General features: G+C 41.2%; 4 protein-coding genes across 7 annotated transcripts in view; 2 read left to right on the top strand and 2 right to left on the bottom strand.

Moving 5' to 3' along the window:
* The window catches only part of erc1a (ELKS/RAB6-interacting/CAST family member 1a), a gene marked incomplete at both ends in the record, with an annotated part of 22383 nt that extends 17577 nt beyond the window's left edge, over positions 1-4806 (bottom strand). The window contains 3 exons of the mRNA XM_080842084.1: positions 231-305; positions 1150-1527; positions 4111-4806. Coding sequence (XP_080698210.1) covers positions 231-305; positions 1150-1527; positions 4111-4806 — 1149 coding nt within the window. The remainder of the gene's footprint in view (positions 1-230; positions 306-1149; positions 1528-4110) is intronic.
* Positions 4807-14220: 9414 nt separating this feature from the next.
* wnk1a (WNK lysine deficient protein kinase 1a) lies at positions 14221-48901 on the top strand. Of its 4 annotated transcripts, none has more exons than XM_080842979.1 (25): positions 14221-14288; positions 15531-16606; positions 29610-29782; positions 29983-30203; positions 31734-31891; positions 34217-34305; positions 34456-34675; positions 34850-35195; positions 36097-36254; positions 36573-36656; positions 37639-37716; positions 39635-39714; positions 40103-40256; positions 41829-41945; positions 43537-43650; positions 43888-43933; positions 44044-44187; positions 44279-45054; positions 45149-45185; positions 45302-45369; positions 45585-46015; positions 46610-46809; positions 46890-47000; positions 47117-47277; positions 47763-48901. In XM_080842979.1, the coding sequence occupies exons 2-25, from the start codon at positions 15866-15868 to the stop codon at positions 48081-48083; spliced, it is 5028 nt and encodes a 1675-aa protein (XP_080699105.1). In that variant the 5' UTR covers positions 14221-14288; positions 15531-15865; the 3' UTR covers positions 48084-48901. The 4 variants fall into 4 exon arrangements, with proteins under 4 accessions (XP_080699105.1, XP_080699104.1, XP_080699103.1 ...); XM_080842978.1 differs by having other exon boundaries at positions 14235-14515; positions 15540-16606; XM_080842977.1 differs by having other exon boundaries at positions 14235-14515.
* A 1235-nt stretch (positions 48902-50136) lies between these two features.
* rad52 (RAD52 homolog, DNA repair protein) lies at positions 50137-54561 on the bottom strand (the record flags this gene model as incomplete). Its single annotated transcript, XM_080841909.1, has 11 exons — positions 50137-50195; positions 50322-50558; positions 50636-50725; positions 50934-51115; positions 51883-52211; positions 52347-52422; positions 52718-52836; positions 53846-53913; positions 54054-54147; positions 54245-54346; positions 54499-54561. The coding sequence occupies 11 exons, from the start codon at positions 54559-54561 to the stop codon at positions 50137-50139; spliced, it is 1419 nt and encodes a 472-aa protein (XP_080698035.1).
* A 14243-nt stretch (positions 54562-68804) lies between these two features.
* prr5a (proline rich 5a (renal)) overlaps positions 68805-72089 on the top strand; it is a gene marked incomplete at its 5' end in the record, with an annotated part of 8834 nt that continues 5549 nt past the window's right edge. Inside the window, 3 exons of the mRNA XM_080841688.1 lie at positions 68805-68932; positions 71309-71419; positions 71588-71668. Coding sequence (XP_080697814.1) covers positions 68805-68932; positions 71309-71419; positions 71588-71668 — 320 coding nt within the window. The remainder of the gene's footprint in view (positions 68933-71308; positions 71420-71587; positions 71669-72089) is intronic.

Genomic DNA, 72089 nt, shown 5'->3' with positions numbered 1-72089 from the left:
CTGTCAATTTTCCAGTAGCTGTGAAGAATTCCTGTGCACATATTTAATGAATGCTTCCACACCTATGGCTTATTCTGGAGGAATGCCTAACAGTTTTGGGAGTAAAAGGTAAGTAAAGTAAAATCAAGGAAAAAAGAAAAATGGCAAAAACAATAGCAGAGGAGATCATTTTTTTAAAGACGTAAGCAAACTTAAGGTGTGCATTCCTGAAGAGAGATAAACAGTGTCACCTTCATCTCAATGACTGTTTGCAGTGCCTTGGTCTTTGTTGAGTCTGGTGTTCCTTCATAGCGACGGAGCAGCTCCTAGAGACAGCAATACATTTTCATACAGTTTACCCCACAAACATGCTCTATACACAGTTATGTGATCTATCATATGACTTGTTGATAACTGGTATTAATGCAAAGTTGGAAGAATCTGAAGATTAAAATCGTAAAAATGGGTAACTAACAGTAACACGCTGTGCTACTGAGTTCTTCTGCTAGAACATGCAATACCTGCTCACTACTAGCTATCACCCCTCCCTGCACCTCTTTCAGCAGCACTTGCATTCTCAGTTTGACTGTCATTTCAATCCTGCCCAATTGGTTTCTATGAACATCTGATTTGGTTGAAGCAGCCAATCAACAAAAATGCTCTCTGTAATGCTGTTCAGTGAGCCTGGCTAGAGCCATTGGAGACATCTGGAGCGTTTAGAGACCCATGCTCGCTTCAAATAATAAAACTAACATGAAATGGCTTGGATATACACAGTTGCCACAGCAGTATCCCAGCTTGCAAAAAGCTCGGATTAGGCTCTAGTGTCTCCAAACAAAGTCATCTACGGAAAATGCTATTACAAATATAATGCACCCTTCCGAACAACCCACTGCAGAACAAGACACTACCCAGTATGGTACACTCTAAGTGTGTTAGCTGGGATGTGGTCACTGTATAGGTGATTACTCTAAGTGTGTTAGCTGGGATGTGGTCACTGTATAGGTGATTACTCTAAGTGTGTTAGCTGGGATGTGGTTACTGTATAGGTGATTACTCTAAGTGTGTTAGCTGGGATGTGGTCACTGTATAGGTGATTACTCTAAGTGTGTTAGCTGGGATGTGGTCACTGTATAGGTGAGGTCAGAGGTCAGAGATCAGTGTGCCCACCTCCCTGAGTGCAGCCATATCCTTGTCCCTCTGCTCCAGCAGGTTCTCCAGGTGGTGCATGTGCATCTCTGCCTCAGCCAGTCTCTGGGTGCGCTCGTGATCCTCCTCACTGGCCTTGGCTGAGGGGCCCTTGGTGTGCAGCATCTCCAGCAGCTTCTTGATGGAGTCATCACGGGCCAGCAGCGTCTGTTTCTGGGTCTCAATGCGGAGCTCCATCTCCTCCAAGGTGCGGCGCAGCAGGAAGAGCTCTCGGGCCTGGCGCTCATGCTCCTCTGACGGCTCAGAGGCCAGGGGCTCACTGGGTGGCTGGAGGAGCTGGTTCAAGTCCCGCTGAATGCGCAGCTCTGCTTGCAGGGCTTGCATATTGGTTTGAAGATGCTGAACATGATAAGTGGTGAACATAAAAACACAGCACAAATGAGATTTAGATTATGATCCCTATATGCGCATAAATTCCAAACACAGCCTTTAAAAAACGCAGATCCTGGCCTCGTACATGAATGTATTTGTTGTTACAGCTTCATCTTAAGTTGGGAACGAGCAGCCTTGACCATTTGACTGATATCTTGATTTCTTTTAAATATCAGGTCATTTTGGAGTAAAATGATGCCTTCTCTGTGAACAGTGGAACCTGCTTACCATTGGATTTTACAGCAAGACAATGATCCTAGACATTAGCTCAGGTAACTGGACCAGGAATGTCATGGCCATATCAGTCCTCAGATTTAAAGCCTACAGAAAGTCTTTAAGTTAGATTAATAGTAAAAAAAATCAGTGGCAGTGTGGAATTGCTTTTGCAGATAAGGAAACGTGACAATAGAGAGACAAACTGGAGACATTTATTGGAGAACTTTCAGTTACTACTTACGTTTTATTAAGTCCAAATTTCATATACTTTAATTGAATAGTTCTCACAACACCAGAATACCTTGAAGGTTAAGGGGGTTGAACAATTTTCATTGTAACTTTATGTCATGGTGTAACATACATAGTTGGACAGACATCATAATAAATCGTTTTGCAGAAATATTTTATTCACGGATAATAAAATCTAACTAACGGAACTAACGGAAGAGGTATCACCCAGTGACCCAGTAGTTTGACGACGAAACCACATGGTCTTACTCAATTTTTAAAAGTAAATGAATAATATTTGGTCTTCATTTATTTTGAGTTGAACCAATCTGTCCATTTGTTTTGTTTCTATAGGCTTGTGTTTGTCAATGTTACAACAAACATTTGGATACTATCTACTTAAGTGTTAATAATTTGTAATGTGCTGTAAAAACTGGGAGCAAATACTATATGGTAACCAAGCAGGAAGCGATGAGCAATTTACGAGAAAGAGATAACAAAAACATCCGCAAAAACCTGAACATAACCTACATACAATGTGCAAGGCTACCACTGTGTTTACACTATCAACTATTAGACTACCAGGCTACCAATGACAGCTGTAGCATAAATAATGGTAATAGTGAAAAGAGAAATATCTGGGACTGGCGAAAGGTTCATTCTGAATGGCATGTGTATTGAACAGAACAGACTCATAGCATTGGCACACACTATTGCGCTTACTGGAGTATACAAACAACTGAAGCTACACAATCCTCTTCATGCTCACCGCCTACTGTCCTCTGATAGAATGTGTCCTAATGCATGTCAAATCCACATTATTCTGCTTTCTAAAATGGGTAGCTATGCTAATGTGCTAACACGTGTCACCAATTACAACAGATGCTGCACGTCTACATGTCCTCCTCCTGACAGTAACGCATTGACACCATGATTTCAAAATATTTGTCACAGAAAAAGCTGGCAACTGCCAAATCACTGTGGAGGTCCTATTCTTATGATGATATTTGAGCTAATCACTGAAATGAGAGGAATCAATGTATTAAACTGGAGAGAGTGGATTAGCCCACAGCAGTGCTGGGTCTCCAGGAGTCCTGCTGGGGCTCCCTGAGTGGGTAATTAACCAGACAGCTGGGGTGAAGGGACTGGAGGAAATGTGAAAACAGTCATCTTCCATTAGAGAGGAATGACTGGCTGGAAACACACAACTGTAGGGTTAAGACACATGACTGCCTCCTGTTTTGTCATCTCCATGAGCACCAATGGTTGGTTTAAACTTTAAAGGTATAGTCTTGTCACCAGACTGAGAGGACAACATGTTATTTACCAATTGGCTGGATTGAAAACCAAAAGCCTTAATTTGGTTGTCTCACCTAAAACCAAACATATAATCTTACCAAACTTAGTGTAACAGACATTGGTGCCATTTAAAGTGCATTCTCTGCTGCGTTACTGCCTATGTTGTGTTAAAAATATATTGCAATTTCTGTTTTGTTTTTTTAACAAAGGTATTTTTGCAATGCCATGGCTAAATGAAAAGTCTAATACACTAGCCTTTATTTATTAAACACATCGTTAGTGTTATTTAATTCATAACTGTTAATGTCCTTGGTGTCTATACTGCATGTAGTGTAATAAAACAAACTATTGAAATTCTGTTCATATCTAAGTTTCCCTTGGGAACTATGTACCAACACAATCTTTGTGGTCACCTTGGGAAAGAGAGTAAATAGATGCATGTTGGCTCCCACTGTCCTAGGTTCCCAGTGCTTACTGCTTACTGCACTGTGCATCTTCCCATGAGGCCATTTTACAATCTCACTCATTACACAGAACATATAAAGCATCCAGTGCTATTTCATAGCTCCACTTATGTTTGTCATCTTGAATTTCCTGAGATACTTCAATGTCTTTCACAAATGTGGTTTCATTTGTTGCCATTACACCTCTATTTTTATCTGTATCTTCTAACATGCTTGCATGTGCCATGAGAGAATGAGAAACCCATCATCTCATACTATCCTCAGCCAACATTCAAACATTGGTTAAGGATGCACTCACTTAACACACTTTGTAGAAACCCAAATACCACTGTAACATGCCTACCTGCGTTTCATCTTGAAGAGCACGGTACTGTTCCTTCCACACAGAGATCTTGGCCACCTCATCCTTGCGCAAGGCACGCTCTTTCTTCAGCTCGGGGCTCCAGAATGTCTTGATGGAGTTCATGGAGGAGCTGAGTTTACTCTCCTTGATGTCCACTTCTCTCCGCAGGAGCTCGTTCTCCCGGAGCACCTCCTTCAGCTGCACCTGCAGCTCCATGATGGTGTTGTCACGCGCCTGCCGCAGGGAGTGGGGCACTGTGGAGGCCGCATGGAGCTCCGCGAAACCCATAGTATCACAGGGGGTCACTGCCATACCAGGAAGTGCAACCGCCATTTCTGGGGTGCTGCCCATGATAGCTCCGCGGACCCCGTAGGGCACCCGTCCACTGGAGCGTGCCAGCGTGACTGTGCTCTTGGGCAGATCAGAGGTGGTGGCGATGGCTACCTCATTGTCACTCATGTACATGGGGCCAGAGGTGGCATAAGCTGCATTGAGGGACTGTATATTCTCCATGGAGAGAGTCTTCCCCCCACCCCCTGGGCCTCCACCGCTGCCACCCATACTATTGGTGCGCCGGTGACCTATGCGAGGGGAACGGGGCAGTCGAGGGGAGCGTCCTGAGCTCTGGCTGTTCTTTGCTGCACCATGGCTGGCCTTGGAGTCATTTTTGTTGACTGAGCGAGCACTACCATACATGTTGGCTAGCTATGAAAGGTTCCTGGGAAATATTACAAATACCAGATGATTTGTCAGTGAAAATATGGAAGGTGGCTCTTCACTTTAAACCACTCCAAACATTTTTTTAAAGGAACACTTCTTCTTTGAACATTAAATTAAATGTTTTATTGATGAAGTTAAAGTCAAATTCCTCCAGACCTCCTTGCATGGCATCTGTGATCTGAAACCAAGAAAGGCCAGTGTAAGCATAAGCTCAAAAGGTGATGTATCCTCTGGATGACAAAGCATACCATACAACAGCACAACAGGATAGTAATGTAGGTTGACGTGTCATGTCATGTCATGTCTGTGTTCTATAATATCCAAGCCTACCAATTCGTTTTTTTTTATAACTGCCTAGGAGGAAAAGAGCTCAGGGTTAACGATCAATAGTCAATGAAGAAGCAGCAGATATAAGGGACATTTCCTAAACGTAGGCTACACAAGGATGCAGAATAAGCTAACATTTAGCTTTATCAAGCACTTACACTTAATAGGTGAAAGTCCAATTCAGTCAGAGCTGTTGACTCTGATCTTCACCCAAGGTTACCATACATTACATTTAGCCAACAAGCCCAGTCTGCAAGTATTCTTTGGCCTAATCTGTCAGCGACACAATAAGCTACCAAATTCTGTGAATTGCTGTCACATCTATTAAGGTTTGGTTTCATTTACGTGTTTCCTCTGAGGAATGGGTTGTACCCCTCAGTCCTCATATTATGCATAACAGTCTAAAATAATGGGAAACGGTCATCACTTTACAGCCTGTCCATGTTAAACTGTCATTTGCATTTCTGAAATAACGATGCTTTAACGAAAATCACAAAATAGAACGTGTAATTGACAATACCAATGAGAACCGTCAAAGCAATCATACAGATATCTCCCTCTTCACCGTCCTCCTCCACCATCGCGCCCCACACCTCAAAACCGTTACACTAATCTTAAAATGAGAAAATGTTCGACTATTTAAAAGCGTCCTCTGCTTTTTTATCAACGAGCTAGCTATTTGTTACAAAGACACGACTGTGTAGGCTAGCCTATGCTCTGTACAAGATTATATGTAAACGACCAGCCAAGACAGGGCTGAGCACCATTTGAGTCTATCCAGCTAATGTAAAGGCTACATGATGAAAATCGTTAATAAATCAGACTACCTTCTATGTCCCATCAGGTCGAGGGATTGCGTTATAGCCGGAGTCAACAGTATTGCGATGGATTTAAAACCACGCATTCTTCGATTCCTTCACAAAAAAACCTTTTCATTTTTTATTTCTGTAGGCTCTGCCAGCATCTTCTCAGAGCCAGATGATTTCAGTGACGTAAACCTTACGCTGTGCGCTTATGACGTGCAACAATTTCAAGCTTGTCTACTGTCGCCATTCCGAGATCATGTGGACAGCGAATAAATGGTTCCCACACATGAAGTAGCCTAGATGCTAATTGAATATTTGGCATTCACACAATCAAATGTTGACAGCAAGTTACATTTTGCCGATCAAATTAGTAGTATGGCAAACACCCGTGAGCTCAAAAAGAAAAAAACACGTCACTTTTCACAATGTAAGGGCAGTCAAATGTTCATTTTGCAGTTAAATGTGCAACATCCTGGTTGATGCTACTGGCTATTTTACAGCAGGCCTACCCAAGAGATAATTTTATCCTCAGCACCTGGATATCCTGATGCGCCTCTGCGTCTCTTTCGCATCTTGTAGAGCTCGTGATTGAACTGTAGGTGGCGCCTCTGTGATAATCGCAACATCCTTTGTCTTTCCTGATGAGCTCACATCTCACAGGTTTAACACAGAAAAGGGAAAACACATATGATCTAGCCGTCCAGAAGGCCTTAGTTATCAAAACTTTATTGTCTGCTTACAGAAATGAACAACTGTCAGGATGATTTTAAACAGCAGATGATGTGTTGAGCCATTTTCAAATATATATACAGTCATGGACGAAAATGTTGGCACCCCTGCACTTCTGTCAGATAATGCAACAATTCTCCTCAAAACTTGTTGTAAATACAAATGATTTGGTATTCACATGTTCAATTATATTGTTTGCATTGACACAACACAAAAAAGAAGACAAAAAAAGCCACATCTAACATAATACAACACAAAACTCCAAAAATGGGGCGGACAAAATTATTGGCACCCTTTAAAAATTGTAAGAAATAATTGTATTTCAAGCAAGTAGTGGTCCTTTAATTTGTATTTAAATGCACCTGTGGCAAGTCACAGGTGCTGGCAATATAGAAATCACACTTGCAACAAGTTTAAATGAAGCAAAGTTGATTCAACCTTTGTGTTGTGTGTCACAATGAGCATGGAGAAGAGAAAGAAGAGAAAAGAATTGTCTGAGGATTTGAGAAGCAAAATTGTGGAAAAGTACGGACAATCCCAAGGCTACAAATCCATCGAGATGTTCTCAATGTTCCTGTGTCCACTGTGCGCAATGTGGTTAAGAAGTTTAAAGCCCATGGTATTGTCGCCAACCTCCCTGGACGTGGAAGGAAGACAAACATTGATGCAAGATTGCAAAGAAAGATTGTTTGAATGGTGGATAAAGATCCTAGAACAACTTCTAAACAAATTCAAGCTGACTTGCAGACACAAGGTACAACAGTTTCAACTCGCACTATCCGTCGAAGTTTGAATAAAATGGAACGCTATGGTAGGAGACCCAGGAAGACCCCACTGCTGACACAGAGACATAGAAAAGCCAGACTGGAGTTTGCTAAAATGTACGTGAGGAAGCCAAAATCATTCTGGGAGAATGTCCTATGGACTGATGAGACCAAAGTAGAGGTTTTTGGTAAAGCACATCATTCTACTATTTACAGAAAACGGAATGAGGCTTACAAAGAAAAGAACACGGTCCCTACAGTCAAATATGGTGGAGGTTCACAGATGTTTTGGGGTTGCTTTGCTGCCTCTGGCACTGGTTGCCTTGACTGTGTGCATGGCATCATGAAATCTGAAGACTATCAAAGAATTTTGGGGCGTAATGTAGGGCCCAGTGTCCGAAAGTTGGGTCTCCGTCAGAGGTCATGGGTCTTCCAGCAGGACAATGACCCAAAGCACACTTCTAAAAGCACCCAGAAATGGTTCAACACAAAGCGCTGGAGAGTTCTGAAATGGCCAGCAATGAGTCCAGATCTCAATCCCATTGAACACCTTTGGCGTGATCTAAAAACAGCAGTTGGGAGAAGGCACCCTTCAAACGTGAGAGACCTGGAGCAGTTGGCAAAAGAGGAGTGGTCCAAAACTCCTGTAGAGAGGTGTAAGAGACTCATCCATGGATACAGGAAGCGATTGATTTCAGTATTTTTTTCCAAAGGGTATGCTACCAAGTATTAAGTTGAGGATGGCAATAATTTTGTCCGGCCTATTTTTGGAGTTTTGTGTGAAATCATGTTAGGTGTGGCTTTTTTTGTCTGCTTTTTTGTGTTGTTCCAATGCAAACATAAGAAATAAACATGTTAATGCCAAAGCCTTTGTAATTGCAACAATTTTCAGGGAAAAGGGGTACATTATCTGACAGAATGGCAAGGGTGCCAACATTTTCGTCCATGACTGTATATATAAATAGTATTTTTTTGGGGGGTCAAAATTTAGACCAGTTTTGATGTTTTAACTCGAGTTTAGTCATATCATTTAGTTCACAACTCACATTTTGTTTTAGGTGCACCTTGCGAGGCTGATGCGGACGTAGATTGAACCCTTTTGGACTTCTGTATGTCATCATGTTTAAACTCTCAGTCTAGTAGACTATTTAAAGAGGACCCTTTATGCTTTTTTTCTCTTTCGTGTATCATATAGCTTTTTGTGCATGTAACCAGTCTGCAAAGTTACAAAGCTCAAAATACACACAAATCACTTTTCTCAACTGCCTGAAATACTAAATTAGTATTCCAGCCCTTTTCATTTGTTACAGTTTGCAATTATTTGGCTACTGGTCTCTTTATGCTATACAGTACATTTTACATTTTTGTAGGCAGTATGCATTCTGTCCCTTACATACACATGTTTGTGAGGTGTCATGCTGTACATTGTGATAATTATTGTCAGATTACACAGATACTTAAGCAATATAGCACGAGTGGGAGTGGGGTAGGTAAGAGATAATCCCACGGGTGGTGGTCGGCCGTAGCCACCGAGGCCGCCAGGCCGAGTGGCGTAGGCAACAACACCCGTGGGATTATCCCTTACCTACCCCACTCCCACGAGTGCTATATTGCTTTTATAAAACAATTCTACAGTCAACAAATTAACATTTCAACACGAAGTTATTGATTAAAAATGGTTTATTTCGCCATTGTTTCTCCGCAACAAAAAATTGTTCCATTGTCAACGTCTTGGTTTGGAATTTTAAAAACTTTGAATTAACGGTTATCATCAATGCGAATGTTTCATCGCAGAGTGATTTATTTTTAGCTGTGAAAAGTCCTGTAACTGTAGGTATGTTGAAGAATAACCTATAGCATGGAACGTCTCTCGTCCAATCAGAAACAGCTAAATTACGCGCTAGAACCCAATTGTTTTATAATGTTGTTTAACTGCATCATGTGGTTCCTTTTCCGTGGTACAATTCTGATATTTTTTGTTTCCTGCTGTTCTGTACATTTGCATGTTTTGTAGTTTGCAGTTTTCTGGAACTTCTGGAGATGGAAAACAAAAGATATTTGTATATGTTCCTATGGAATTTGCCCATGAGTACAAGGTAGGGCTACATTAACCATTAAGATCCTGTCGTTGCCTCCAAACATTGGAAAATCATGACCATGGCCAGGACTAATGGACAATTATAACTCAGACCAACTCAAGGGATTGCCACTCCAATTCTTAATAGCCCTCGAAAGACTGTCCAACATATCTGAATTTCCTGGTTGCCAGTGCCTGTGCTACTAAATTTAAGGTGAAATGAGATGAATTTGGCACATTGGCAATCTTTTTTTACCTCATTTATGGGGGGTGTACTGCAATAACAATTAAGAGAAAGAAAAAAAATGTTTGTATGTAGAACATAAGTTGCTGTCTGATAAAGCTGGCTGCAATATAATATGCTATAGGCTACCAAAGTTGACATAGCTTAAACTATTCTGTAGGCTATATGAAGATGACCATACTAATAATCCCGAATGAACTCAACATCTGTGCACTGTAACACTTTGGAGAGAATACAAACACCTTTGCCTGTGTACAGCAATGAGTTGCAGAGTTGAGATAACCTATTTACCTAGACTAACCTATCTATTGGCTAATCAACAAAGGAGCCGCCACTGTCAAAACTAAACACCATTTGTGAGATAACAAATCACACTTACTAGTCATAAACAGAATTTCCTCTACTGGTACAAATCGGAGTTCAAAAAGGCAACATTCTGTCTTGCCTTCATCTGACCAAAAGTACAACCAGGGCGATGTTTGGACTACAGTAAATAACCCAATAGCTCACAGTAGCACACACACAAACTATGAAAAATACTCATGATTGGCCATGCACACAGAAATGCACGGTTTGTTTATTGTTTATTAATGTATAGTGTATGTATTACTCTTTGTCATTACACCACTAGCAAATACACACTATAAAAATGTTAACCTATGTAACACGTTAATCTCCTTGTTGTGGGAAATAATTGAGACGTATTACTTCTCCCCACTAATTTTCAATGTTAACATAAGTTATTACAAACAGCAATATATAACAAACAATCGGGTCTATCGAAAAGTGTACGAGCCAAGTACACTGCATAAGGATGCACCTGTGAATTCTGAAATGGTGCTGACCGACATCCTGACAACTGTGGGTGGAGTAAAAGTGCCAAAAATGGTGGAATCTATCTATAAATCCAGAAATCTCTGTGTGTCAAATTCAAAGTCAAAAAAAGTCAAAGTGTGTTTATTATTACAGTGCATGAAATGCCCTGTATTGTTATTCCTAGGCTTCTTCTTCTTATTCTTGTTACCTTTTTTCTGCGATTAATTCAGCCCGAACCGCTTAACGTGGAAACTTCATTCAAACTTTGTCGCGTAGGTCTTGTAAACGACACTTATGCTATGTATTTTTCACTTTTCATTTCATTTCACTTTTCATTTCATTTTTCACAAATCAAGAAATCTCTGTGTGTCTGTCTGTCTGTGACAGGCGTATCTCCCTAACGGTAGTTACGTTAGTTATGAGATTTCGCATGTAGCTTACGCATGTCATGAACCTGTGCATCCTTGATTTTGAAGATTTTTGAATTCGTAGTTTGCGAGATATTTGTATTTTATCGTTTCCCGTAGGCACTATATTTCATCACCTTTTTCTCTCATAGACAAACATGGTGGAATGTTGAGCCATTGTGTGGTCACCTACTCTAGTCAACTGAAATGTAGCTTACGCATGTCATGAACCTGTGCATCCTTGATTTTGAAGATTTCTGAATTCATAGTTTGCGAGATATTTGTATTTTACCGTTTGCCGTAGGCACTACGGTTATCGTTTACCATAGGTACTATGGGTAGGGAGGCACTATGGGTGCTGTAGTAATTCAGAGAAAGAGGGGCGGACCCGCGCGACGTGAATGATGTCAGTCATAGAGCAGTCGTGTGGTTAGCCCACTGACCATGCGTTCATGCATCTACTGACGCAATGAGAGAGGTTTTCCGATGTATTAGTGTCTGATGTATCATGTATATGTTGTAATTCGTGTGTACTTTGTTTTCTCATTATTGCAATATTATCAGTCTGCATTTACCCTGCCTGGGAGAGGCTGTCATTCCGAAGATACTGTGTGTGATCGCCTTTGCTCTGTGTTCATTAATCACAACGAAAGAGTGGAGTACTACACCGCTACAAATGGTAGCTTATATTGATAAGCCTCGGAGGCTTTCAGATTGTCCATTGCTTTCCCATCTGTTGCTATGGAGTCCACGAAATACGCGCAAATCTTGCTGTAAGTCATGTTGGGCCCACGTCGTCATGTTATCCTCCCAGTCCTGCACTGAATTCGGGTGGGGGATAGTAACGCCATCTCCAGTCAGAGTATTTAAACTGTGTTCCCATTGTAAGGACATAATTAGATTACGATCTGTCTGAGAGTGGGCTTTCAAAGCTAGCATCATCGAAGTCATACAGTACAGTACAGTAGGCTACATACATTCAATAAAATGAACCTACATTTGAGTCCAACTGCATGACCATTCTTACCCTACTTACCCTTACAATAAAGAAGTGATCCTATTTCAACCATAACTTCATTTTAAATAATTTCTTTCTTTATGACATTTAGTTTATAGTTTAGACAGTGTCGTGTATTATTCTAAGAGTTCTCAAGAAACTTCTCAAGGCAAATAGGTATGAATATACTGAACAGTTTAATTCAGAGGAGACTACTGCTGAGCTGGTCCATGGAGCATCTCAAAGACTCTAAGCATATTGCAAGAGTGATCCAGTAGAAAACCTAACCAACAAGTCCCCGTGCCCACATTTATATTGATCAAATCACCCTTTGCTCTGGTTTCATTTGCGTCTTATTTGCGTCATTGGACTCGACCGCACCTAGAGATGGAGAACAATCGGTCCAACTATCTTAACAATGTTGCCTATCAACCAGTTTGCTATGTCTATGTCAACAGAATTAACCACCTCGAGATACATGGTGTGCAGCTTCCTGTGATACCAGGTATCTCGGGGGCTTTCAGACATGGTTCTTAACATTGTCTGCCTTGTGGCTTTTGCAGAGGCGTCTGTCACCTTGCCCTGACCCTTTGTTCCTGACGCGTCTAGGTAGTCTTTGCAGAGGAGGCATGTTTGCCATGTGATTTATTATAAAAGTATCTTTGCAATTGGGGTTATAAGAACAGGCCTGTCTGCCTCATGATTTCTCGGAAATGCTATCTGCGCACTTGGGTTTATAAGAACAGGCCTCTGCCTCTAGGGGTTATAAGAACAGGCCTGTCTGCCATAGGATGCCACTGAAAAGGGCCCTTCTGCCTTATGGCAGTCTTCTCATCTAACTGCTACCTCTATTTGTTGAGATGTCCATATTCCAGTACCAGCAATACACACATGATTCAATAATACAGTCATAAGTAGATAAAAATACAACAACAGCAACTTTGACATCTATATTCAACTGCATCCACTACATAATCTCAAACTTTATTTGTTGGTATATATCCAAAAAGGCTATACAACATTAAAACATTTCTTAATGAAAAGGAAACATGCATCACAATAATACTTCAGTGTAGCCTGTACCTATGTGGAGTGCAAATATGTCTTGCTATTACACTACCCAACAGTTACACCTACGTCTGCTAACACTACAGAATGCATAATTCCTACGGGCACTGCACTAGTACTAATAAAACTTAAAGGTCTAATGTGTAATTTGTTTGTGGCATCTAGTGGTGAGGTGGCTGAATTGCAACCAGCTTAATACCCTTCCCTTTACTGTGGCGGACTCCTTGGAAAAGGACGCGCTCCCTATATAGATACGAAGGGATCATTCTTAGCTAATGAAAACACAACAACTAATTCCTGGGCCACTATGTGGGTTAAGTTAAGGCACCAAAAAAAGGAATAAAACAACAATTATGATTGCTTCAGCGAAAGCAAGACTGTTAATTCCAGGGCCATTGCTACAGACAGAGCACGCACTTTGCATTGGGCACCAAGTGCACCAAGGGGCACCAAAATAAAAATAGGGTAGACCAGGTACAACTGTGACACTTTTTTGTGCTTTTTCACTGCAGGAACTTTGGCCATTTACAGGGTGGCACAACGGTTTACAGGAACGGCCCGCTGAATAGGCCCTTTCAGTCTTTCTTTATTCTTTGTTACATGTGATAACAATGATACATGTATCCAGTGGCAGCACCAACACAGATTGTCTAGATAACTTAAGATCCAGTTGTTTGAATTGCAATATATAATTGCTAATACTCGAAATAGCGTCATGTCAGTTGTAATTAACAGTTACTTTATAAATGAATATACCAGCATCAATGATTATTTAAAGCATATATTTCCATCATTTTCAGGGCCGCATAGAAGTAGGCTACCCCTTCCACTGCAGGAACTCCCGGGAGTTGCATCTTTAGGCGACCGCCCCTTCTAGACAATTCTGGGATCCGAAAGTCCCTGAAACTGCTTGATGCACTTTTTACCATATATATATACATACATATAGATCCCTGAATTTAGTACCCAGCTGTGTGCTGATGTAAATCTAAGTATTCGTGAAGTAGGCTTCCATAGAAAAATAACTGCTCTGACTCCTCTGATTTTAAACTCCAGCCCAGTATGTGGCAGTAATGGTACTACATCATTACTTTTCCAAACGCGATTTTAAAGACAAAGAAGAACTTCAACCAGCAAGAAGAAAAAAGGATTGAGGTCAATGTGAAAAACATAACAAAGGACCGATGACTCGCCTCGCGAGCTGCCATGATGAGCGGAAGGAGGTGCATATTGTTTAAACAGTTGACATTCGAACAACTTCATTCTCAATTTAGCCGGCTATGGTATTATCCACTGACCTAGTTAATTTGGCGTTGCGTTAGTTTAAACGTTTTGCTTCTTCTTTTTTTACAAACGGTTCCTTCGCTATTGGGATTTAACCAGGAATATTAACTACGTTTGAACTCATGCTGTTAATTCATGTCAGCATGAAGACTTGAAGCCACATACGGTAAGATAACATTAGCAGGCTAACACCACGTTAGCCAGCGCTTTAAGGAACGTTAATGTCTTGAAATATTTAAAACGGTATTTAGTCAGTTAACTGTTTTTGTATTAAATTTCATTGAAATGTTTGGGGTATCTTTCTTTTTTGTGCTATATTATTGTGTGATTCCTGAAACGTTCGCTGGCTAACACTAGCCGACTGATAGTTAACGAGTGACAGAGCCTGCGAGGCCCAAGCTAACCAAGTAGCTCTAGCTAGCTTTAGCCGAATTGCAATCGCCACAGTAGCTCTGGCTGTGTTGCTTAGCTGCTGGTTAGCTACATTGTTAACCCCGAGACATGGATTTGACGTTTCTTTTTCAATGTACATGGGTCATAACATAAGATCTCATAAAAAACGTATCGTTTAGCTTGACAGCTACAATGTATCTAGTGAAAACACACACGTCTAGTATCTATCAAGCAACATTAATGTACCGTCATTTCATCAGACTACAAATACATGCAAGGATTATCGGTTGCCAAGTTGAAGGTAATGTTGCAAAATATGGATTTGTTGAACCTTTAGTTGCTAAAGCGCCCTTCAGTGGGGTTTAATCGTTAGTTCGAAAACGACGTTAACGCTTATTTTGCTAGCTAAACTCGCAAATTTGAAGCCGATTAACAGCGTTAACGTAAATTAATTAATTAACGTTAATTTGTTTGGGGACACGTAGTTTTTTCGATAGCAGGCACGTTAATATTTACCTAACGTTAGGCGATTTGTTAGCTGCAGCCAACTGCTTCCTGGGTTGCGTTTAGCGTTTTATTAAGTGAACTTTGTGCTGTATGCATTCTGTCCAGCTCTTTAGGAGCCCTTTTAAGTCGCCCATTTAATATCTAAGCTTTAACGTTATGGGTTATGTACTGTATACTTTGTAATAGCCATCGATGCCAGGGAACTTATGCTGAACAGTATTTGAATTGTCTGTAAAAGTGTTGTTGTTCTTGTTAACATTTCCCCCCATTTTTTGGAATAGGAAAGCCAGATATTGAAGCCAGATGTTGGATAAGGAAAATTGCCAATGCCCTACATGATGGATGTGTCACATCTTCATTGTGGTAATCAAAGTATCCTGAATCGTTCCATCTTCAGAGGAACATTACCTATCTCCAGCAAAGTGTACTCCCAAAGTATTGACTTTATTTGATTAACAGGACTGCTGAAATCTGTTGGAAAAGCTCAAGGCAGACACCTGATTTTAAACTAAGACTCTTTTTCCTCTTTTTTGTGTGCAATATTTTTCTGTGGGGCTAGACCTTTATGGATGGAATATAACTTTTGACACATCTGCTCCCCCATGTGGGTGCAGAGATGTCCGACAACCTCAGTAAGATGGTTAAGTTCCTATCCCCCCCATCAAAGAATGCTAGTGGCTCTGGCTCGGACTCGCTGCTGGGCGAGGTCCGGCGGCGGCGCCACAACGTGGAGCGTGAGCTTCTCAAGGCTGAGCACCGCTTCTTCCGCCGTAGCGTCATCAGTGACTCCAACACCACTGCCTTGGAGCTGCCCAGCAAAGCTTGTGTCCTTGCTTCACCACCTGACTGCAAACGTGGCCTCCCTCCTGCCAACTCCATCGTTGCAGGAGCCCTCTCGGTGTCAGCTGGTCAATGCACAGTGGTGGCTGAGGAGCCGTTGGTGGAAGTTCATGAGGCAGGCGGGGAACCCAAGGGGGATGTTGTAGCACTGGAAGCAAGGCCCCTCTCTCTGATGGGCTGCGATGGAGAGAGGGAACCAGCCATCTCCCTGGACCCTCCCAGTGAGGCTTCTGAGCTTGAGTCTGGGAGCAGCTTGGCAGGCCAAGGGGAAGATGAGCGTGAGGAGGAGGAGGATGAAGCTGGGAAAGAGACAGAGAAGACTCGCATTGAAGCTGAACAGAGAGAGTTGGAGAAGAAAGTGCAAGATGAAGAAGAGGTGGAGACCAAGGCTGTGGGCACATCTAATGATGGTCGCTTCTTGAAGTTTGACATTGAAATTGGACGTGGCTCATTCAAGACCGTCTACAAAGGCCTGGACACAGAGACAACTGTGGAAGTAGCCTGGTGCGAGTTACAGGTAAGAACATGATTTGAGTGTCTCCTCAGCTTCTTGTTGCTGGGTTACTAATGGCCTTTATTCAATTAATGTCCTACACCTGTGTGTGTAGTTCTTGTTTGTTCAGTCACATTTTCATTGGGATGTTGTTGAATCGGTCCTTCATTAGACATGTTAGGTGGTTGCCTGTTTTCGAGTAATGTTGGTGTATTTAATCACCAGTGTTCAATAATGTCACACTAGGAGAAAGATTAGACATCCCAAACACACAAAATCAATGGGCTTTTACCAATGTTGACAAACATCGATTGCTATAAAACGGTACCTCGGTCGTCTAGTCTCACTCCCATCATTTCACTGTTTTGTTTTGCATGCTCTCCTGATTTGTCATTCTCCCTGAACCAACTGTGTTGTTGCAAATCAAATCTCATTCTATGCATTTTATGAAACTGAGCTATAGCTGATTAATCTGTTAATAGCTGAGTTCATAAGAAATCTATGAAACATTTTGAATACTTTTTTATTGTTTTGCCATTACCATTATGACATTTTAGAAATATGGTAATTGTAACATCTTGTAGCGTATGTAAAGATCTATCAATACAGTCAAAATCAATACCACGGAAACCATTTTTATTTCTGTTCATACATAGTGGTGGTTTCATTCTGTTACATGAGCTCATATTCGTTGTAGTCCGCACCAGTAGGTCCATTACTGGCTTGCAATTCTAAAACTTGAATTTGTATCTGGGTGATATGGCACATATGACCATAGTGACTAGGGGACAGCGTATAGTTTTGATAACGCTACTATTACTATTGCTATTTTTGAATCATGTTTTGTCTTGAATTCATGTAGACAGAAACAAGTTATATTAAAATCTGGTCCAGTCCTACTCCTAGTTCAATATAATTCATTCAGTTTAAAAGTAAACTGAGGAACCATCTTGGAATGTTGAAAGACCACATTTATGTGACGAGGGCAAAGGGAACAGGGCAGAAAATCGTTTCATAGCTCCTGCAAAATACTGAGATAACTACTGGAGAATAAACAGGCATTTAAGTCTGCCTATTTTCCTTTCTTTCCTTCCCTCTCTACTTCTTAAAAATTATTCTTTGGAAAAAAAAGTTATATTAAAATCTGGTCCAGTCCTAGTTCAATATAATTCATTCAGTTTAAAAGTAAACTGAGGAACCATCTTGGAATGTTGAAAGACCACATTATGTGACGAGGGCAAAGGGAACAGTGCAGAAAATCGTTTCATAGCTCCTGCAAAATACTGAGATAACTACTGGAGAATAAACAGGCATTTAAGTCTGCCTATTTTCCTTTCTTTCCTTCCCTCTCTACTTCTTAAAATTATTCTTTGGAAACCTAATTATATATTGTATCTCATTTCCTGAACGAAAACAAGACGGGGCCAAATATCTCCGGTGGATTAGCCTAAGCTCTGTGGCTTTGCTAAAGCAATCAACTAAGCCTACATGATAAAAGGCATAATCGTTATTCACATTATTGTCATTGACAGTACCTGCTTACTTTCACCACTGATGTTATGCTAGGCTTAGGCAAGTTATCTCTGGTTCAAACTAGCTAACGTTAACATTTCACTAGCTGTTTGTTAAAAATCAGCCATTCTATTAAATAAACGATATGCACAAGTATACGTTTAATAATGGATTAACATGACAACGTGAACGAAACACACGCATGCCGGTCATTAACAAGGTTACAATAACAAGGTAGACAGTTAGGACCATATGGTTAGGACACTGTCCTGTCAGGGGCAGGTTAGCTAGTTAATAAACGTAGCTCTACATCTCAGTGCCTTCCAGATTAGTTAAATTAACTGAAGGTGAATTCTTTCCCATGCGGTGCATGAACAATGCTGGTATTGGATGTATTTATCTGCAATCGCGATGACCGTGAGTTGAGGCTTCTCCCTCTTGCATTGAGCTCTGTAAATTCTCGCCTCAAATTTAAGCTTGTTATCCACCATATCGAGTTTTAAATTGTACATATCCCTCCATTGCATAATTAAGTCCCTTTTGAAGGCTTCTAGACGAAATCAGGTCCTTTTGTCTCCAAAAGTTGTCGAGAGCCTCTTGGGATATAGTTTTGTCACTGATAGCTGCCATTGTAAACTCTAGTCAGCTCTGATAACGTGTCCGAGTTAGCAACAGTAACAATAGGGGGCGGGGCTTAGCGATAGGTCAATTGTAAGCGCTACATCTATCTATAAATCCAGAAATCTCTGTGTGTCTGTCTGTCAGTCTAGGGCGTATCTCCCTGACGGTAGTTACGTTAGTTATGAGATTTCGCATGTAGCTTACGCATGTCATGAACCTGTGCATCCTTGATTTTGAAGATTTCTGAATTCATAGTTCGCGAGATATTTGTATTTTTTATTGCTGTAGGCACTATGGGTTATAGTTTGCCGTAGGCACTAAGGGTAGTGAGGCACTATGGGTAGTGTAGTAATTCAGAGAAAGAGGGGCAGACCTGCGCGACGTGAATGATGTCATAGTCATAGAACAGTCGTGTGGTTAGCCTAGACAACTGACCATGCGTTCATGCATCTACTGACGCAATGAGAGAGGTTTTCCGATGTATTAGTGTCACAATGAATCTGTTGTAATTCGTGTATACTTTGTTTTCTCATTATTGCAATATTATAAACCTCAGTCTGCATTTACCCTGGCTGGGAGAGGCTGTCATTCCGAAGATACTGTGTGTGTTCGCCTTATGTTGGGCCACGCCGTCATGTTATCCTCCCAGTTCTGCACTGAATTCGGGTGGGGGATAGTAACGCCATCTCCAGTCAGTATTTAAACTGCATTGTAAGGACATTATTAGATTACGATCTGTCTGAGAGTGGGCTGTCAAAGCTAGCATCATCAAAGTCGTACAGTACAGACATTCAATAAAATTAACCTACATTTGGGTCCAACTGCATGACCATTCTTACCCTACACTTACCCTTACAATAAAGAAGTGATCCTATTTCAACCATAACTTAATTTTAAATAATTTCTTTCTTTATGACATTTAGTTTATAGTTTAGACAGCAACTTTGACATCTATATTCAACTGCATCAACTACATAATCTCAAACTTTATTTGTTGGTATATCTCCAAAAAGGCTATACAACATTAAAACATTTCTTAATGAAAAGGAAACATGCATCACAATAATACTTCAGTGTAACCTGTACCTATGTGGAGTGCAAATATGTCTTGCTATTACACTACCCAACAGCTACACCTACGTCAGCTAACACTACAGAATGCATAATTCCTACAGGCACTACACTAGTCTATCTATAAATCCAGAAATCTTTGTGTGTCAGTCAGTCTGTCTAGGGCGGATCTCCCTGACGTTAGTTACGTTAGTTATGAGATTTCGCATGTAGCTTACGCATGTCATGAACCTGTGCATCCTTGATTTTGAAGATTTCTGAATTCATAGTTTGCGAGATATTTGTATTTGAACGTTTGCCGTAGGCACTATGGGTAGTGAGGCACTATGGGTAGTGTAGTAATTCAGAGAAAGAGGGGCGGACCCATGCGACGTGAATGATCATAGAACAGTCGTCGTCGTCATAGATGTTACCCTGTGTGTACTTTGTTTTCTCATTATTGCAATATTATAAACCTCAGTCAGCATTTACCCTGGCTGGGAGAGGCTGTCATTCCGAAGATACTGTGTGTGATAGCCTTTGCTCTGTGTTCATTAAACCTGTCAGAGTGTATGAATAAACGGCTGGGTGCCAATCAAAATCACAACGCAAGAGTGGAGTACTACACCGCTACAAATGGTAGCTTATATTGATAAGCCTCGGAGGCTTTCAGATTGTCCATTGCTTTCCCATCTGTTGCTATGGAGTCCACGAAATACGCGCAAATCTCGCTGTAAGTTATGTTGGGCCACGTCGTCATGTTATCCTCCCAGTTTTGCACTGAATTCGGGTGGGGGATAGTAACGCCATCTCCAGTCAGAGTATTTAAACTGTGCTCCCATTGTAAGGACATTATTAGATTACGATCTGTCTGAGAGTGGGCTGTCAAAGCTAGCATCATCGAGGTCTGTTTACATTGGCAAACGCTGCGCAAACCACTTCCGGCGGAAATGAAATGCATTTGTGGAGGGTAACACTACAGAATGCATAATTCCTACGGGCACTGCACTAGTAAACATAAACATAAAATGATTCACCTTCTCCAAAACATATTGCTTCAGACCCAGCTGTACAGGGTAATAACCATGCACCCTGACTTCAAGATGCAGTCCATGATTCTGCAAAGGGTTGTTGATATTTAAGCAGCCAATCAAAATCACACCCCACCCTATTGTGCTTCTGAAGCAACTTGGTTGCCTGGAATTGTTTGTGGTTTAGTCCGAGTCACTATAGCCTTATGTTTGCCATTTACATTTTATTTCTGTGTGCACACACTGAAGCTAGACAACCTTGAGTTATTCGCTGAATTTGACCAAAACTGTAATGGATTTGAATAGACTGTTAGACTGTTATTTAGATATATTTAGCTGTCGTGACCGCCTCAGCCAGAATCCTCTAGGGAAACTGGGGGTGCCTCCTCAGACATCAGAGCAGACGCTACCAACATGCAAGTGGGCAACATACTGTCTGACTGCGCGAAATGCTGTTATCAGACCATTTTTTTCTTCAATATTAGGCCAAAGCTGATCCTGAATTTTGTAGTAGATTTCATGTTCCTAAGCTTCTTTTCTGTTTTATTCTTTGCTTGTATTTTCCTGGGTTGGTCAGATTTGTGCTGTAGTTAGGCTAGGCGATACGCTTTTCTTGTTGTTTTTTTAGATCCTGGAAAAATGTTCTGGTCTCTCAGGTTGAAGTTTCTGGAGAGTATCTTAATGCTCTCCCTCATTTACATCTCGAGATGGCATGTAGCCTCTTCAGTCCAGTCCCAGTTGAAGACATGTAGCCTCTTCAGTCCAGTCCCAGTTGAAGACATGTAGCCTCACCAGTCCAGTCCCAGTTGAAGGCATGTAGCCTCTCCAGTCCACTTCCAGTTGATGAGCCGATGGTCTGACCTGCTCGTGAACGCAGATGCATCAAGCAGTTCAAGGTTCAAAGAGAAAAGGGAAATATTTGCAGGGGTGAAAAGGGGAAAAACCTTTCGGAATAGTTGTGTAGAGCTCAAAAGTAGGTCAGATTCCTAACTAAAGAATGTGTAATCTTCTGTATGTGGTTGAGTGGGGCAGCCTGCTGAGGCTTGTTTTCTGCCCCTCCCCTCTCCCCTGTGTGGCTGCTGCTGCTGCTGCAGGCTGACACTGCATGGCATGTGACGAGGCAGGCCTGCCTCCTTGCCACACATGCAGCCTCCGCAGGGCCCAGCCAACAGCCAAATAACTGGGTCATGGTTGGTCAGTCGTCTATTTGATAGAGTCTCGTATTTTGTTTGTTTATTTTTTCCTGCTCCATGATATTTTTTGTTTTTATTCATTTGTTAAAGTTTGAGGTTTTATCTCCCTTTAGGTCTTGCTGTAGCTTTGTCCCTGGTCAGCTGTGTAGAAATACAGTGAGCTAGCCTTGAGAGCCCTTTTTCTTCTCATCTTCCACAGCAGAGTATTTTAATAGCACCTCTCTCCCTCTGTATATATAGTATTTTGGATCTTGCATTGTTGATGCATTCCAAACGATATGTGGGTCACCAGCAGGAAAATGGAGTTCATCCTTTTAAAGGGATAGTTCGGTTTTTAAGACATGAATCTGAATAGCTTCCCCGTCACCAGTGTCATGCAATCATGAATCACTTACCCCCGACAGCGTCCTGTGAGCAGAGTTCTCGTCCAGTTTTGGTCAAACCGAAAGTAGTCCGGCAGGTTTGCTAGACCCAGCAAAATAAAAAGTTTCTCTTCCCAAAACATTATGTGTTCAAAAGAGTGATATATTTGCATCCCAAAAACATTGTAGTGGAAAAAGTCACACCTCGTTATCACTTGGCCCTATTTTCAATACGCTCGATACTGCAGAGTCTACGGCAGATACTACTAGAGTCTACCGAGTTTTGATTCGCGAAAGTTGATTCGCGAAAGTTTGATTTGCCAAAGTTGCCTGAGAGAAACGTCCATCACAGGAAAACGATGAAAACTGAGACAACATTTGATAAAATTGACATAAAGCATCGTTTTTCTGTGATAGACGTTTCTCTCAGGCAACTTTGGTGAATCAAACTTTCGCGAATCAACTTTCGCGAATCAAAACTCGGTAGACTCTAGTAGTATCTGCCGTAGACTCTGCAGTATCGAGCGTATTGAAAATAGGGCCAAGTGATAACGAGGTGTGACTTTTTCCACTACAATGTTTTTGGGATGCAAATATATCACTCTTTTGAACACATAATGTTTCGGGAAGAGAAACTTTTTATTTTGCTGGGTCTAGCAAACCTGCCGGACTACTTTCGGTTTGACCAAAACTGGACGAGAACTCTGCTCACAGGATGCTGTCGGGGGTAAGTGATGCATGATTGCATGACACTGGTGACGGGGAAGCCATACATATTCATGTCTTAAAAACCGAACTATCCCTTTAAGACTTGCTTCTTTTCTATCTGAAGAGCCTTTGCTGTTTCCGCACACAAACAGTATTATTGACCGGGATACTGATTGTGACTAAATTGTCACTTTTTTCACCAGAGCAAATATGGACTTAGTCAACATTTGAAAAAGCTGCATGTGTGCCAAACAGTATAGACCTTTCGGTAGATAGTGCACCTCATATTTGCCTTCTGTGTCTCTCCCCTCTCGAATCAGCTGCTATGACAGTCTTTATGCTACCACATGAGTCACTAGTAACTCAGTTTCCATTTAAAGGATTTTCTGGGATTTAAAGCCTAGATTTTGGAAAAGCAAATCCATTGGTCTTCATTTCAGAAGTGGCACCATAAGGATACATGAAAAACGAAAGATTGAAGAATTATAGAAGATCAACCTGAAGGTGTCGATGCCGTGTCCAAACGAAATATTACTGAGGCAAGGAGAAATTGTAGCTGCCATTGTGGAGTCAAGTTGAGCATCATCTGCATAACAGTGATGGGAGAACCCATGTGAACGGATGATCTCTCTTAAGGAAGTGGTACAAATAGAAAACAGGTGGGGTCCAAGACAAGCACTGATCTTTGAGGTGCACACCTGTGGAGAGGCAGTAAGATTTTGACACGTGTCCCGGCCAAGCCACATTGAAGGAATGTCCAGTTAGGTACGATTGAAACCAGCTGTGTGCTGTCCTCAAAATACCCAGTTCAGAGAGCATAGAGGGGAGGGTGTCAAGGTTTGATTGTGCCAAAGGCAGAAGTCTAGAATAATCAGAACTGATTACCGAACAGAAGCTTTTGCTACTCTTTATGCTTCAGTCACAGTTAAAAGAGCAGTTTCAGTAGAATGACCACTCTTAGAAACCAGACTGCTTAGGGTCTAGCAAATTATTTTGAGACAGGAAGTCAACTTTTCAAGAATCTTTAACGAATAATGGAAGAAGGGAGACCGGTCTATAATTCTTCACATCAGATGCGCTAAGTGAATCAATCTGAAGCCTGCTTGGATGATGTAGGAATGTTTTTCAAACTGAGTGAAGCGTTGAATACATGCATAATGGCAGATAAAACTGCAGGCAAGAGAGAGTAGAGAAAGGTGGTTGGAATGAGGTTCAGAGCACAGGTCGTTGGTCAGTCTTTTGAAGAAGCATAGAGACTTCCCATTTGTTCTCATTCTTTCAGCGTTGATTCTTCCTCATTGAAAGGGGAGAATGATTTCAACAATGCTCCAATGTCCTTTAGTACTTTATGAATATTATCAGTGAGGTTAGGGTGACGGAGTATTAAACTAGCAGGTCTTTTGGATAGAGGACACACATTATCCAGACAAGAGCCTAGTGTAGAGAAAAGTGTCCGTAGTTTGTAGACTAGACGCAACCAAGGAGGATCTCATTGCTTGAGAGGCTTCTGAGGTTACTATGAAACAAAACTGCGGGAGGAGGAATAGAAAGATGTTCCAGGAGGCGCTCAGAAAATGTAATACAGTTATGGTCAGATACATTCAAAGGTGTGACCATTAGCTTTTCTGTATGAGATCTAGATCTTTACCAGACCGATGGCTGTGAACACATTTGAGATTAAACAAGTAGGGACAACAACTCGACTGAATGAGAATTGTCCACATAAGTATTCATATCAACAAAGCAATTATCTCTGGGAAGTGCAGCTCATACACCAAGCTGCCAAGTTGTCCAGGTGGATGATGCCTAACCACCAGCCAGGTATAACTTCAGATAAAATCAGATTAGTTGGCATGGTATTCAAACAAGCCATAGCTGTGTGCAGGCTATGCAGAAAATGGATACAGTTGAAATTAAATAAAAATAGAAATTCCTATCTCTAATTTTTTTTTTCCTTATGAATTGTCACCAGTTTTATTGCATGATGTGAGGAGCATGTTGAATATATAAAAGTTTAGTCTTGTTTTTATAGTTAGTCTCATGGTTGAGTGTATTAGTCATAGTAAGTCCACCTGCAACATAGTCACATGCTGCCTTGTCTTGTCAAACCACCGTTTAATTCATATGCTATGAAGCTCATACATATTTATATTTGGCCTCCCACTTCCTGAAGACCCACTGCTCTCTGACCTCTTGGCTAGAGCTCTGACCATTGTTTGTGAGAAGACTAACACGACCCCTCAGCCTTTACAGAACCAAAGGAGGGGTGCTTTGTATTGTGTTCACAGAGGCTTTGTCTGCTCAATATGTCCAATGGGAAGCCACCTGCACTCTCAAGGGGTGGTCTCCCCCCCCCCCCCCCTCCCCCCGACCCCACCCTGGAATTGCATACTTTCAAATCAACACATCATTTATTTGTGACATTCAGTAACTCATGAATCCCAGACTGCCATTCGATTCGGCACATACCAGCAAACTGTTCTATGACATTTGAAATACAAGTTTCCTTTAACGGCTGAAAATAGTTTTTCCCTGAGTGAGTATAAGAATAAGGAGCCTGATCAAAATGGAATTGAGCTGAGGCTACTGTTTATTCGGTATAGAAAGTAAAGTAAAAGTAAGTGATGCTATTTATATAGTGTGTTTTGTAGAAAGAAAGATTTACGTCACAACAAAAAAAGAAAAATGGCAATAAATAGACCACCAATAATGAACACAATAATGAACAAAGATAAATCAGTCATAAAACACACATTTGTCATGACTGTGTCTGTGCTCCAGTCCCTCTGCCTGGTTAACTGAGCCAGTCACTTGTTACACATTTACATTTAGTTTGTTCATAAACTGTTTTACCCAAGGACACTGTTGTATTCTTTGTTTGCTTCCAAGGTATTGAACAACAACTTTAGTGTTTTTAGCACCTTGCTGTTCGAGGCGAGCTACAGGCACATGTTATGGTGTGGGCATGGTTTTGTGATCTAGATTTAGCTACTAAGAATTTGGTTTCTGATTGTTATACAATCTTTGCAGGCTTGCATTTTTAGTTTATGGTTTTATCTTCAGGGAACACGGTTTATGCACACGCACACACACACACACACGCACACACACTTTAATGCACACGCACACACAGAGGATATTGGAATCGTGGAGGAGTTTTGAGGTCAGGCTCATTTCAGCATGCATTCAATTGAATTGAACACTATAGGACTATGAACAGGAGCCCTGAACCACAGGAAATGGCTTAAATATCTGAACACTCGGTAGGGTTAAAGGTCACCTGATGGAAATGAAGCCTACTGGGTGGACCACCCACTGAATTCTATTTTAGACAAAAGGCAGTGAACCTCAGATGCTGAATATAAAGATGGGTCCCCCCTTAGGGCAAGTATTACAGTATTTAGGAAATGCTATTACATCCATTTAAGCCATGTGTCACAGTGATTAGGAAATGCTGGTAGCAGACCATTTGCTATTTTTTTTTCCAGTTTGATGTTGGTATCCCATGTGACCAGTTTGATGTTGGTATCCCAGTCTCCTCTTTTGTGAAAGACAAAATCTGAGTAGTGAAAGTGTGAACAATCATATTTTGGTCTGTAAGATCCTTATCCAGAGTTGAATTTCATCTTGGATCAACTATTTTTTTTATTAATCCGTGTCGCCTAAAACAGCGGTTCTCAACTGGTCTAGCCTTGGGGCAATTTCCTGGTTAGTTGTGTCAATTTTATAGAATTTAAACCATAAAAAAACAACAACGAATAGTCCTCAAATACTTCGACAGTGTGGTAAGAAAAAAAAACGTATTCATAAAGTTAGCCCGTGTAGAAGCATTCATGTTTTCTTTCCTACACAAAAAATAACATAGCTAATCAGCCACATGCTAACTGCAAATGACAAGAACATGCCTTACCCAGCAATATAACTTAAATAACTTAAGTAAATGTTTTACTTTTCTAACAGATTTGTGATTTCTAACACTAAGCCTACCAAGTGCAACCCTTGTAGACAAGGCTCTCTCGGCTCACGTTACAGCAGTTATCCAGCCGTACTTTAGACTCTCATACAGTACAGTATGCTCTCTGCTGGCCACGCAAAGCTTTCTCTGTGTCTCTCTGACTCTCATACAGTACAGTATGCTCTCTGCTCGCCACGCAAAGCTTTCTCTGTGTCTCTCTGACTCATACAGTACAGTATGCTCTCTGCTCGCCACGCAAAGCTTTCTCTGTGTCTCTCTGACTCATACAGTACAGTATGCTCTCTGCTGGCCACGCAGAGCTTTCTCTGTGTCTCTCTGACTCTCATACAGTACAGTATGCTCTCTGCTGGCCACGCAGAGCTTTCTCTGTGTCTCTCTGACTCTCATACAGTACAGTATGCTCTCTGCTGGCCACGCAGAGCTTTCTCTGTGTCTCTCTGACTCTCATACAGTACAGTATGCTCTCTGCTGGCCACGCAGAGCTTTCTCTGTGTCTCTGACTCATACAGTACAGTATGCTCTCTGCTCGCCACGCAAAGCTTTCTCTGTGTCTCTCTAAATCTCATACAGTACAGTATGCTCTCTGCTCGCCACGAAGAGCTTTTTCTGTGGCTCTCTGACTCTCATACAGTATGCTCTCTGCTGGCCACGCAAAGCTTTCTCTGTGTCTCTCTGACTCTCATACAGTATGCTCTCTGCTGGCCACGCAGAGCTTTCTCTCTGACTCTCATACAGTACAGTATGCTCTCTGCTCGCCACGCAAAGCTTTCTTTGTGTCTCTCTGACTCTCATACAGTATGCTCTCTGCTGGCCACGCAGAGCTTTCTCTCTGACTCTCATACAGTACAGTATGCTCTCTGCTCGCCACGCAAAGCTTTCTCTGTGTCTCTCTGACTCATACAGTACAGTATGCTCTCTGCTGGCCACGCAGAGCTTTCTCTGTGTCTCTCTGACTCTCATACAGTAGGCTTTCTCTGTGTCTCTCTGACTCTCATACAGTAGGCTTTCTCTGTGTCTCTCTGACTCTCATACAGTAGGCTTTCTCTGTGTCTCTCTGACTCTCATACATTAAGCTCTTTGCTGGTAATGCAGAGTTTTCTCCTTGTCTCTCTGTTTGAGGCATTTTAACTGTGAACATTCAGCTTTTTCCATTTTAAAATAAAAGCTACTGTTCATTCATTTTCAATAAATAATTTAAATTCTGGAGGAACACACTGTGCGACCCATTCAGAATGATTCTGTGACCACTGTGCCACGCAAAGCTTTCTTTGTGTCTCTCTGACTCTCATACAGTACAGTATGCTCTCTGCTCGCCACGCAAAGCTTTCTCTGTGTCTCTCTGACTCATACAGTACAGTATGCTCTCTGCTGGCCACGCAGAGCTTTCTCTGTGTCTCTCTGACTCTCATACAGTAGGCTTTCTCTGTGTCTCTCTGACTCTCATACAGTAGGCTTTCTCTGTGTCTCTCTGACTCTCATACAGTAGGCTTTCTCTGTGTCTCTCTGACTCTCATACATTAAGCTCTTTGCTGGTAATGCAGAGTTTTCTCCTTGTCTCTCTGTTTGAGGCATTTTAACTGTGAACATTCAGCTTTTTCCATTTTAAAATAAAAGCTACTGTTCATTCATTTTCAATAAATAATTTAAATTCTGGAGGAACACACTGTGCGACCCATTCAGAATGATTCTGTGACCCACCAGTTGAGACACTGCCTTAAAATAAGTGTACTAGGGGTGTAAAAAAGAATCGTTTTGCATCGATGCATCGATCCAACAGCCGACGATACGATGCATCGACACGTCCGCAAGAGTATCGATTTTAAAAAAAAAAATTTTTTTTTTTTTTTTTTTTTTTACTTTTTGTTGCTAGTGCACTTTGATGAGTATTTTTATTTTATAGTGAATGAAGTAGGCCTACAGGGGTATTTTTTATTACCATTTGCTGCTACTAGTGCACATTTGCACTCATTGCACTGATTTTGTGGAGCATTGTCATTTTAAATTGAATTAACTACAGGCCTATTTTTTGTTATCGTTTGCTGCTAGTGCACTTTTGCACTGATTTTGTTGAGTATTGTTATTCTATAGTGAATGTGGTATAGGCCTATTTTTGTTAATTAACACTTTGTACTTTGTACAGTACTTTTTGATGCAAGGCCTTTCAGATCCTATAACAGGGGCATTATTATTTTTCAGTGAATGAGGTTGTCATAGGCCTAGGTGGAGTACAACTTTTCTACTTCTGTTATTGGCTGTTGTTTCTCAAATAAAATGCATAACGATATAACAGCTTTCATTGATTTATTTCAAATCTGAAACATTGTCTAGCCTGTAAGGTAAAAAAAAGAACAAATTAATCGAATCGAATCGAAATCGAATCGTATCGTGGTGTATTCATGAGTATCGAAAATAATCGAATCGTTGGGTCAGGAAATCGATACTGAATCGAATCGCCATGATGGGTGTGATTTACACCCCTAAAGTGTACCACAGGTCTCCTATTCATTTCAACTTTTAAGTTGTAAAATAAAAGTACCTTATACACAAAGACTTTGATTTTCTTCATCTTGGCAGGATCGTAAGCTGACCAAGACTGAGCGCCAGCGCTTCAAGGAGGAAGCCAGTATGCTTAAGGGCCTTCAGCACCCCAACATCGTGCGCTTTTATGATTTCTGGGAGTCACCTGCCAAAGGCAAGAAATGCATTGTCCTGGTGACTGAACTTATGACCTCTGGCACCCTGAAAACGTGAGTGAACCATTTACCTTCTCGAAACATTGTCTTAATCAGAACTGTCTCTATGTTTGGTAGAAGGGCCCCCATTAACAGTCTTTTAAAGATGTATTAAGGTATCTCAGCATAGTGGCTTTACAAAAAAAAAACTGATTTCCAAGCATTTGTTGATTGTGATTGTCTGATAATGCTTAGTAAATGTAAATATTTCCCAGATACCTGAAACGGTTCAAGGAGATGAAGATCAAAGTCTTGCGCAGCTGGTGCCGGCAGATCCTGAAGGGCCTCCACTTCCTCCACACGAGGACACCCCCTATAATCCACCGTGATCTCAAGTGTGACAACATCTTTATCACTGGTCCTACTGGCTCTGTGAAGATTGGGGACCTGGGGCTGGCCACGCTGAAGAGAGCCTCGTTTGCCAAGAGTGTTATAGGTAGGGCTCAGTACATGAAGTGCATAAACGGGGTGAAAAAAGAAACTGTTGGCTCATTTATGCTGCATAAGGGCAAATCAAATGTTTCATGAGGTTCTTCTCTTCTTCTTCCTCTGAAGTGTCTTAAAACAGTGTGGTGTGAGAGCAGACCACAGTGTTTCCCCGACCTCTCAAAAGCACAGCTAACCAGGGCTCTGCCTCATGGAAGGCGAAGTCAGACCATTCTTTCTTTTCCTTTTAGGTTCAAAATAAGTCTGTCCCTCTGTTATGCCTCCATGCTTAAGACCATTATTTCAGGTACCTACTCAGAGTAAGTAGCCCCCTTGAATTCCAACACCAGTGAAACATTCATAGTTGTATTGTGGCTTGTCTACAGGCAAAACCAGTTCTGTTCCTTGCAAAGGGATAGCACAAAAACTAGAGGTGAGCCCTGGGTATTTCAGGTACTGGAAATTCACTTTGTCCTGTGCTTTGGAAATGTGTGGTCTGTTTCTTCAAATGTCACTAAGCCTGATGCCAGTACATTTGTTTATTTCTCTTTTTGAAAGGGTGTTCTGAAAGTGTCCATTGTTGTTTTTTGCCATGTTTGGTTCTGATTCAGTGTCACGTCCATAGGTGCAACCCATCTCTGCGCATGACCTGTGCAACAGCTTTTTAATATTTTTTTGATTTATTTAATACATGGGACGCTTTAGCCTCTAACTGCAGCTTTTCCCCTATTCTGCTTGAAGGCTTAATTAATATACCTCAGTACAGGCACTCAGTAAGTATTCAGGAAATGGGCCCGGTAAGTGCACTGGTACCATGTGACACATTCAAAATTTATCAGAAATTTACAGAGTTTTTCTGTGTAAGGCCTTTTATTTCTGGGATTTTTTTTTCATTAATTCAAAGTTGTTGTGCAGAGCCAAACTGGGTAAGAACTAGCAATGGAGTCTTTTTTATTTTATTTTGTCTCACCTTAACCAGTTTCTCTTGAACAGGTAGAAGAAAAAGGTAAGTGTTTAAAAAAAGGTGAATTTGTGTGTCTTGAAGGTAAGATCTTCATGGATTGCTTCCATGGCTAGCCTTTTGTTATACTCTGTGGTAGACATAGGAGGCCCTGGCTACTGGCAGTTTCACTTGATTGTTTTATTTATCTAAAGTAATCTCTCTTTTGCTTCACATCCCACTTTTTCTCAGCCTGTTTGGCTTAGAGCGCAGTCTGCTGTTTTAGTACCATGGGTAGGTCAGCTGGTCAGTCTGGGCCTCAGTTGGTTCTGCACACTAGTTCCATACAAAACCCAATTTTGAAGGCCTTACAGAGGGAAACTTTTACTTCATTCATTGCAGGTTAACTGAGGGCACCTTCCCCTTCCTCTTTTGCTTTCTTTCCCTTTTTGCTATCCTTCTTTCCACTCTCCTCTCTCTCTCTTCTCACAGGTCACGGGCCACGTCATCATCCTACTCCTCTCCTTCTCTCCTCTCCTCTCCAATGAGGAGGATATTTTAGACAACTTCCAGAGTTCTGAATCGTTCTTTTGATTTAAGGTACCCCAGAGTTCATGGCTCCAGAGATGTATGAAGAGAAGTATGACGAGTCAGTGGATGTCTATGCCTTTGGGATGTGCATGCTGGAGATGGCTACTTCTGAGTACCCGTACTCCGAGTGCCAGAATGCGGCACAGATCTATCGCAGAGTTACCAGCGTAAGTCCCAACTCACTACTGAAGAAGAGAGGGTCCCATTTATTTATCCTCGTTTTAACTTTTTTTTAGTTTTTGTCGTTCCCCACCCTCTGCTTCCTTGTAATTTCTTGTGGCATTTATCTCACTACTTGTTCTCCCAATTAGTGGTAAGTGGTGCAGTATGGCCATTCTCCCCAGGCTGCATAGAGAATATTGACAGGGGTTTGAATAGTATGTCTTTGCCCTTTGCCTGGAAAAGCAGAGTGGGGACGTGTCATAATGTTTCTGAAGGAACAATATTTAGTACAGTTGCCTTTGTAAAAGATAGCGCATTTAAGCATAGACTCATTCTCGACACCAATACCTATAAAAATAAGTGAAGCGAAGGTTCGAACCACAGTATGGATAATCCAAATATGTTAAAGGTCCAAGCAGACCTGACTGATTCTCTGATTACAAAAAAACTGTTACTGTGTAGAATCTTGCTCCAATTGGAACTTTCTGTCCTCAGTTTCTTCATAATGTAAGGGCATTACTCTATTCTGTCCATACTTTTTATAGTCCTTTGTTGACACAATGCCTGATAGCATAGTGTATTATACGGCTCCTCAGAATCTTGCGAAAAGTTCCATTGATTTGAACGGGCCTCCCCCACGTTTGGAGATCTGATATTTCTTTTTAAGGACCACTGCAAAAAATGAATGGCCACTGCCATTGGCCATGTGCTTCTATTCACATCTTTTATATATTTCTGCAAATAGTGCGTTCATTTAACGTAGGTTATTGTGAATGGGTTGCTAAGCAACACCTGAAACATCTGAAGTTTTATTTGCGTGAAGAAATATTTTGTCTTAGCGGAAGTCACAAAACTGCAATAAAATCATTAAAACGATGTATTATTGAGGAATGCCTTATATCGTTTTGGCAATTAACCATATAAAAACTGGGATGATGTTTAAAGCCCTTCAGGATTTTCAGATACTGACAGGTGGACTTTTAAGTTAGAAAAACATAATTCTAATTTTCAGCAACACGCCTATGAGACCTGTAGCCTTTGTTGTTTCAGTGAAATCGGTATTGGATCATGTCACTGATTCAGACATCTAGGTAACAGCAAAGTTTCACAGTGCAGCGATTGCTATGTTCACTGTGGATATAAACTGGGCTGGGTCTCCCAATAACAGTTTTCTTCCCAAGTTCCCCCAAGAGAAATCTTCCTACTTATGCCTTAAGAGGCTGAATCCATGTCTCTGGCATTGTTTTTTGTCCTTCATGTAGGTTTGAGCATGCATGAGATGAGTTTGATGGGTATGACTGAAAGGATGATATGATGATATGATCTGAGCGCAGGTGATCGAGAAATACTAGAAAAACTAGCAAGTCAAAATGTAAAAGTTCCCAAATAAGGACTGCTGTAGGCTATATGTTACTCATAGACTTGTGTTCGCAAGGGGTTCAAATTAATGACTAATTTATACAGATGTTTTTTATTTTATGAAGCACAAAAGGTGATGCAACACGGATATTGGTCCTACATTGCAGTCAGTACAGACATCCAGAAACGTATTCAACATTCTAAAGCTCTAACACGTTGTTTCTTCTGAAAACTGTGTTCAGGTATAGCTTAAAGTAGTCCACTCCAACTTCATTAAAAAAAGTATCTCCTGGCAACGACCTACTTAGCTAAGGGAAACGCCTTGAAACGTTAAGGTATCGCTTGCAATATAGTTTACGAATGACAGCTTGAAGAAGGCTTTGGAAAACCTACCCCATAATGTTCAGGTGAGGAGGTGAAGCGTATACCCCGTAGAGGTGAGGCCAGGGCTTCCTGTTTTCTGAGTGTTCTGGCGGGCCAGCTACACCCTCGACTGTTGACGTCGTAGACGTTGTTAGGCAAATCTATTTGCCAGCTTTTATCTGAAAGCTACTCTTGTTATTGTACTCTTGGTATTCTTGACTTTGGGTCTACTGTCATCAACAAGGTAGGTAAAATAAGCCTAAACTTTAGTGTCCCTGTTGCCACATAGCTTATTTTGGGTGTGGAAGAGCTTTGCATTTTGATGTATATGGACTTGGTAAATCAGTCCTTTGCATCTCTTCCAGTCCTCACCAACAGTTATGGACTGTCACCAAAACAAAACAACATACTGTATCAATAAACAATAAAATCCTAGAGGGTGAATACCTAAAATTGTCCATTACGTTTTTTATCTATAAACAGCTAATATTATTTTGGGATGTACAAAATGACCGCAAGTTAAAACGTATTTTCTTTTTCAGTCTCGGACCCTTACATCTGACGTTGCATTACCTGATTCAGGTTTTTTTTGTGTTCCCCTGCTGCAGGGGGTGAAACCAGGCAGTTTTGACAAGGTAGCGTTCCCTGAAGTGAAGGAGATCATCGAGGGTTGCATCCGTCAACACAAAGATGAGAGGTAAAAGTCATGCTTATTGTATGTCACTTTACATTTAGCTCTGTAGTTTAAAATTGTGAGATGTGTAATTGGTGTCAGTCAGGACAGGATTTTTCGGTTTTCAGAACTTGTTACCTTTCTCCCCCTACTCTGTCCATTACTCCTTTGTAGGTATGCCATCAAAGACCTTCTGAACCATGCTTTCTTCCAAGAGGAGACCGGTGTACGAGTGGAGTTAGCTGAGGAGGATGATGGTGTGGTGGTAGCCATTAAGCTCTGGCTGCGCATTGAAGATGTCAAAAAGCTCAAGGGGAAGTACAAGGACAACGAAGCCATTGAATTCTCTTTTGACCTCCTGAAGGATGTTCCAGAGGACGTGGCCCAGGAAATGGTGAGCCAAAATATAGTTGAATTGTTTCAATCTGTTTATCCAATTAACATTTTTTTGATTAGTAAAGATTCCTAAATAACTATTATCTCCTTCACACATTGAATCTTTATGTGTCATAAGCAGTCTTGGAACGCCAAGTAAATTGATGACATGCTGTATTTGTGTATTTTCCAGGTGGAGTCTGGTTACGTCTGTGACGGTGACCATAAGACTATGGCCAAGGCCATCAAAGACAGAGTGGCTCAGATCTGTCGGAAGCGGGAGATAAGGCAGCTGGTGCGAGAGGGACTAGAGAGGAGAAAACAGCAGGGGGAGGACTCAGCAGAGCAACAGAGAGAACTTCAGCAAGCAGCATTGGCTGCCTCTGCCCCTGCTCCTGCCCCTGCTCCTGCCCTTACCCCTGCACCAGTGTCTGTCCCTGCGTCTGCACCAGTGTCTGTCCCTGCAGCAGTTCAGACAGCGTTGGAGGAGCCTGAGGCAGACCAGCATCTACTCCAGCAAAATGCTGTTCCGATCACGAGTATGTGTCACCACATTAATGTGTTTGTTTTGCTTTACATTACACTGAAATTACTGATACATGTGCAACAAATGAAATGCATTTGGTGCATAGGGAGGGGAGAATGGACCACACTGTGCTTGGTAAGCAGAACATAGTACACCCTACGGTGACCATGCATTTCACCTCAAAGCTCATTATGTTGCTTATACCATAGGTGTCACGCTATTATGTTGCTTATACCATAGGTGTCACGCTATTCATTTGCAGACATAAGCTCCGCATTTGTGTGCCTAAAACAGACTTGTTTGTAGAACAGAGACTTGCCTGTTGCCCCACTTACTGAGTCCCCTTAATTTCAGAAAATTGTAAAGAATAATGTATCATTTATAAGGCATTATGATGTTGAAAGATGATAAGATGTTCAGTAGCCCGAAAAAAGAGTTAAAGTCGGAATTGATACAAAGACATGAATGTAAACAAAGCTTTGTGTATTTGCATCATTTACATAGTAGAGATGTAAAAACTAATAGAATTTCTAGCACTTTAATTGTAAAGAGTTCATGGATCAGTGTTTCCCACATGATGTTCATGTGTTTCTTTTAATGACAGCAGTCAATATAACATCTTACAGTTACAGTATTCAACAATTATACTTCAGGATTAGGGGTTAGGATAAGCAGTTTTACTTAATAAATAAGTATAATTTTACATGTTTTATGGTAAAGGTAACCTTAAATGACTTATTTTGTGATCTGGCGCTATATTTATAAAAAAATATTTTTTAAATCACAATTATCTTGAGCTTCCAGGGGGGGCGGGCGGGGCCGTTGGGGGGGGCGGGGCGCCACCCTAATATCATTGTAGGGGAAACACTGTGGGTGTTGCATTGTTGCCTACTTTTATCCTTGATGTGTAATAGCCATGGAGACGGCTCAGGGTTCCATGATCCTGACGGAATCCCACCCGCCAGCCATGTCCCACAGCTACATGCCATCACAGCAGCCTCCCCCCACAGGCACGGCACAGGGCCCCCCAGCCCAGATCCCCCTGCAGCACAACACAGGCCAGACAGTCATGGTGAGTCACACAGAGCTTACCAAAGAAGTTCAGCTAGCATGTTTCACAATAGTGTAATGGATTCATGCAAAGAATCTGAACTTTTCTAGAATTGAATAGTTTGCTTTCAAGTATAATATGTGTGAAAAAGCATTTTAGTTACTCAAACAATAGCGGGAGTCTTTTACAACTTAGAATGCAGAACCTCATCCAATATTGTTCCTAACACTAATGAACACCTTTTACTTAAAATAGTAAAGAGTTCTGCAGGGGTTCATGTGCCAGCATAACCCTAGTGATGTGTGATGGTGATAACAAGGTTTCTGTTACTGGCTTTAGCAGTCTCAGGTCCCTGTGCCACAAACCTCCACCACCCTCCCTGTTACTCCAAGCGGCCAGAGTGGAGCAGCACCACAGCAGCAGGTAGCCACAGCTACGATGCCTTTATTGTTTTCCCAGGTTTCACAGGTTTAGAATTGGCACCGGTTTGTCTATTTAACTCCCAATCCAACAGATGTTTGCTTAGAAGAGCTTGAAGAATATCAAAGAATATCAAAACCCCATCTATGGAAGTCAGTTTTTTATGACCAATAACAGACAAGAACATTAAACTCTTATGGAGAGTTAGAAATTGCATGTAAAAGGTCTTACTATGACCAAAGTCTCTGTTGCTATTGTTGTGGATCTACACTAAATTTGTATGCCCAAGACACTCTACAGTTTGTTTGCTATACAACTGTTAAGGACTTAATTGGCAACTTTAAGGTGTTTCCCGGCAGGAACTCATGGCCTGCATATTTGTGCGTGTTCCAACCACAGGAACCGCCCTTGTAGGACTTCTTTTAGTTTTGGTAGATAAAATAAGTCCATTCTCCATGGTTGGTTCTTCTGAAACTGCTTGGTTGATGGTTGTTGCTCATTGGCTAACGCGATATGAGTAGAAGAAAACAACAAGCGCCATTTTCCAAAAAAAGCAAGAATATTTGAGGAAAATAAATGATAACTTACCTAGTTAACTTGTTGAGCTGACATCACTTTAATGAATCATAGTGGTGCTGGTATATTAATGTATCAAGTCATAACAGCTCCCATGAAGCCATTTAATCTAGTGGTAGCAAATGTATAGCAAAATTCAACTAATGTCAAGGAGACCTTGATAATCTTAACGTTATCTAGAAAAAATGTATCAAAAAATATATTCAATTAATGATTTATGGAAAATCCAAACAAGTACTCTGAGACTGAGAGGAGTTCAAAGAGAGGTCACTAGATGGAAGGTGAAAGGGCAGCTGTGATGTCCTCACTATGTGTTGGACCATTCTTGCCTCCTTCTTATTCTCTTCCTTTCTGCTTGGTCTCCCCTCTGGCCTCTGCTGTTCACCTTGGTGTGTCACTGCAACACCAGCCACACCATGAGGACAGCACTGCAGCCCAGGGCTCAAACACACTAAGTCAAACACTGCAGGGAACTCTGCCACAGCAGGTAAAGGGAGAGCACAGTAGCACTTTAGTTTCTGGTTATGCTACATGGAATGCTCCTTTTGGATCAGATAATTCAGATTATATATTATATTTCTTGTTGATTGGTGGTCATGGGTCTGTTTTGTTTAGCATGGCTAACCAGTGGCAGTCTGGTTTCTACTGCTTCACTTCTACTTATTAAGACAAAATAAGCATGTGGCCCTTGATGGGTGGTTCTCCCTGATTTGACATGGCTACCCTGTAAGTGTATTCTATCTGTCCACTTTCATCTCAATTTACTCATGAATAGGGGTCAACCACCATGCATCGCTGGGCATTTTGGGTAATTGATGGCAAAGGAAGGCCGAAAACAAATAGACCACACCCTCTTGCGGTTGTGATGACCAGTACAAATCCTGATTGATTTGGCTTCTAGAAAGCTAGCATTGTGATAATGGGGTTTCCTGCATGAGATTGAGCTAAATATTATGCAGATGTCTGTATATCAATCAGAGAACAAGTCAATTGTGTTTAATCAGTGCCTTCAGATGACCCAACTATACACTGCCTTTTAGGAATGGCTGTTATGCTATTAATGTGTATTCTTAGGTGGAAATCTTACAATAACAAATTAAGTAGTGAAATATAACTGCAAGTAGATGAACTTTAATAAACATTTAGAGCCAAAGCCTGACACTTGAAATACAAATACACTTGAAACCAATCTGAATTACTGGAGAGAAGTTTTGTATTGTCTCCAGGAGATACCATGTAAGGAGACAGAACTTAGAGAAATGATTAAATCCTCCAAGCCTGTGATTGCTGTAGGACAATCCTCCTCACTCATAAGGCATGAAACTGTCACAAAGTATTAAGACTAGGTTAAGCTCTCTTTAGTATACCTCTTGAAGGAAATATGGGTCTGCATAACCCAGTTTAACATTTGAATTGTAATTAAGTTCAGAAGACACTGAGTTTGGTAATGACTTTCTATGTACTCATTTGTGTTTTCATGCACTATAAAACAATGCACATTTCACAGTCTGTCTTTGTTCTCTTTATGGATAATACATGTTGTACACTTAGGTGAGACTGAGACAGGGTGCAAGGGTCAAAGTTGAAATAATGTTGCTTCCCTTGGAGCATGTGCAAATCTTCGCCTGACCTTTACTTTTCCAGATATCTTATTTTAGGGAAACTAATACCACCTCCCTTTGCCTCTGACCACTCTTAAACGGTCTGCCTGTTTCTTCATCTTAATCTGCATTGACGTTTGTTATAATAACATTGGGGAGAGGCATTGAAAGCTAATACCACCCTCCATATACCCATCCTTGTGTTTAACCATGGCTTAAAATAATATTTAATTCTGTTAGGATGGTGGGGTGGGCAGTGTAGGGTAGTTACTCGATCCCACTCACTTCCCCTCTCCTCTTAGCTCACACCGGCCCCCCGATACACAAAAAAGAAAGAAATCAGTTTGGTTCCTTTGAGCTTGTAATTGCGAGCCGTTTGGCATTAGAAATCTTAAATAGTTAATTGCCTTAGTACAAGATTTTATTCTACCATTACAACTAAGATGATGCATTGGTTGGCCTCTACCCGCAAACTCACCTGCCTGTTCCATGCCTACTTTCTCTGTCTGTCTGTCTGTCTGTCTGTCTGTCTGTCTGTCTGTCTGTCTGTCTCTCTCTCTGTCTGTCTGTCTGTCTGTCTGTTTCTCTGCATGCTGCCTCTTCTTGCATGGCTGTAAGACATGGGCTAATGAGCTGAGCCCTCCTGTTTTCTCTCCGCCACCGAACGCTGAGTATCTCTATTTCCTCTATCAGGCTGTTCAGGTACACTTGTGCAGATCTGTGCTGTGTTCTAAACAAAGTGTGCTGGGCCCTGTGCTCTCATGTGTGTTGTGCCTCATGCCTCGCTTGTCTGTCCTTTTTTAGACGTCTGTGGGTGTACTGCAGTCTTTGACAGTGGAGCAGACAGCCGGACAACCAGCACTGATTCCCACCTCCACAGAAGGGTAAGGGCTATTCTCTTCCCAATGTTATGAGATGGTCATATAAAGGGTAAGGGCTATTCTCTTCCCAGTGTTATGAGATGATCATATGAAGGGTAAGGGCTATTCTCTTCCCAGTGTTATGAGATGGTCATATGAAGGGTAAGGGCTATTCTCTTCCCAGTGTTATGAGATGATCATATGAAGGGTAAGGGCTATTCTCTTCCCAGTGTTATGAGATGATCATATGAAGGGTAAGGGCTATTCTCTTCCCAGTGTTATGAGATGGTCATATGAAGGGTAAGGGCTATTCTCTTCCCAGTGTTTATAAGATGATCATATGAAGTATGGCTGTTAAAAGGTGTGGTTTACGTGGGACATTAAAATGAAATTAAATCTGTTTTCCCTTCAGTGGTCTCTCAGATGCTGCGTCTGGCTTGAGTGATGGCAACGACGGCACAGGAGGCAGGCACGAGGGCCGCTCCATTAAGCGTCATCATCGCCGATCTGTACGCAGTCGCTCACGGACCGAAAAGACCCCCAAAGCCAAGCTGGATGTGCTGAATGTAAGGCACCTGCTAAGTCATGCTTAGTCAAGAAACATTTTCAACTATGGGTTTTCTAGGGAAAATGAAAAGAACAAAACAAGTACAAATGACTGATAAAGCAGCTATGAAATAGGTCTACTGCTTCTGATGTGTGCATTGTATCTTGTTGTGCACTTGCTCTAGAAGGGAGGGGAAAAGAGGAGAGGGTAAATAGCGGACAACCATAAATTCCGCTTTAATATGATAGCCCTTTTTCGCTACACTGGTGCTTCTTCTGGTACGAAATGGTAATAGAGAGAGGATGGTTCAGCTATAGCTGCTTGCTTACTAGTAGATATCTGGGCAACACAGTGCAAAGGCGTTCTTGACTTAACATCAAAGCCGTTATTATGACCGCCGCGCGGCAGCGTTTAGTCAGGTTTTTTTTTTTTTTTTTTCTGTTTGCCGATTTTCTGTCAACTATTCCCGGGACACTGAAACACCGGGGTGCACGAAATTTGGTGGGCATGTAACAAACATTTTGTGGGCGGGGTTCGGGCTGGTATCCAGGCTATGTATCTCTGGCTGGCATGGTCAAAACTGCACCATATTGCATGGTCAAAACTGCAACAGATACACACATTCACAGTAGACATTCGTATGCACACATACACACACAGTAGACATACAGTGCCACTTGAAAGTATGTGAACCCCTTGAGCAGTAAAGAGTTTTACCATGATTTTTCATTATTTTCATCACCAATTTTCCATAGATGAAATGTCAGGTTTATGTTTATCATTTGCATGTACTTGTTTAGAGGGAAATGTTTGAGTAGCAAAAAAACTACATGAAACATGGAATTAGTCCATTTCAAAAGTAAGTGAACCCCCAGCTGAATTGGTAAAGTAATGCAGGTAACAGATTCGGTGAAACATATTTGGGTGCTTAATTAGTCAATTCAGCAAACCAATCAACTGAGACATCCTTAGGAAAAGGGTTGGGCCCAAACCTTTCCCTAAGGATGTCTCAGTTGATCGGTTTGCTTAATGTGGTGATGAAAATAATGAAAAATCATGGTAAAACAACAGAAAACTCTTAACTGCTCAAGGGGTTCACATACTTTCAAGTGGCACTGTATGTGTTTGGGTCAATTCAACTTTTCTTAACAACTTTATGTGACCCTGTTTTAACAAACTACATTGCAAAAGAAAAATATACCAAAACAATCCACAAAAAAGTAGTACACAACATTACATAACCAAATCATCAAAATCTATCACAAATAATTCCCTTAAAACACAAAACACATAAAAACACACAAACACACTGACAACCATGACTCATTCTGTGCCAAAACCTACTGAACAGTTCAGCGGTCATATTTTGTAACTCTTTGCGTTACGTCTAATTTCTTCCATTGCTATTTCTGGTTAACTTATGAATGTTTTAAACAAAATGATTTACACATAGTACCTTTTAAAATAAACTTGTCCTGGTTTACAACTTAAATTTGTCTTCTTAGGTCACTATATGATGGTCCCACCATGTAATGGCACTGATTGTGCCATCTTTGTTTTCATTATGTTTTTGTTTTTTTTCACTTTGCAGATTTCCCACAATGGAGACAGAGTGGCTGAATGCCAGTTGGAAACACACAACCGGAAAATGGTGACTTTCAAGTTCGACTTGGATGGTGATAATCCAGAGGAAATAGCACAAATAATGGTATGATATTGGCATACGATGTCAGTTGTTGCTTAAGTAGTATGACTCAATGGAGAGGGGGGTAAGTAAAGGACAGCCCCATGGGAGAGGGGGGTTAGTAAAGGACGTCCCCATGGGAGAGGGGGGTTAGTAAAGGATGTCCCCAAGGGAGAGGGGGGTTAGTAAAGGACGTCCCCATGGGAGAGGGGGGTTAGTAAAGGACATCCCCAAGGGAGGGGGGGTTAGTAAAGGATGTCCCCAAGGGAGAGGGGGGTTAGTAAAGGACGTCCCCATGGGAGAGGGCGGTTAGTAAAGGATGTCCCCAAGGGAGAGGGGGGTTAGTAAAGGATGTCCCCAAGGGAGAGGGGGGTTAGTAAAGGATGTCCCCAAGGGAGAGGGGGGTTAGTAAAGGATGTCCCCAAGGGAGAGGGGGGTTAGTAAAGGATGTCCCCATGGGAGAGGGCGGTTGGTAAAGGACGTCCCCAAGGGAGAGGGGGGTTGGTAAAGGACGACCCCATGGGAGAGGGCTGTTGGTAAAGGATGACCCCAAGGGAGAGGGGGGTTGGTAAAGGACGACCCCATGGGAGAGGGGGGTTAGTAAAGGATGTCCCCAAGGGAGGGGGGGTTAGTAAAGGACATCCCCAAGGGAGTGTGGGCTTGGTAAAGGACGACCCCAAGGGGAGACGGGGGTTAGTAAAGGACGTCCCCAAGGGAGTGTGGGCTTGGTAAAGGACGACCCCAAGGGGAGACAGGGGTTAGTAAAGGACGTCCCCCTGGCTTTGATTCGGCCGAAGGGGCTCGGCCTGTGGCTGAGTACTGCAGGTCATCACAGCCATGAGGATATCTGTTACGACCCGGCTCTTGAGCCGCAACAACTGAAGAGACGAAATTAGGTGTTATTTCTATATTACTTAAAAGTAGTGGATAAAATAGTGACTGCAAAACAGCAGCACCAACTGCATGGTGTTCAACAGCTTCCAAAGCATGGTGAGGGCAAACAGCATGGCTTTTATTCACACGTCCTCAGGTTTGGACAATCAAGCAAATTACGCCCATTAACAACCTAAAGACCATTGCACTGCCACTGCAAAGCCAGTAGGGGTGTAGAGGGGCGTAACAATATCCTTTACCAACACTATTAGCACAAGTGTCATATTGCTTTCTACAACAGTGTACTACCGACTAATAGAGTTTGTGTTTTTGTGTTTCATTTCTTTTGATTTTGTTTATTCATTCTCCACCCCAAAAATAGTTCCAACGAGTTTTTTGGCTTCAAGCGTTGCCAAGCTGAATCAGAGACGCTATTTGTGAACATTAATCTACACTCACCTGTTCATGTTCATTTGTACATTGCCCCTACTTCATCTGCTCCCATTCCTCAGCCAAATGCAATGGGATAAAATGTCTGCCTGCTGTTCTGCCCTCCTGCTTTGATGATTGGAACATTGTGCAGTTCAGCGGTTCAGGTTAACAAACGCAGAGTGAATACTAGTTCCTAAGAATCAGAGTGGTGTTGGGCCAGGATCCCAACTGCCTCTTGTCCACTCCAAAATAAAAACATTGTTCGAACAGACCTAGAAGTTATATAATATGTGTTTTGCAATCGGTCCAGGTTCAGAGTGAGTTCATTTTGGAGAGTGAACGGGAGTCTTTCATTGACCAAGTGCGGGAGGTCATCGAGATGGCTGATGGCGGAGAGAGCATGCTGAAAGAAGGCTATACCCAGGTATGATGAAATGTGGAATGAGACCAACTCTACCTTAACTTGATAGACTAACCTGCTGATGTCTACTAGAACTGCTAACACTCTCAAATAAACTCTCTGAAGATGAAAACCAACCCAGCAGATAATGGTACTATGCGTCTTTCAACTAAGGCAGGGAGCAGAGGGGAGTTGATGTGTGTTAAAGGGTTGATTTCATACCATACCATGGTTAAGAGTATCATTTCATTCTTCCTTCAGGTTCTTGAACCGCAAATCCCTGAGATATCCACTCCACACAGACTTGGTAAACCTCTTCCTGACTATTTCACTGTGATCATGTCATTGTTCAGTTGGAGTATGGAATGTACCACTCTGCACTGGAGACGCATGGTTGACCCATCCCTTCTTTTCCAGGTGAGCCTCCAAGTCTGGTTGCCCAGGTGGTCCACTCGGCTGGCCGCCGCTTCATCGTCAGCCCTGTTCCTGAGTCCCGGCTCAGAGACTCATACTTCGGACACCCATCAGCTAACAAGTCATTTGGGGAAGATGGAACAGCAGGTTTTATGCTCTCTCAGACCTTAATATCTTTGAGAAGATCCTGGTGAGATGTTGGTGTGGTTTCTTGATGTGCCCTTTGTTGTGCTCTCAGGCCAAGATCCAAGGTCAACTACTCGTGCCGCCTCAAGCAGTGTGCCAACCGAGCAGAGCAATGTTGCCCCTAGCTCTTACCCTGCCTCATCTCAGCAGACTCTCCCAGCTCCATCCAGCAGTGGGTTGGCCCCCAACCCTGGTCTGGACTGCCCACAGGCTCCAGACGCCTCCAGCCACAGCAGCTCGTCAGCAGGGCCAGGCCCAGGCCCAATGTCTCCCCCATCTGACCTTCCAGCCCAGACAGGGAGGCTCTCTCCAACACAACTTGCACCAGGCTCAGAGTTCACCCCACAGCCTCCACCTGCAAGGCCTGTTGCCAGTGCTCTTCCCGTCTCTGCAGAGACTGGGAGTGCCATGGCAAACATGAGTGGCATTAACACGGAGCTGGTGTCTTCCACGCCTGCTGCCTCTGTCATACCCTCGGGGCCACAGGTCCCCAGCGTACAGCAGCCCGTCCCATCAGCAGCCGTACCCAGCCAGACTCCAGCGCTGTGTGGGGAGAGCGAGGGCGAGTCCCAGTCCAAGTCCCCTGGCATTGAGGACATCCATGCTCTGGACAAGAAGCTGCGCTCTCTTTTCATGGACCAGAATTCTGTGTCCAGCTCGTCCACCCTGGCTGACAATATGGCCTCTGACTCCTTGTCCTCCCCGCCCAGCACCATGACTTCCTCCTCTCCCATGGGGAGTTCCAACCAGATGCTGCAGACCAGTCTGTCTCTCTCCAGTGGGCTGCCTGACATGGCCTCTATTCCCACACCAGCACAAGCAGGAGTGGTCAGTTTCAACTCTGAATCACATTTATAAGAATTATTTTGTTGATTTCATGTGGTGTTAATAAAATTAAATGTTTTTCTTTTTTATGTTCAAGTCCTCTGCGAGTGCTCCCGTCCAAGATGGACAGTTAGGTATGTATAAGCGAGAGAATGGCCACCCTTTAGTGTTTGCGTCTTATTTATATATTGTAATTGTCAGCTCCGATTGCCAGGTTTCAAATAGTTTACTTCATCTATTTCATCTCCAGCTGTTTCTGGGGACCAGCAGCCTACCATTCCACCCACTACTGGTGGCTTCCAACTTGGACGCTTTCAGGTCTGTGCAGTTTTACATATGTTCAAATTATTAAATTAAAATGAAGTATAAAATTTAAGTAGTCAAAATGTTTCAAAAAGATTGAGCTGGTTTGTGTCTTTTGAGGACATAGATTGTATGATTATTATAAACCTCAATAATCAAACCTACACGTATAGCACCTGATTTGTTATGAAAAATGTACTTAATGTATTTAATGTACCTTCCCATCTCAGGTTTCTGTCGCATCAGTTGAGGCCCAAAGCACTGTCCCTGAGCCCTCAACCATGGGCTCATCATCCTCAGCCACTCCATCTACGTCCTCCTCCTCCTCCTCCTCCTCCTCATCATCCTCCTCCCTCTCAAGCCCAGAGAACACACTACACAGATCTCACAATCTGCCAAAACCAGTAATCAAACCCGATGCCGAGCCTGCCCGCACCACCATTGGCAGGTTCCAGGTCATGGTTAGCTCCGGCAACAAAGTGGGTCAGGCCACAGAAGAGACCTCGACTCCCGACACCCAAAACAGTGCAGCTGTGGGCTCAGGCACCAAGACCCCTTCACCCAGCCAGCCCACCACCTGCAACTACTACATCAGCAGTGACAATGACTCTGAGCCAGAGGATGAGACCTTGAAGAGGGAGGTCACACAGCTCAGGGAGAGGCAAGTCTCTCACATTCACACCTCTACTGCCACAGCCCAAACATTTGACCATTCACTGAGACGCCATTGAAATTTGACCACCATTTTTTTGTATACAGCATGAAGGCTGCTCTGGCACTACTGGTGCTTAGAACTCTGGCACCAAAATGAAAAGAAAGCCTTTCCTATGTTTTTAGTCACACAGGATATGATTTCTCCAGTATTACATACAGGGCTCCTGTTCAAGACTGTTACTGCTTTTTCCATTTAGCCCATAGTGGTGGTAGAATTCACAGTGTAGGAAAGGGCTTGAAAGAACTTTTTAATTTGGTCCGTAATGCAAGAAATCACACCCTAGAGATCAGATTGGAAGTTGAGAACTTAATTCAAGAGACAGTTTTGTGAGCAATAGTCTTGGGGAATATTCACCATTTGATGCGCTAACGCTGATCTCAGTGCTTTTTAAGAACACTTTAACCACTTCTTGAACCACACCCCTCAACACATTTATGTGCCTTCGCACATAGAGCAAGAGCCTTAGTGTTTTGTTAAATGGTAAGAGGCCCTCAGTTCTGTATAACAGTTCTAATCGTAAGGTGGTGTTTCCCCCCCCAGACATATGGTAGAGATCCATGACTTACACCTTCGCCAGAAGGAGGAGATCAACGCCCTGTTTTCCCGGCTGGGCAGATCACCACCTTCAGTGGTAGCACCGCCTACAATGAACATGTCTGGTGGCAGACGCAGGATCACCAAAGGCAAAAACTGCAAGTCTGGGAAAAGTGTGAGTGCTCAGGCCAGCCCTCAGCACACAGGTATGTCTGGCTCTCACACCTCTTACTCATTTGATATATTCAGCCCGTTGAGCCAGCTTCAGGACCATTTCACTGTTTAGGTAAGAAACTGACAGGCCAAAGTGACCAGCCTCCAGCATCAGTGACAACAGTTGGAGGGACAAGCAACACTACTACTACTAAAGCATCCAGTCAGAGTGCCTCTTCACAGAGTAAGTCACAAGTGTTTCTGTGTTGTTATTTTTAATGTTTTAAATGATGTTTTGTTTTTTGTTGATGTTGCTTTTGTCGAATGTATTGACTGGATGCCCACAACCTTTTTGAACAGGTCCAAACACCAATGGAACAGGACATGCGTCAGGCCATGGCCAGAACCTCTCCCAGGGTCATGCTCCTGCCAGTCAGAGCTCTGGCACCTTCACAGATGACCTCCATCAGCTGGTGGATAACTGGGCACGAGATGCCATAAGTCTTGCACAAGTCAAAAAGGTGCCCAAACAGAACGCTCAAGGCCGTGATGTCAGAATGAGCCCCTTACTTTTTTGCGGTAGAGCTCCAGAACAATTCCAGTAAATGGGTTGGGTTCAGAGGTTGCTGTCTTAAGCCCTTTTTTACAAAACACAATCAAAAGTAATTTCATTCAGAAGACTGCAAAGAATAGAGCACAGTGAAACATGTCATCATAATAGTTAAACTGTATAACCAATATTCATATATAGCCTGTTATTGATGGTTCAACGGTTTTCATCAGGAAATGACGTTATTTGTACGTTTTGACGATTAAACCACACAAACTAATTTGCTAGCATCGGCGAGCATAAACTCCTTTAGAGGTTAATGGGGTTGTCTGGTGTCAGGTCATAAAGCAATGTCAGGAAAGGTTTTCAGGCTTCTTATAATCCTCATAATGTCCTGTAAATTCAATCTGATTTAAATCAATAAATTCATTTATGATTTTCCCCCTCTCTTTGTAGACGATCCCGCGCAAGTTTTCAGCTCCAGGCCAGCTCTGCTCCCTGGGAGGTCCCATGGCTGCTCCTGTGGTCCCGCCGTCAGGCGCAGGCTCTCGTAAGGGCTCCCTGTGCATGACACCGCAGCAGTTTGGCTACCCCTGCACCCCGTACAGTGGCACCAACCAGTGGGCCAATCCTGCAGGATCTACACAAGCGGGCTTGTTGGGGGCAATGCAGCCTGCAGCTCCACCCATCTCACTGCAGCAAGGCTTCCACATTGGCACCAACCACAAACCCAGCGGTGGCAGCAGCAATGCTGGCAGAACTACCCAAGCTAATTGAAATCAGAGAGGGGCAGCATTCCAGTGGTCATGATTAGGATTGTATACCAGTACCCTCACTCATATACATATATAAACGCACCAGGAACGTGATTTGAGAAGCCACAAAGCAGATCTGAGCAGGGTTTGGAGATTGTAACTTGTAAGGTGGTAAGGAATTGTGTATGGAGCATGTAGAGGGAAGAATGGTTTTGAATGAACTGGCAACACTTTTGAAGATAACGGAAAAGTACCTCTCATGTTAATGATCATACATAGTGCACAGAATTTCCTTTTGATGCCATCTATCTCATTTGTGGTGGGTAGAATGCAAATAGTTTGACTTCACTGACTGACTCCTATTTAATCTTTTTGAGTATTTACCATCCATCCTTGGACATAGAGGAAGCCTTCTTGTTGGTGTATATCTGGCTGGCATGATTCGTGTGGCTGAGTGGGTTTGGCAGACTAGAATGAAGTGAGGATTGAGCTGTAGGTGTCTAGGTCAGATCAAGGCCCACTATGGAAGAGAGCATGAGAGAAACCAAAAGGCCATAGATACCAAGCTGCACAAGACTAGTAGGCACAAACTGTGAAGGGCATTTTAGATTTATTTCTGTATTACTATATGTGAATCATGGAAAACATTAGGCAACATTGTTTACTTAGAAGACTTCTATATTGTCACTTTATACTGAAATGGTAAACCACATAGAGATATGTGCAACTGGGGGAGGGAGGGAGGGGGGAATGAAAAAACGATTCTGAACACAATTGTCCAGTTTTATTATGTGTATATATGAACATATTTTTCATTAATGAGATGTTGTGTATCTTGACACAAATACCCCCCCCCCCCCCCCCCCCCCTCACACACACACACACTTTTGCCTGCTCATATTCATCAGATAACTTTGACCATGGATACTTGAGCAGGAGTATGAAGTCAATATAGGTTGTTGATTTTCTCAGCCTTACAGGTTTAGCAGATCTGTGGGGTGCCTTGGAAAAACTTTTGTATTGCCCTATCAGACCTTTGGAGTTAAACTTATCTACCCTTGAAGCACACAGGGATGCTGTACGTTTCCAATCATTGTTCTCTGAAGCAATACTGTAATTAATATTAGCCATACTGACAATACACATTCCCTTAAGCTATGTATTGTATGACAACTATGTATGGGTATGTAACTTAAAAAAAAAAAAAATTGGACCTGATTTCAAGAACTGGTGTAAATTAGTACCTTGAACTTGTTTGAAAAATATCAGGTGCATTTTCGATGGACATGCATGGTTGAGGTTAACATGATCTGATTTACTCTGTAGACTTGTCTCTAGGCACAGAGTAAACAGAACAGTATTACAGTTTTTGTTCCGTCTTTCTTTTCTCAACCCCTAAGCATGTGCCATTCCAACACACAGAAGTGACCTCGTTGTTCACCTCTGAATTACACAGCTTGACTTCTCTAGAGAAGATTATAGTTACTGCAATGCAGAATTCACGCCAGTTAGACTTCGTATTCGTAACACACTGAAAGGGATATTGTTACGCATACATGTTTTTGATGTGAGTGCACAGATTTGCCTTCAGTTTTTTTTAGCTTTAGTCTAAAAGAAACACTGACATACCACTACCATTTTTCCCCCAGAGTTGCTGTTGTGAAAATCATTCCATAATACATTTACCCATACTTTTGCCAGGTTTGCATGCATTCTGTCCCATAATAACAAGGCTTAGACTTCACAAGCAAATACAGAAAATCCATACCGTTAACTATTGTATTTTTATTTTGCTCAGTTTTGATCGCTTTGTCTGGGTCTGTGTGGTTACTCAAGTCTGGTTTTGTGTGAACATTGTATAATTTGTGTATATATATAAAGATTAATAAAAATAAAGATTTCTGGTTACAATGTCTGGGTACTATGTCTGTCTACCACACTGTTTCTTCACCTCTCAAATTATAGGTGGTGAATGAAAAACTCAACACAGAGTTCCTTGAATAACTTATTTATTAAGAATCACACTTAAATCTCATGACATTTTAAAACATATAAACCATAAAACTCTTAACTCATCAAGGATTAAGTCTCCGTTTCTTAAGAAATTGACCATGCCTTTGTGGGCTTACATCCCCTGTGAAAAGAATAAGAAACATTTTACAATTCACATGTACTGGCTTTAACCACTCTGCATAACATTTTTGAACAGTTCAGAGCCACTACATTAAATGCATGAGCAGACTTTCCATATAAACGTTACCTGTTTGATGAAATGTTGGCATGGACTGATGAGACCTGTACTGTGCGTACCCTCCTCCATTGTCCTGAGGTTGAACTGGGGCCCGAAGGCACGGAGCTCTTTGTGGGGTTTTACTCCGTGTGGTCATCCCATGCACTCTACCCAGTGTGTTGAGACAAGGGTCTGTGCTCGTAGTATGAGAAGGTTGCTCCAACAGGTCAATACCATCAAGGGTGAAATCCCACAGCTCTGGATCATCTAGAAGGATTTGGGAATGTCAGAGAGTACAAATTCACTGATGGCTGAGAAATAGACCTTGTGCAATTGAATCTTACCAGCCAAGCACTTGTCCTCAAACTTCAATGCATGTCGAATGTTAGTTGTGCCTTGACCATTGGTCTCCTGGATGGCAGAGCCTGACTGCACTGTTGAGAACATCAGTCTCTGAGACTGTGGGAACTCATCCCTAAGGTAAATAATCATTCACTGTGTGGATGACCAATAACCACAAACCTATTACAAAGTGGTATACAAACAATTCTAAACAAATATAATTGTTACCAGAAGCAGTTCTCTCTTAATGACTGCTTTTGAAAAGACATCCTGCATGACTTTCCCTTAACACCATTTTACCATGAGAAGCTCCAGGCTGCTCGCCAAGAGGATTTTGTTGTTGCGGTCCCGGCTCCTTCATCTTCTTAGCTTCCATCTCCTCACGAAACCTCTGCTGCAGCTGCTGCTGCCTCAACTTCCTCAGCTGCTTGGGGTCTACGTGCTGGTCCGTTGGAGACAGGCTAACCATTCCCACTGAAGGCCTACCAGATGAACAGGGAACAATAAAAACATTTATTTTTGTAAATATTATTATAAAATTTAGTTATACACAGGAAAAGATGTGAAATTCCTTGTTTCTGTATTAAGTTTGTTCACAATGAGCCATCCAATCACACCAAAATAAGGTATGGAGTTCCCCAAGGCTCTGTGCTTGGACCCTTGCTCTTTTCTTTTTACATGTTAACCTAAGCATGGCATTAACTTTCATTGCTATGCAAATGACACCCACCTTTACCTTTCCATAAAACCTGACGAAATTGTACAACTACCCCAGATAGAAGCTTGGCTGAGAGATGTTAAAGATGACTAACAACTTCCTGCTCCTTAATTCAGATACAACTGAGGTTATGATAGTTTTGGTATTATCCTCAAATTTTGATAGCATATGCTAGTAGATGGGTCCCCCCCTTATGAGCCAAGGTTGTGCTCAAATCTTATTCCTATTATTCAAGTTTTATTCAGCCAACAATCTCCCATCTTTGCCCCATTTCCCAGTGCTGTTTGTAAGTGCCTCGTGTCCACTTTACTGTCCCTCTCACCAGACCAAGACCAAATAAGTCAGTTCAGTGTATCCTGTATTGCTATGCCTGTATCTTTTGCAATGCCTTCACTGTATAGTCTAATTTGATTCAGTCAGAAGATGAAGTTTGGCAGGAAATATACATTTTAGAGACGGAAAGCATAATTGACAGATATTAAACAAAGCAGCTGGCTAGCCTACTTGTATGTTCCTGTGCAGTTGACTAACCTGCCTATGCTGTTGGGCCTCTTGTCAGGGTCTGGAAGAGCCGAGTGTCCTGGATCAGTGTTTGATGATAGCGATGTCCTGATACCTCTTTTGTCATCCTGTGGTTCTGACAACGGCTGGACTCTTGGCTGTTTAGAGCACTGCTCCTTCATAGGATCCTCAGCTATGTCTGCGCACCCTTGTTGTCCATCACTGCCAAACAGACTGGCATGCCTGGCCCTCTCCACTGACGGTCCATCACTGCGAACCAGACTGGCATACCTGGCCCTTTCCACTGATGGTTCACTGTCAGATCTCTTAGTAAGAGCGGGATCTAAAGGTGGCATGGGCTATAGGCCAAGATGAAAATATTTTATGTTAAGGTTTGCAAAGTCAGTATTCCATTAATCTTATATCTTTCCACATTAATGGTCACCTTTTAGAGTAATTCTAAAATTACTGTAATGAGTTCAGATTGAGCTTACTTGTTTAGGAATCTTGTTGATGGCCATGAGGTACTCTTTGTTGTGGATGCAGTTTCCTAGAACATTTCCAAAGCACCTTGACGTAGGGAAAATAAGTTGACAAAGCGGTTTCCATCAACAGTAAGTCCTTTTCTCTTCAACACCTTTTTAACACAGCTCATTCATGTTCGCAGTACAAATAATGATTTTGCTAACACACACACACACATCAAGTCTGATCATTCTCAATATGGTTGCATCATTCTTGACTGCCCTTCACCCTAAATATGTTTATTAAAAACATAAATAAAACAGATGAAACCAGACCAACTAAATAAACAGCAATTTGATGCCATTATCTGGATAGAAAGAGTGGTGGTAGTTGTTCGTACTTGAGAGCTCTTTTCAGTCCATCAGTAACAGCTTCTTTCCTGGCCTTCTCCAGAGACAGTGCTTTAGACTTCAGTCCCTCACTTACCCCGTATCCCACATCTTCATGGTATGACCCGTCCTTTGGGGGGAAATATATCAGTACATCAATTTTTTGTCACCATCATTAGGTTTTAACTATTAGGAGGAATAGAGGTGTGATATGCAATATAAATGCCCTTAACATTTAGAACTCTTATACTTCCAACCCAAGCGGCAAACAGAGATTAAAGTGTTGGCTTGTGGACTGTTGATTTTATGTTGATAAGTTGTAACGTCAGTTCCAGTCGCATATGCCCTGCATGACTACTATCACAGTAACGAGCCCTGCATTTGGATTATTACTTTGTGTTTACTGCTTAGATATAGTCTTTAAATTGTGCTAGACGCCATTTTCTAATTCCAATATTTTGAAGACAATTTTTCAGTCAATTAATAGTCATTTTTTGTAATGTCAGCCACGCTTCAAACTTCTACCACAGCACCAATAAGCACATACAGTAGCTAAAGCGAATCTACATTTTTTTCCACCCATGTCAAGCAAGGGCAAAGTATAGTTAGCCATACAACTTGAAACTAATACCATGGCAGCTGTACAATAATATTTCTCACAAAACCCTCCAATTTGTAATGTCAGTCATGATGAATTCATTCCCACTCACAATAAGAAGCTGACAAGGCTACTATAAAATTGTAGATCCTTTCAAGTTTAGAACCTTTTATAATGTCACATACACTGCAAACAAATAACAGCTTACTCACACAGACTTGACATTTGCAGCACAGGTACCATTACAACTAAATAAACAGCAATTGTATGCCATAATCTGGATAGAAAGAGTAAATTATTGTGCTTGCTATAATAGCGCAATGATCTGTGTAGGTGTGCATGACACTGGCAGTGTCAAAGTTCAACTGCATTGAAGTCACACGGAGAGAGGATACAGCTCACTCAAAATCTAGGAATACTAACATACAGTGTAACAGACTGAAAGCACTCAATGATAATGACACTGATGATTTCCACTTCCATCAAATTCAAGAGGATAAATATAGCAGTTTCAGAATGTAACAATATTTTTCCTTCTTACCTTTAACTGTACTTTCACAAATGCACTGACACCAACATAGAATTTTCCATTGATGAGGTCCACAAAGTCTGTAAATACATGTTGTTAAAAAAGAATATTAATTTAGACATTAAGAGAGATCACAATATGCAGGTCTTTATTGTCTTTCAGACTCACAGGTGCATAAAAAAGATAAAGATGAATAAACCAAACACAGCATTGCTCTTACCAACAGTCTGCTGGGAGATGGAGTGAGCCCAGCCATTGTACCCAAACAGCTCATTGGCGAGACTAATGACTTTATGGCCCTCAATGTAGCACACCTGGAACAGACATACACATGGCACCCCGCATACATATCATTTTAACACAAACATACTCTGTCCGTTAAAAGCATAGAGTGGGAAAACGCGTCCTTACCTTTTGTCCGCCACCGGCCATACGAGAGCTGATGTATTCAGGGCCAAGTTTCTGTCGCAACGCATTTTGGACCGCCTGGTACTCCTCTGCCGTGTACGGTTGCTACAAGACAGTTGCCCCTTAATCAAATATCTCGTGGGTCACTGTTGCTTAACGTGCGCTACATTACTACTGAATGTCAACCACATTTTAAAAGTTTCCTCTCGTGTGGTAATACGCTATGTGAGTTGCAGTAATGAGAAGTAAAGACATACCTGTCCAAAACATAGGTTGGTAGATACCATATTGGACTCATCTTTCCCCCCTACAGAGTTCATATTCGCGCTCCGCTGTCGTTTACTCTACATTCAGAACACTAGTTGCATTCTACATGCAGCATGGTCTACTCACTCCATGGATGGTGTTCATAACACTACATTATCACATACATTTCAACATTATATACATAAGGCCAATTATAAAACCGCATACAGCAGGACGTAGACAAAATGTGTTAATAACTGTCGAGTCGCTTGCCTGGTCTAAACATGTTTGTATCAAATAGGAGGGATTCGTTGGAAAATCTGAATTCGACTTCCCGCTTTGGTTCGAACACTGACGTTTCTACGTCACACCATATCCGGTCGGTGAACTGAGTGAACTGAAGAGATGTCTTTGACTAATACCTCTCTGGATTGAAGAGTCTGGACTGCAGAGTCATCACTTGTTCGGTCCGTTATATATCACGAGTGTAATGGCGAATCCATGTTTTCTGAAACACTGAATTGTGAGCCATTAGGCTAACACGCGCAGTGCACTTTGCCACATGATTTGTAAATAGACCCGTAGACGGGCTCTATCTTCAATCACTCATAGTACATGTGAGTGACATCTAGTGGCGAACAGGTGATCTGAGCAATAGGTTGCCAGTCAGGCAAGGTTATTCCACATCTCCCATTTGTAATTAGCTTTCCTCCGGTAGGAGGTGACCTATTGTTATCGTAGGTATTATTATTCTTCCGTAATGGGAGTCAATGGCAGCCCCTAGAACCATATGGTAACTTTTTGTGAAATTTGGCACACTCAAGGACAGTCCATTCTTCATTCACACCAAGTTTCATGGCTCTCATTAGATCAATCTAGCGCCACCAACAGGTCAAAGTTGGACTTTTGTAACACACGCAACTTTTGAACCGTATGATTTTCAAAAATGAGGTACCATTGGATTCATAGACATCATATAGGTAGACGCCGCCTCCACTGCTTCTCGGCGAAACGCGTCGCCGCCATATTGTTTCGGGAGCTCTCTGACGCCAGAGGTCTGTCAGACGTGTCAAACAAGCGCAAGTTGCCAGGAGCTGCGGTTTATCTGGATAAAAATCACGATAACCTTTTACATTTCGCAACCAATTTCATGGAGTATTCAAGGGTTTATGCTCTACGTGAAGTGTGTGAAAAAGATTTGCCTCTACATTACTTTGAATCTCGCTAGTTAAATCGCCAGTCATACATGTGCATGGGTCTATGATAAACGTTCTCTTTTCTTGCACAGCTCGTGCACTTTGAAAATACTGAGAAGATCTATAAACTATCGAAATAGTGCTTCTTTAGTTACTACTTATTGACCATCATTAAGAGAAAGAGCATACATCAAATAGTGAGAAACTGGCAGTCAGTGTGTTTTTCATAGTTTAATAGTTCCTTTTCAAGTATGTGCATTAAGAAACCTTGAACAGTGCAATTGGCAATACACAGTTATTTTTGACAAATCAACATTACAAAAAAAGCTTTATATTTCTATCGCAGTAAAAATATACACATCTCAATATATACAGTACTGTGCAAAAGTTTTAGGCATGTGTGAAAAAATGCTATGAACTAAGAATGCTTTGAAAAATGTAAACAATAAATGTTTATTTTTTATCCATTTACATGGTAAGACTGAGCACAGCAACTATGGAAGTTTATTAGACTCTTTATTCAAATGGCAATGCATTTGTCAAATGGCAATTCAATGCGCAAAGTGACAATGCAATCCGCAATTCAAATGGCAAACCAGTTGTCAAATGGCAATTCAATGTGCAAATGACAATGCAATCCGCAATTCAGTTTGTATTATTTTGAATAAAAATTTGAATGAACGCTTATTGCATTGCATTTCGTATTGACACGGTTTTTTCGACTCTTTATTCAAATGGCAATGCATTTTTCAATTGGCAATTCAATGCGCAAAGTGACAATGCAATCCGCAATTCAAATGGCAAACCAGTTGTCAAATGGCAATTCAATGTGCAAATGACAATGCAATCCGCAATTCAGTTTGTATTATTTTGAATAACAATTTGAATGAGCGCTTATTGCATTGCATTTCATATTGACACGGTCTTTTCGACTCTTTATTCAAATGGCAAAATGGCAATGCAATCCGCAACATATCAATATCCACGTGATGTCAGTCACGTGATATGTTAGTGTGAACCTCAACATGGGGTCCATGTATTAAATGTCAGAAGAATCAGAATCAGCTTTTTTGGGCCAAGTAATCATCTTTTAATCAAAAACGAACATACAATTTTCTGTCACTGACATGGAAGTAATTGAGGAGGACACAAGAGACCAGGCAATGGGTGGTTCATTTTTCAAACACAGAGCCGAGAGAATTGGGGCTTCGATCGCTAAACAGGACAGTTCTTCAAAACCTGCCCAGCCTTCACATTCCCTTATCAGAAATATGTGTAACCCAAAGCTTTTCAACTTCACCTCACCTGCCACTGAACATGGATGCACACATGAAAAACATGCAGTTAATGAATTCTTACATGCTACTCCGGATTTCGTTTGTAGTTGTGACTGCTGTGGTCAAGGTTGCGGGGAAGTTAAGTGTCACTGTGCTTACACGTATTCCTCAAAATATACAGCATAACACAAAACAATACAACAGTGCAAAACAATATAATACAACAGTTCAAAACAATAAGTTGTTCTTTAGAAAAATGTATCGTAGAGGAACTGCCGAAGACCGAATGTAGAAGATAGCTGCTAATCCTGGCTCTCGGGAGTCTGTTAAAGCTGGAAATATTTGTATGTGAATTAAGGTGTTTACACAACTTTTATAAGTCTACATCGACTCGGTTTGTTGTTAATATACTATACGAACACTGTCAGGGCAAACAGAATATTGTAGGTCTTTAATTAAGCTCTCGACCGTTATGGTTAGCTTGCTGCCTAAACTTTAATTGGAGATCAATGTAGAAGATAGCTGCTAAAATGCTATAAGCGCTGCACTGCAGCCGAGCTTGCTACTTGACACTCGCTACATGACAGCCAAACATGTTTTTTTTTCTGACCACGACCCCTAGGGCCTAGGCGAAATACCGCCTGCCAATAATTCGTCCCAATGGAAACGTGGAGTTAGACTTGAAGAGAAGAGAAAATAAGAGCTTCTTGAGAATAGCGGTATAAAACACTGCAAAACAGTGCCGTACATGGACCCCAACATGGCTGTCGCTGCCAAATGTGAGGACCTGCCTGATGTGAGGCCGCATGCGCAAACTTTGCGACACTATTGTAGTAGCCTACAACGAGCCAGGTAATGCCGGTGGTGTAGGCTACAGCATGAAGTGGAATGACAAGCGCATTTGTTTACGTTTGAAATCCACCAAGGTTTATGATGTTAAGCTTCATGTTTATTGAATTATTAGTTAAGCAGTGCATTCATTAGCCTACTAGTAACAGTAATACAACATAGCCCCATATGTTGACACTGAGCCATATGCTGTAAACCGTTGACAAAATTATAAAACACTACGTTAAATAAACCTACATTATGCGTTAAGAGAAGCCAGATACGTTGATATTAAACCATGTATGAGAATGCACGTCTTGGATAGTTTGCTCCTGAGCCTTCTGCCGTAAACCGTTTGTGTTTGCGCATGCGGACTCACATCAGGCAGCGGCGGACTCTAGACATCCTATTGGCGGACTCACATCAGGCAGGGTCCTCACATTTGGCAGCTACAATTGTCGTCAAAGGTTGTTGTCATGGATATTGGTCACGTGACTAAATACGCCTAATAGGGGTAGGGACCCGCCTTGATGGGGCGACTGACAGATTGCATTTTCATTTGAATTTTGCAACAAAAAGAGCGTGATGACAAGTAAATGCTAATGCAATATAGTGGGGGCGCTGTTCAGCTACTACATTGAATTTCCATTTGAATAAAGAGTCGAAAAGACCATGTCAATATGAAATGTAATGCAATAAGCGCTCATTCAAATTGTTATTCAAAATAATACAAACTGGATTGCGGATTGCATTGTCATTTGCACATTGAATTGCCATTTGACAACTGCTTTTCCATTTGAATTGCGGATTGCATTGTCACTTTGCGCATTGAATTGCCAATTGAAAAATGCATTTTCATTTGAATAAAGAGTCGAAAAAACCGTGTCAATATGAAATGCAATGCAATAAGCGTTCATTCAAATATTTATTCAAAATAATACAAACTGAATTGTGGATTGCATTGTCATTTGCACATTGAATTGCCATTTGACAACTGGTTTGCCATTTGAATTGCGGATTGCATTGTCACTTTGCACATTGAATTGCCATTTGACAAATGCATTGCCATTTGAATAAAGAGTCTAATAAACTTCCATAAGTAACAAGACACAACGTAGTTATACTGCATCAGCAGGGTCTCTCCCAGACAAAGATTTCAAAGCAGACAGGGGTTTCAAAATGTGCAGTTCAAGCTCTATTGAAGAAGACGTTGAGGATCGTAGACGCAGTGGTCAGCCAAGTAAACTTAATGCAGCTGATGAAAAACACATCAAGCTTATTTAACTTCGAAATCGGAAGATTTCAAGCAGTGGCATCAGCTCAGAACTGGCAGAAACCAGTGGTACCCAGGTACAGATATTTGCTGTCCGGGGAAGTCTGGCCAGAAGTGGTCTTCATGGAAGAGTTGCAGCCAAAAAGCTCTACCCCGACAAGGAAACAAGGCCAAGTGACTGAACTAAGCACGAAAACATAGAAACTGGGGTGCAGAAACATGGCAGAAGGTGCTCTGGACTGATGAGTCAAAATTAGAAATATTTGGCTGTAGAAGAAGGCAGTTTGTTCGCCGAAGGGCTGGAGAGAGGTACAATAATGAGAGTCTGCAGGCAGCAGTGAAGCATGGTAGAGGTTCCTTTCCAGTTTGGGGCTGCATTTCTGCAAGTGGAGTTTGAGATTTGGTCAGGATGAATGGTGTCCTCAATGCTGAGAAATACAGGCAGATACTAATCCATCATGCAATACCATCAGGGAGGCGTATGATTGGCACCAAATGTATTCTGCAGCAGGAACATAACCCCAAACATACAGCCAATGTCATTAACAACTATCTTCAGCTTAAAGAAGAACAGAAAGTCCTGCAAGTGATGGTATGACCCCCACAGAGCCCTGATCTCTACATCATCGAGTCTGTCTGGGTTTACATGAAGAGACAGAAGAATTTTAGGAAGCCTACATCCACAGAAGGTCTGTGGTTAGTTCTCCAAGATGTTTGGAACAATTTACCAGCCGAGTTCCTTCAAAAACTGTGTGCAAGTGTATCTGGAAGAATTGATGCTATTTTGAAGGCAAAGGGTGGTCACACCAAATATTGATTTAATTTAGAATTTTCTTCTGTTCCTTCACTGCATTTTGTTAATTTATGAAGAATTGATGAAAGCATTCTTAGTTCACAGCATTTTTTCACACCTGCCTAAAACTTTTGCACAGTACTGTATATGATATATATAATATGTGATACAATATAATATAATATAATATATTTTAAGTATAGGTATATATTCATATTATATAATATATATAGGCCTATATATTTGTACATTTGTACAATTTGACATAATATACAATCATGCTCATAACATTTTCAGATCTATGCAGTGCAATTGACACAATATATAATTTTACACAATATATGATACAATTGATAATTTAATCTAGGCTAGAACACTTTAAAAAGTATCGTCTTGCTGAGCTTTTTTCGACTGTTGCCAGTCTGTAATTGCAGCGTGCTCAGTTTTGCAATGTGGTGCAGCCTGATTTTGTGGAATATGAATATATACCTATACTTAAAATATATTATAATATATTGTTCCCCATATTATATATATCATATATATATGTTATTCCATTGCACATTATACTGAGTCATTATATTATATTGTATGATATACATGCTATGTTATTTATATTACAGTTCAACTATTGAGATGTGTATGTATATATTGAGATGTGTATATTTTTACTGCTATAGAAATAACAACTAAAGAAGAAATATTTCGATAGTTTATAGATCTTCTCAGTATTTTCAAAGTGCACGAGCTGTGCGTTTATCCTAGACCCATGCACATGTATGACTGGCGATTTAACTAGCGAGATTCAAAGTAATGTAGAGGCAAATCTTTTTCACACACTTCACGTAGAGCATAAACCCTTGAATACTCCATGAAATTGGTTGCAAATTGTAAAAGGTTATCGTGATTTTTATCCAGATAAACCGCAGCTCTTGGCAACTTGCGCTTGTTTGACACGTCTGACAGACCTCTGGCGTCAGAGAGCTCCCCAAACAATATGGCGGCGACGCGTTTCGCCGAGGCAACCATAGACATGTATAGATAGACACCGCCTCCACTGCTTCAGCCCGTTGCCTCGGCGAAACGCGTCGCCGCCATTTTGGGAAAGGAGCTCTCTGCCGTCAGAGGTCTGTCAGACGTGTCAAACTAGCGCAAGTTGCCAGGAGCTGCGGTTTTTCTGGATAAAAATCACGATAACCTTTTACATTTCGCAACCAATTTCATGGAGTATTCAAAGGTTTATGCTCTACGTGAAGTGTGTGAAAAAGATTTGCCTCTACGTTACTTTGAATCTCGCTAGTCAAATCGCCAGTCATACATGTGCATGGGTCTATGATAAACGCTCACTTTTCTTTCAAAACTCGTGCATTTTGAAAATACTGAGAAGATCTATAAACTATCGAAATAGTGCTTCTTTAGTAACTAGTATTGACCATCATTAAGAGAAAGAGCATACATTAAATAGTGAGAAACTGGCAGTCAGTGTGTTTTTCATAGTTGAATTCCTTTTCAAGTATGTGCATTAAGAAACCTTGAACAGTGCAATTGGCAATACACAGTTATTTCACAATTATATATTGTGTCAATTGCACTGCATAGATCTGAAAATGTTAAGAGCATGATTGTATATTATGTCAAATTGTACAAATGTACATATATATATATATATATATATATATATATATATATATATATATATATATATTAATATGAATATATACTTATACTTAAAATATATTATATTGTATCACATATTACTGAGTCATTATATTATATTGTATTATATATATGCTATGTTATTTATATTACAGTTCAACTATTGAGATGTGTAGGCTATGTATATATTGAGATGTGTATATTTTTACTGCTATAGAGATATATAGATTTTTTTTGTAGCCTAATGTTGAAGAAGCAGTGGAGGCGGCGGACCGAGAAGCAGTGGAGGCGGTGTCTACCTATACATGTCTATGGAGGCAACGGGCTGAAGCATAGACATGTATAGGTAGACACCGCCTCCACTGCTTCTCGGTGAAACGCGTCGCCGCCATTTTGGGAAAGGAACTCTCTGCCGTCAGAGGTCTGTCAGACGTGTCAAACTAGCGCAAGTTGCCAGGAGCTGCGGTTTATCTGGATAAAAATCACGATAACCTTTTACATTTCGCAACCAATTTCATGGAGTATTCAAGGGTTTATGCTCTACATGAAGTGTGTGAAAAAGATTTGCCTCTACGTTACTTTGAATCTCGCTAGTTTAATCGCCAGTCATACATGTGCATGGGTCTATAATAAACGCTCGTGCATTTTGAAAATACTGAGAAGATCTATAAACTATCGAAATAGTGCTTCTTTAGTTACTACGTATTGACCATCATTAAGAGAAAGAGCATACATCAAATAGTGAGAAACTGGCAGTCAGTGTGTTTTTCATAGTTTAATAGTTCCTTTTCAAGTATGTGCATTAAGAAACCTTGAACAGTGCAATTGGCAATACACAGTTATTTCACAAATCAACATTAGGCTACAAAAAAAATCTGTATATTTCTATAGCAGTAAAAATATACACATCTCAATATATACATAGCCTACACATCTCAATAGTTGAACTGTAATATAAATAACATAGCATATATATAATACAATATAATATAATGACTCAGTATAATGTGCAATGGAATAACATATGATATATATAATATGTGATACAATATAATATATTTTAAGTATAAGTATATATTCATATTAATATGTACATTTGTACAATTTGACATAATATACAATCATGCTCTTAACATTTTCAGATCTATGCAGTGCAATTGACACAATATATAATTGTGAAATAACTGTGTATTGCCAATTGCACTGTTCAAGGTTTCTTAATGCACATACTTGAAAAGGAATTCAACTATGAAAAACACACTGACTGCCAGTTTCTCACTATTTAATGTATGCTCTTTCTCTTAATGATGGTCAATACTAGTAACTAAAGAAGCACTATTTCGATAGTTTATAGATCTTCTCAGTATTTTCAAAATGCACGAGTTTTGAAAGAAAAGTGAGCGTTTATCATAGACCCATGCACATGTATGACTGGCGATTTGACTAGCGAGATTCAAAGTAACGTAGAGGCAAATCTTTTTCACACACTTCACGTAGAGCATAAACCTTTGAATACTCCATGAAATTGGTTGCGAAATGTAAAAGGTTATCGTGATTTTTATCCAGAAAAACCGCAGCTCCTGGCAACTTGCGCTAGTTTGACACGTCATGGGCTGAAGTATAGACATGTATAGGGACTGAAGCATTGGAGGCGGTGTCTACCTATATGATGTCTATGATTGGATTCCCTGGATGAAGACGAATTAAACACACCCTATGGCTTCAATTTCCGGTTACATAGATTTTCCGCAATTTCCGGTTTTTTGAAAAACCTTTGAAAGCCTACTCCTCCTACAATTTTTGGCAAATCTTCTTCAAAATCACCAGAGATGATCTTCAGACCTAGCCTCACAAAAGTTATCGAACAGAATTTTGATCCTCACAACCGTTTGTCCGGTACAGCAACTCAAATTCAGCAGAAAAGTCGCCAAACAGGAAGTGAAGTCACATCTTGGCAAATCTTTGAGAAATCTACACCAAACTTGATCTGTCACTGGAATACACTACGAAATGTTCCCATGTGCAAAGGCAACTTCATATCTTGAAAAATGATTGATATAAAGCAAATTGGATACATTGTTCATGCTAAAATAATGCTTTACACATCAACAGGTCAAAAAATGATACTCTGATTCAATCACAAGTTCATGTGAAGACACTTGAGAATGTTTAGTACACAAATCTGAAAAAAAGTTGACTGTAAGATGAAAAGTGGATTTTTGGTGAATATTTGAAAATATTTGAACATGCTTGGCTAATTTCTAGGGTGATTTTCAGTAGAAAGTCTGCCTCTCTGCTACCTTGCTCCTGCGCGCGTGTCTCACACACTCAGTCTCCCTCTTGACACACGCGCAGCATTGGTTTTACGCACACACATTCTCACAGACACACAGCTTGGTGTCAAGCACTTACATTCTCACAAACACACAGGGTAGGCGCACACACACAACCTCCACTCAGTCTAAACTTCAGGGCAAAAGCATTGTTAATGTTGGATTTGAAATGTAATATCCCATTGGCAAGTCTGCAGCATGGATTTTTCTATACAATGACAAATTGTCACAAAATTACATTTTTCCCTGGTTCGCAATGTTTGGAGGAGGAAACCGCCATGGCTGCTTGCAGCTATATTTTAATTTGTCTGTCTATGTGTGTGAGTGTGTGATAAACAGAAAGAAAACGTGATTCATAAATAAATTGTCATTCAAATATTTTGTGGATTGATACTAATAATGGCTAAAAATAGTCAAAAAGCTAATTGTAAACAACCATCAAATTGTTGTTTAATAATAATAATCATCATCATAATCACCTCTCTAATGGATCCTCTTTAGCAGATCCTCTTCAGAACCCACTCGTATACATGATGCCTACCTCACATCCAAAGCTGAATGCATAAAACAGCAATTACACTCACAGTCACTACTTACTTACTTACTTACTTACTTACTTACTTACTTCTCAAATCTCAGAATTTAGTTTTCGTTAGTATATAATGACCTGTAACTACCAGTTGTGTTTTTGTTAGCTTAGAATGAGCCCTTCAGGGAGTGCCTTCATCTCTACATAGCGAGCGGATCCTCTTCCTCTTCCTAGCCCGTCATGTTGCACCACCATGTCTCTACAGTAGCCCAGAACAGACGAACCAAAACAGTGACTCAAGAAAGAGCTTGTTGTGTTGTTATGGCATTTGATGGCTGCTGTAGGTACTTTCACACGTTTGTAAAGAGAGTTTGTATTCAGCTGGTTGCAATTTTGCAACCTCACCACTAAATGCAATTAAAAAAATACACACTGTGCCTTTAAACCAATTGTGGTGGGCCCATACTAGCTCCAATCTAATTTCTGGGCTCATATATTGCTTTTGAAGTTCACGCGAACAAAATCCTAATTATATCGCTGATCATTAAGCTACTACATTCAAATTAGTTTTTATATGAGTGTCTACCAAGAGAAAACCTGAATTTGGCCCTCCCACAAAAAAAAAAAAAAAATCCATTTTGGGCCCATGAACTAGACGTAACGCTTTGACCACCGAACTGTTCAGTAGGTTTTGGCACAGAATGAGTCATGGTTGTCAGTGTGTTTGTGTGTTTTATGTGTTTTGTGTGTGTAAATTGGTTTGTGTTTCATTTTTATGTATTAAAGGAATTATTTGTGCATGCGTACATATGTCTACTGTGTGTGTATGTGTGCATACAAATGTCTACTGTGTGTGTATCTGGTGCAGTTTTGACCATGCATTATGGTGCAGTTTTGACCATGTCAGCCAGAAATACCTGCAATTACATCACCTCATGTTTGCTTTGTCAATAAAATGAGTGTTTATGGGATGGGTTGATATGGCCCCTTTAGACAAACATACAAAAAACATGTGGCCCTCCTAAGCCCTACAGTTCTCGGGATATTCGTAGAAAACTGTGTCAGCCCACCTACAGGCCAGTTGGTGTACAGTCACATAAAAAAAAATATATTGTATGGCCCCCCATGGACAAAATTGCACTTGGCTTGGCATGCATTCAGAGGGTCTCATAAAGATCCACCACTCAATTTTGTGCACTTTCGACAATATATGCATAAGTTATAAGTGACTGGAGTTGTGAAGAGTGCATAGTTTGAGGGTCTGCCACGCCCACACCCTTCAAACTTTGTAAAAGACTCTCATAACTTTTAATTCCTCATTGCTGAAGAGTACGCTAAGACATGTCTCTGGATCAAACAATGTACGCAACAGTTATAAAAGACTTTGTGTTTTGTGGCAAGCAATAACAAGTTGGCAAAGTTTGAGGGTCTGCCACGCCCACACCTTCCGACTAATGAGAAAATGCAATATAACTTTTAGTCGCCCATGGCTGAAGAGTAGCCGAACCACATTTCAAGGCGTTACCATTAAAGCTGTCGGAGGAGTTCGATCAAATGCGAGGTGTGCAAACGCCGTCAAAACGCATCTTCCACTCAAAATGGCCGACTTCCTGTGGACCTGCCACCATGGCGTCGAGAGACTTTTTGGTGCGTCCAAGCATGATGAAGACGTGTACCGAATTCCGTCAAGCTACGCCAAAATAACCCCAATGCGCAGGGTTTTTTGCAATGTTCTAGGGGGCGCTACAGAGCTAAAAACTCTACCGAAGATGGACGGTTACAGGCTTGACATATATTCGATTAAAACACCTCATTTTTGCTAATTCATTTTTAACTAGGTGGCGCTATACATGTAATGACTGGTTATGGTATGGGTTGACATGGCCCCTTGACACAAACATACAAGAACAATTTGGCCCTCCAAGGCCCTACGGTTCTCGGGATATTCGAAGAAAACTGTGTCGCGCCACCTACAGGCCAGTTGGTGTATAATCATATAAATCAATGTATTGCATGCCCCCCCGCGAACGGAATTCCACGAAACTTAACGTGCAGTCAGAAGGTGTCATAATGATCCCACACCTCCGATTTCGAGCAGTTCTGACTTGTCAACTTACAATTAAAATGTTTTACAACACTCCATTTTTGCTTTTTCATTTGTAACTAGGTGGCGCTTAACATGAAATAAGTGTGGAATGGTTGACGTGGGCAAGACCAACATACAAAAGTGTGGTCCTCCTAAGCCCTACGTTTTCGACTTATTCACAGAAAACTGAATCGCCCCACCCTCTTTAAAAGGGGTCCAGTTTGACGGGGGTGCAACGGATCAAAACGAAAATCAGTGGTTCCACGCTAATCTAGTAAGGCTACATGCCCACCAAATGTCGTGCACCCCGGTGTTTCAGTGAAATCGTTGACAGAAAATCGGCAAACAAAATGAAAAAAAAAAACTCCGGCGGTCATAAAAAGGTGCCTTGTGTGAAGTAAATGTATGTTATGTAGATTTTCATGTGACCAAGAGCCAGTGGAACGGTGAAAGATCAAAGGCCACTCTGTGCCACTGCCTGATAGTACAATGTGCCCCATGTGCCTGCCAGGTAATCCTGCCTGAGTGAGTCCTGATAGCATCCTCTAGAATACCTAGGCTTATCACACAAAAAACTAAAAGATAGCTAGAGATAAACACTGTGGCTGGATAATGTCTCCCTGTCTTTGAGACTTGTATGGTTTTATGTTAGCTTGTATGGTCCTTTTGTTGCCTGCATCAGACTGGAAATCTGTTTCTTTCTCCTCTCCTTAAGCTACTCAAGTCAAATCGAAATACGTAATTTGCTCGATATCCATCACACGGTATGGCAGGAGCCACCTCAGTCTTTTAGGCTTTTGGTATGGGTTAACACCAGTGTATAGGCCTGATGTAGGTTTATCGTGTCATGTGTAGCCTGTTTATCAACAAAACGCCTGGATGCAGAGGGGCGGCGACTCGAGGTTCAAGAGAGACCAAACGAAGCCACGATCTGCGAGTGCGACTGAACTCGGGCTGAGCTGTTTTTCCTCGATCTCAAGGTTTCGCAGACACAACATTGCGCGTGCACGCTATCTGTCGCAAACACTCTCAAAGTCTGGACTTGGCTGATCAGACAGTCTACCTCGTGCGGCAACGGGAGGAGTAGACAACCATACTCTTGGAATGACGCGCACGCAGACGCAGCTTGCACATTAGGTTACAATGAGAGGGATCGTCTAACAACATCAACAGTAACGATAGGGATTCACCAACGATTGTTTCCTTAAGTTATAGTTATTGAACTGTCCTTTCTGAAGACAATGTCTTCGAGGCGTGTCTAGCACATGACGGTAAGTTGCTAAGGCGTGATGTGTTGTAGCTGGTTTACGTTTCATTTGTTTTAGTGCTGTGGCCACATTGGATGTAATTCCCGTTTCAGTGTGTGATGTTACAGTCTTTGTTGTGTGATAGTCCAAGTGTCGTTTGCCAAGGCGTATGACGCCCAACCAATCTTAAAGGAAGGAGGAAACATGACCAACCAAATTATCAGGAAAATTATAGCTCATCACTAATTATTGGAGTGAATGGTGAACTTGCTTTTTATTTCTTGCTCCAGAGGTATAGACAAGTGAACATCCAGTCCAGTTTGGGGGGAGAGACAGTTTCTATAGTCTATGTTCGTGTGTGTAGCCTATGTGCAAAAACTGAACTTAAACTAGCATTGGGTAACGATGCTCTTTCACGTATAGCCTACATCATTTGTTGCATGTAGAGTTAAATGTATTCACATTGTACACATTGGTTACATGTATGCCTAAAACGGTTAGCTATGTGTGCATATGCAAGTCTTTGTTACATGGTATCTCTTTGTTTAACGTGTGGTGTTAGTAGATGGCGCTGAAGCTTCACACAAGTTCGAATAGCCTATGAATATAAATACATCAATAAAACATTTCGAATAGGCCTGTTAACCGTGGGTGATACAAACTGAATGTGATAACATTTTACAGCAGATTTCTCTTACTATAAGCCACACATAGTCCTACTTAGACTAGTAGACCTATCTGATAAGCATAGTTATTACACATGAATGGCTGAAACAAGTGTGTGTAGATTAATACATTTACTAAACTTCCAAGCTCTACAATTTCTGTTAAGCAAGGCATTAGCAATAAGCAACACTCAGAATGTTATTGTCTAGATAGCACTGAATAACGATGCAAACTTAACAGGGGTGACTAATATAACCAATGGGCAATGAAAAATGATCAGACTATAAAATTGCCTGCCCTCACACATCGCAGGGGCAACCAATTGTATGATTAAATTAATTGAATTAAATGGATTCAATTATACTAACCTAGACTGTTGACTGTTTTCAGGATCTACAAAGCTGTTGTAGCCCTGTCTGCTCGGTAGGGGAAGATGCTGGATGGATTAAATGGGGGCCAGTCTTGTGTACCCTCCTCCAGGCCAGTGTCAATCAGTGTCAGTAGCCTCTTCTTGTTACCTCGTTGTCTTTACATGGATGGGAGCAGTCATCCGATCCGGAGGTAAGCCTCAAAAAGGCATATGGTCAAACTCAAAAACATTGTAGTACTTTCTTTCAGGATACATCAGTAGAAATATAAAATGGCTTCATCTTTTTAACAATCAAGTATTGTGTTCTATCCTTCTTATGCCCAGTGTATCATTCGACCGGAAGCTAAAAATCACACATAACTATAATGCCTGTTTAAAATTTCAAATTTCAAACCGTAGGCCATTTTCAGCCGAGCTTTCTTGCACAAATCTTTTGATGACCATGTGCCTGCTAATGGCTAATAATCAGAGAAACAGCTCCATGTCATGTGACAAGAAACACATTTGTAGTAATATACATAATCCCACTTAGACTAGTAGGCCTATCGGTTAAGCGTTGTTAAAACACAAAGGCTAAAATACGTGAGTGTAGATTACTACATTTATTAAACATCCAAGCTCTTCAATTTGTGTTAAGCAAGGCATTAGCAATAAGCACCGTCCGGTTCAGTACCCACATGTATACATTGTACTGTGTAGGATCTTCATATTAGACTGCATCACTTTGCTGACTCCTTGCAGTTTAGGCCTCCAGACTAGAGATTAGATACTGTAGGTGTGGGAGATGTGATGTGTGATAGGGGTATGTTGTGCAAACTATGAAGTGTTAACTAACGACCAGTTTGTATTATCCTACATGTTTTATGTAAATATAAAAATGTATTTATTTGTTTTAAGATAAAAACTATAATACATATAATTGTATTAATATAATATGATTTGATACAATTTAAAGCATACTTGCATGCACTTATTTTGCCATAATGTAGAAGCACTGATGTATATAACATTTGTTCCAAGTATATATTTAAATCACATTAAAAGTATGCTAGAAGATATTTTGAAATGCATTACTTTAACTTCAACTTGTTTAAAAAAAAATTCCAAACACAGTCCTCGCTCTGCAAATGGGAAACAAACAAAGTGGCTCAGGCCAAGCCATACACTCTTCTAGCCAATCAACACTTTGCTTTAGGAGCATGAAAGGAAGGGATATAATTTGAGCTCAAATATCAACATTTGACCAGAATCGTGGACTGTGCCTTTAAGTATTAAGTACTGTGTTGTAATATTTACAAACAAGTTTTTCAGGATTTCTTAAAGGTTGACTACGTCAATAGTATGAATAGTATAGTAGTATTGCATTGCAGTGAGTGTGTCATCAGATTATGTCAGTGAAATTATCTAGTGATCTTTTAATAATGAGAAATGACACCAAACACACCGATCACTGCAAAGTGAAACAAGTATAGTGAAGTTTTTGTCTGTCTACTGTCCTGGTCCTTTAACCCGGTGACATACCTCATATTAGTGACTTTATCATTAGAACTAAGAAAAAGTCCTCAGAGAAAACATCCCATTCTTGTTTTGCCTCATAGAAAGTGAAAGTAGGCACATTGTGGCAAACTCTGCCACTGAAGCAGTAGAGCGAAACAAAAGGAAATCAGTTTAGTCAGTGCAAAGGTGTGATCCCAAACTCACTGGCTACCAGTTGTTGCCATCATTATTCACCACTGTTTGAAATGGAACAGATGGCCTACGCCTGTGATGTGGGCCTTAATTCCTCAAACCAGGACAGGGATAAGGCTCATCAGCAGTTCCTTCCATGGAAGGTCAGATGATATCACCCTTCATAATCCCACAGTTTCTGGATCACTAACCCAACCCAATGGATGGACACATAGTAATTCTACTTGATATATAGTACAGCCTAAAGCACTTTCAAAGTTGCTTGAACCAAACTTAGTAGCTAGTGAGGGGCAAGCCACACTTAAACAGACCCTCACATGAAGCAGATGCAGGCAAAACTGTATTCCTTTTCGTAGAGTATTTATTTTGGTAAGACCATGTATGAAACATCTTTGTCTGTCCATGCTAGCACACCAGTAAAATATATTGTATATTTGTAAATCATTATGATTATATTCATAAGTTTACATCACTGGTTTAGATTCAAAGGAGGAAGAAAGGAGGTGGTTGTGAAGATAATTATTATTTGGAATAATGTAAAATGTACGCCGTCTCTGATATTTGACATTACCATTGATGACCATTAACCGACAGCTCCTTATTGACAAAATCCTGCAGCTTGTGTGAAAACGTAAACATGTATGAGGCATACAAAAAGTATTTGAATCATGACATGTGTGAGTGTGTTCACAAACCTGTGAGAGCAAGATTTGTTCGTGGAGAAAGTAGGAAGGAAACTGATTGCTCAAGAATTCAACAGAAATTTAGCAATAACTGTAACACCCATTCAGAGCCCAACTTCCCTTAACTCCCCATAAATTGAATTCTCGCTTTCTCTGTCTCACTGATATGTTCCTGTTTTTATTTCATAACATTAGGACTCTCTACCGGCTGAAGCTAGTGAGTTCTCCTAACCTAAGTCAGTTGGGGAAGAGTGAGAAAGCCTCCTTGGAGGACAGAGGAACTGGTCCTAATGCAGTTTGGAACAGGTAAAGGACCGTGTGCTATATCACAAGCCCTCTAGACACATTTATTATGAATTCCTATTAATTGTATGAATATAATAGATTTAGTGAGTCTGAATGATGTTAGATATTGATAGATTGATACAGAATTGTTTTGACTTTATATATTTCTTTGTCTTTGTGTTACTGTAGCATCCACAATGCAGTTATTGGTGTGTTCCAGAGGAAGGGCTTGGCTGACAATGAACTTTATGTTCTAAACGAGGGTGTGAGGTTAGTCACACTTGGTGAAACATGAATTTCCTACCTGTTTCGGCAAAGAAATTGAGACATTCATTTTAGATTATTTTTAAGAACGCTGACATGGCAAGTTGTCGTAAAAATGTTGATGAAGACTAACATTAGTAGAATGATCGTATCAAGCCTGTATGGGTCCCTCAATCCACTCACACACTGCCACAACACACAGACACACAAGCAGCCAAAGCTAAAAAACTGGTATCAGATAAGATTGTATTAGCGACACTTCTAATCATTCATGTGTATGTTTACATTTACTAGTGCAGTGCCCGAAGGAATTATGCATTCTGTAGTCTTAGCAGACGTAGGTGTAGCTGTTGGGTAGTGTACTAGCAAGACATATTTGCACTCCACATAGGTACAGGTTGCACTGAAGTATTATTGTGATGCACGT

The sequence above is a fragment of the Sprattus sprattus genome (genome assembly GCF_963457725.1).
Source record: "Sprattus sprattus genome assembly, chromosome: 7".
NCBI lineage: Eukaryota > Metazoa > Chordata > Actinopteri > Clupeiformes > Clupeidae > Sprattus > Sprattus sprattus.
The sequence above is the reverse complement of the archived record's forward strand: the minus strand, read 5'-3'. Positions and strand labels throughout refer to the sequence as shown.

What these genes read in the sequence shown, in the direction of transcription:
- wnk1a (XM_080842979.1), top strand. Translation starts at nt 15,866, where the DNA reads ATGTCCGACAACCTCAGTAAGATGGTTAAGTTCCTATCCCCCCCATCA. An exon ending in TCTATCGCAGAGTTACCAGC is followed by an intron (nt 31,892 to 34,216) that starts GTAAGTCCCAAC and finishes CCCCTGCTGCAG; the next exon opens with GGGGTGAAACCAGGCAGTTT. An exon ending in AAATGCTGTTCCGATCACGA is followed by an intron (nt 35,196 to 36,096) that starts GTATGTGTCACC and finishes GATGTGTAATAG; the next exon opens with CCATGGAGACGGCTCAGGGT.